This window comes from Urocampus carinirostris, chromosome 13 (assembly GCF_059441175.1).
Source record: "Urocampus carinirostris isolate Australia breed hairy pipefish chromosome 13, RoL_Ucar_1.0, whole genome shotgun sequence".
In the NCBI taxonomy this organism is placed as follows: Eukaryota; Metazoa; Chordata; class Actinopteri; order Syngnathiformes; family Syngnathidae; genus Urocampus; species Urocampus carinirostris.
The window spans coordinates 26,506,176-26,560,392 of record NC_142361.1 but is presented as its reverse complement, the minus strand read 5'-3'; the positions used below and the strand labels follow the sequence as shown (position 1 = coordinate 26,560,392).

The following is a 54,217-nucleotide window of genomic DNA, read 5'->3' as shown; positions in this document are numbered from 1 at the left end:
TCCCCATTCTTCCTTTTGAATCACAGGCCGATGGGATGGAGCTTCATTTTTAAACAGAAGATGTGTGTTAGCATAACAAATATTAAAAAAACAAAAACATCCAACAAATTTATATCCACCAATAGCAAATGGTATTTAATCTCCGCAGGAGGTTAACGTTATGTGCTCGCTCGGGGCACCAATTGCACCCTGCATGCCTTACCTTTAGAACATCAACCATTCAACACATGCTAAAAGTAAGTAAAACATAAGGAATTTATTTTTGAAGGGTTGTTTGATGTCAACCTGTATTTGTTGCGGTTTGATCTATGAATATATTACATAAATAGAAGTCTTCGCATGCATGGAATAATGTGTTATTCTTGATCCTACATTAATGCTATAAAGTAACAGATAAACAGATAATCTTAACACAATTTTACACGATCTTAATGCAGATCATGGAAAATTTACTAAAATGTATACAAATCTAAAATATTATACAATGGTAACATGTTTGTTATTGTTTTAAGCCGGAAAGAAAAATTATAACAGGCTAAAATATACACAGAATCAATCACGGTTTACAATTATAAAAACAGTATCGCAAACATACACATAAAACTTGACTTTTGCGATGTGGAATGTCAAAAGTATGAAGAAAGGATTTGATATAATTTAAATCAACACAGATAACATATTTTGAATGATACTTTTGACAGTTTCATTTGGTCATCGAGTTTTTCACAAGTTTCCCAGAATATGTGGAACACGACAGCGTCATGCTGTGTATCGGTAACAAAGGTAACTGGAAAGCTGTGAAGAGCCGATGCGGTTATTTCCTCTCCACACGCACCTCAGATGTATTTTCTTTCCATTCCCTCATTTGTAAACGACACCCTTAACAGCATGACGCGATCACACCTTTCTAAAAGCTAATAGATGCAATCACACGAGCCTGTTGCCGCTATGTACTTGAATAGGAAGGCAAAGGCTGTCTGACATCTGTAAATTGATGCTGCATCTATTTAAGAAGAGTTCAGAGTCTGAATTGTGAAAACACGAGCATATGGAATTTCGAGATGTCTACAGAGTCCTGGAGATTTTTTTCTTTTTAGGGATTAGATTTATGACATGTCTAGTGCAGCAAAAAGCATTGTGTATTCATAAGGTTTTGGAATCGACATTTTAATAAATGATGTGTTTTAAAAATCCAACTGTGAAACCCTAAACCCTGTTTTGAAACCTTGAATCTACTTCTAACCTTAACCCACTCAACTTGACCCCAGAACCTTACATTGAAACCCTAATCAGCACTTGATACTTGAATCTACTCAAAAACTTGCAGTTAATAAACCCCAAGGATAGAGTTGGGGTAGGTTTAGGGTTATTTAGGGTTGGTTGGAGTTAGGGTTAAGGGATAAGGTTTAGGGTTAGGTTCAAGGGTTACGGTGAAAGGTTAGGGTTAAGGGGTTGGGGTAAGAGTTGAGGGTTTAGGTTAGGGGTTGGGGTAGGGTTTAATGTTACATATTAGGGGTTGAAATAAGGGTTGGGGTAGGTTTGGGGGGGTAAGATTTTAGGGCTAAAGGTTAGGGTAGTAGTGGTGTTAGGGTTAGGGGGCTAGGATAAAACTTAATGTCTTAGGTTAGGGGTTAGTATAAGGTTTAAAGGTTAAAGGCGAGGGGTAAAAGTAAGTGTTAGAGTAGGGTTTAAGGGTTTGTGTAAGGTTCAAGGTATTGGGTTTAAGTTAAGGGGTTAGGGTAGGGTACGTATAGGTTAAGGTCGTAGTCTTAGGTCTTAGAGATTAGGGTACGATTTAAGGGTTTGGATTAGGAGTGGAACAGTGTGGCAGGTAAGTCAGTTGTTGTTTGCAAATGACGCAGCGCTTGTGGCTGATTCTGAGAAAAAATTGAGAAGGTTGGTAATGAAGTTTGGAAGAGTGTGTGATAGGCATAAGTTATGTGTGAATGTTGAGAATAGTAAGGTGATGAAGTGTTCATGTGATGGAGTGGGCATGGCATTAGAAATAAGGTTGCATGGACAGGTGCTGGAAGGAGTTAAAAGCTCTGGGTACTCGGGTTGTGATGTGGCTACAGTTGGTGGAATGGAGTGAGAGGTATTGCACGGAGAGAATCAAGGAAGCAAAATTTGAGTGCTCTGAGGAAAGTAATGAGCAACAAGAGTATGAGTATGGATGTTAAGAGAGGACTGTATGAGAGTGTGATTGTGTCGACTGTTGTACGGTGCATAGACTTGGAGCCTGAACGCAGATCTGAGGAGGAAATTAAATGTTTGAGGAGTATGTTAGAAGTGACAAGATTGGATAGATTAAGAAATGAAATTGTGAACTGGACTAGTAGTGGAACTGAGGAAGTGTGTGGATAAGAGAGTACTCGGTTGGTTTGGACACACGGAGAGGATAGATGAGGAGCAAATGTTGAAGAGGATCTACAGAGCAGAAGTAAATGGAAGGAGACCAAGAGGAAGGTCCCAATTGACGTGGATGGATGATGTCATGAGTGCACTGCTGGAAAGAGGTCTCAATGAAGTGGAAGCTAGAGCTCTAGTTGGTGATATGAATGAGTGGAGAGGCGTTGTGAAAGCATAGTAGGATGTCTGAATGCGTTCTGAAAGGGATGGGCAGGGCGCCTGTATGATGCGGCAGGGGTAAACCAGTGAAAGCTGTCGGGTCCAGCTGTTGAACAGAAGAGTGTATGTGTCACCCTGACCCGAGTGACACAACCGCTTTCTTATTTCACGTTTCATCTGGAGGGACGAAAGCATGACCAAGAGAGGTGCTTAACTTGTTTGGGTGTTGGGGCATTTGGGTTGGCCATGGACAATTTTTTTCGTGTTTTTTGCTACTTTTTCCTTTTTAATTTTCTTCTGTTTTGTATATGTGTTTGTCTTGCCGTCAGTCACCGCTCTCAAGGGATATGACGTAGGTAGGTAGGTAGGTAAGTAAGGTTTAGGGTTAGGTTTAAGGGTTGGGGTAGGGTAAGGGTTTAGGGGTAGGGTGTAAAGGTCATTTTATGGTTTGGGAAAAGGTTACTGTGTAGGTTTAGGGTAGTTGGATTACTGTTCTTAAAGCATGAGTGCTGTGACATATCTTTGGTTCCGAAATGAGCCGTCTCATTTCCACCGAGTGAGCAAAACATGAAGGAAACTTCTTTTCTTTTGAAGTATTGAGGAAAAAATACTTTTTGATCCGACTGCTGATACCCCAGCATGAAAGCTCAACTCTTAAAAAATCTCTGCAGTCTCGGGATGATTTATGCTGATAGGTAGGCGCGTTTATTAAATCACACTTTAACAGAAATTCTGTCGCTATACGCGTAGATCGTTTTTACATTTCATTGAACTTTAAGTGGACTTGATGCTCTGTATAGTGACAAGGCTGTGCTTTCACGACCATTGCCCGCCTTATTTCTATGTAACTGCGATTGTATTTGTACAAACAACATGATTGAGAAGGATCCTTTTTCTATGGCTTCCATAATGTCAAGCATGAAGTCAACTTGACGGAGCTCGCTTCCAAACAAGTTTCTCTTCTTTTGTTGTCACTCCCAAGTACACAGGTCAATAATGAAGCTTCAGAATTTCTCCGGTATAGAACCATTGTTGACAATTAAAAAGGCATTCCGTTCTGAATATCGTCAACATACTTTGAGATGTTGTTGATTGTCACATGTATATATATAAAGCTTTTGTACAGATTTTTACTGCATAATGTCCGAGAATTAAATCAAACATGCCATCCAAGTGTCCATGTTTACAAACCGAGAACAAGATGTCATGTGCTCCAATCCGGTTCAACAGGTCAGTTTCCTGTTCCTAAATAAGCGCGCCAATGAAATTCGATCCTGTATTTGTCTTTCGGCAGTCACTTGAATCTGCCAACACCTGCAGTAGGAAATCGAAGGTGAAAGAAAGCCCTGTCGAATTTCTGAGAATATTATTTGCAGTCGATACCACAACGATCACCAACTTTTTTCAAGATTCAAGATTTATTATTGTCTTTGTTGTCATTAACGTAAAAATGACAATGAAAATGTATTTGCAACCCTGATGAACAATGTTAAGAAAAGTATAAAACTGATACAATATGTATATCCAACGATCAAAATACTATGTGTTTTTGCTTTACAAATATTGTTAGTAATAATGTTATCATTACTCTTATTATTACTAGTACTATCATGATTTTTGAAGCTAAGAGCTACTTTTTTGTTAATGATTAGCAAAAAGGGTTATCTCTCATTTGTATTTATAATTAACAATGTATCATGTTATTACTAGTTAAGTCAAGTCACATTTATTTTTATGGCCCTTAATCACAAAATGTCTCAAAGGACTGCACTGGCCACAATGACACCATGCCCTGATCTTAAACCAACATGCGGGCAAGGAAAAACTAAAAAACCTCAACATGAGGAAAATAAGAAACCTTGAGAAGGGACCGCACATGAGGTCAGGATAACCAGGCTACAACGGGTGTTGCAATAACAAATAACACACAGATATTGTCAACAGGAAACATAGGTCATTCATAAACTAGAGAATAGAAGTGTTTTAAGTCTAGATTTAAACAGTCCCACTGAGGTTGCAGATTGAGTCTTAGTGGGCAGAGAATTCTACAGCACCGAATGGAGAACACTCTCAAACCTGCGGATCTCTTCTTGGCTCTTGGGATTACTAGTAGACCAGCTTTTTCAGAGCGAAGGCTCCAGACCGCAACATAGGGGGAAATCAAAGCTCAAAGATATGAGGGGCCAAGTCCATTAATTATTTTTATAATACCAACAGAAATAAAATTACATCTTACGCTAACGGGGAGCCAATACGAGTAGCTAAAATCTGGGTAATGTCATCAAACTTTCTTGTCTTTGTCTGTAGTTTGCAATAATCTGTGGTCTGCGCAGCCCTTTGTGACTCCTTGTGATCAAGGGATATACAAATAAACATGACCTGACTTGACTTAAAAATAATTTTAAAATAATTGATCAGGTATTTAAAGACACTAATCATGTCAATTATCATGATGTTGGTACTATGTTAAGTGTAATGATTAGAAGTAAGGTTGATAATGTATTCAAATATACTGATCCTGTTGATCAATTCTCATGAGTAGAATTCAAAATTAGTGAGCGTTTTTCAGTAGTGGTCTGCAGGCTACTAAGGTGATCTTTGGGGGCTACCTGGTGATCATAGATACCGCATTTAATGAATTTATCGCCCAAAAATGTGGCATGTAAAGTCCAAACAAGTTCAGTTCCTGAGAAAAACCCCAAAAAGGCCTGCAGAAGCGATAAAAATGATGACTCAGCCCTTCGGGGAACTCCCTGTTACTCAATTTTTTCTTCTACTCCTCACACCCAAATACAATACGCTGCTCATTATCTCTTGCGTTATGCTCATTTTGATGCGAGTAGGCTAAGGAAGATGTTTCATCCTTATGGAAATGAAAGATAGCGGTTGGATATCACAATGACACTAATTTCCGAATATGTTCTTCAGCTTATTACGTTTAAGTGTCATTATTCTGCCGTGACAAAAGGGATGCAATTTCCTGAGGTTTTCATTCATTCTGGTACTAATTCAAATATGATGCCACATTACGGATAAGACAAATGTTAGAGGTCTTTTAATTAAAGGCAATATATTAGGATGAATTATATTGCTGCCTGAGCAGGAAAACAAAGGTATTATATTGTTTTTTTGTCATCTGTTGATTGCTTTTTGCGATATCTAAAATATATACTCTATAATTTTTACCTGGCCTTACTTAAATGAAGAAGAAATTGTATTCATTTTGTGTATTCGTCCTTTATTTATTTATTTGCAAGCCCTATAGAGTAGACCCCCAGGATATGACAACAATCCATTCTGATGTTGGGATTGCAAAATGAAATTGCTGTATAGTGGGGAATGGAAACCTGTGGTAATTGTCACGGATGCCATGGCGCCCAATGGGCCCCGCTCGTGTGGCGCCAGCTGCGGCTCATTGACAGATTGGCTTTCCGTCTATTTAAGCTCAGTGCTCTCATTTTTCCTTTGTCAGTCCATCAACGAACCACTGCGCCGCAAGACATGGGTTTTGAATCGGTCCTGTTTCCTGTTGGTATTCCCTGTCTGGTATTGTTCCCGTTTATTTTTGTCCTGTTTAATATCGGTTTCCAGATTCGTTCCCGTCTATTTTTGTCCTGTTTATTATTCTCTCCAGTTTTCGTTCTTGTCTAGTTTGTTCTGTGTCTTTCTCTAGCATCTCTTGAATCATTAGAACCCACAGTGAATAGAAGCAGTAGTGTCTTTACAAAGCACACACAAGTTTGAACTAAAATTGAGCAAAAAGCAACCCAATTTCCCCAATTTGTATTCAGCCTTTCACAAAGACAGATTTTTTTAAAGGAATATAACATTTGGAAGAAGAAATGAGTAAACGGGAAACAAGATAAAAACGAAAACAATTGAATTTTATTTCTTTTTTTCTTTTAATTTTTTTCTTTTCTCTTTTCTATTGAAGCCCTTTGAGACTCTTCGTGATTTAGGGCTATACAAATAAAAATGACTTGACTTGACTTGACTTGACTTGACTATTATTTTCTTTTCGGGTTTTTTCTTGAGTTTTGCTTTGTTTTGTTCTATTTCTTTTTTTTTTTTTTAATTTTATCCTTTTTTCTTTTATTTTACTTTCCTTTTAGTTTTTTATTTCTCTTCTTTTCAAAAGTAATTAGGTGTGTTTTTGTCACAGACCAGAACGGACACAGGACTGAATTGCATGCGTTTCTCAGATTTTATTGAAAGAGAGTGAGAGTAAGGCTTGCTTGATTGCTTGATCCGAAGACTGGCAGAGAGCGGGAACGAGCAAGGCGGGAGTGACACTTCCGTGTCGGAAGAAGACAGGCGGGAATGGCAAATCGTTTGACCAGTGCTAGAGATCAGAGGCGAAGTAAAGTTCATAATAGTGGTCGTAGGCAGGCGGCAGGCAAAACAGGTGTAGTCAGGTTCGGAAACGGGTCGAAAAACGGGAATCAGGCAGAAAACAGGTTTTAACAGGTACAAAGTTGGACGGGAACGCTCACTGAGTGAAACACAACAGCTCGCAACGATCTGACAAAGTTTGAACTGAAGTCGGGGGCTTAACAAGTGTGTGGCCACCAATCAGCTTGTCCGGGCTGTTGGCGCCAATTAAGCTGCCACAGGTGTTCCAAATAGGGCAATTATGACAGTTTTGATCACTTTGAGCCTGCTTATTTTGTCTTCTTCTGTTGTGCTTTTAGCACTCGTTTTCGGTGGCACGACATTTAGTGGACAAATGATACACACTGTCACTTTAAATTTCTTATTAGGGCAGGGGCCTCAAACTGTCATCCTGGGCCGCGAGTTTAAGTTGTGTTACATGAAGTTTTGCATTTTGACATAATAAATGAACTAACTCAAAGAGAACACTGTGTTTATATCATGTTTGGGTATTCCCCGCTATTGATTACTGAGGTCGGGATTAAACCTGGTCGTTCCTTTTTACCCCAGACTTTGTGACTCAGGTCTGGGAATAAGTAGTCGAAGTTCCCAGCATCTTTGAATGCAACAAAAACCATACGACAATGTTAAATCTTCCATTGTCGTCGATTGAGACAATACTCATAAATTATGATGAAGGCTTGATCTTAATTAGCTTTGTTCATTTCATTCGTTATTTGCTACTCAATTCTCGTAATTAAGCTAAAGGCACTACACTTGTACGATAAACTTAAAAAAAAAACAATTAAGGGAAAGCATTACCTAAATAGTTGTTTCCCTTCTGCATGCTTTCCTCACTGATTGAACTTTACAGCGACTGAGAAGCTCTTTAGGAACCACTTGGGTAATCATCGGATGTTCTTTCGAACCAATCAATGCAGCTCCACACAAACACGGCGAGGAACGGGTAACGCCGTAAGGAGGAACAAGGTCAGCTTCTGTGAAATCCTCTTCAAGATCTATCATGCTCCCATTTTAAATTAAATCATTAAGTATAAAATGCAGATAAGTGCCTGCTAATCACCTTCTTGTATCTATTATTCCAAAATAGAAGTCACATTTTCTGGTTCCTCAGGGAACCTATGTGGGAGGTTTTGATTATTTAACTCCTCCTGCACTCGATTCAGGCAATCAAGATCGTCTTGTGCAAAGATTGTTGATAGTTTGAACAGTGACGGGCTGTGCATGTCACACCTAGGCCTTCAGTAGGCTGAGTCAAGTCAACCCTCAATTGCTATTTTATGACTATTTAACATTACCTGGAGCGACAGCTGTGACAAATAAAAAGGCACCAATAATATAACCTCATGATATTTCACTATTTTTTAAGAATACAGCCACATTTTACTCACAGAAAATTGTTTTTATCAGTGCACGAAATCTATTATTTTCTTCATGAAGATCTCATTTACTCTTTTGTACAGATTTTACGTGTGTTTTATTTAAATTTTCTATTCGATTCATGGGTGAAAATGTCCATTCGACAGAAGCAGTGGACATGGGAATGTTCTAGTTGATGAACTAGGAAGAGGAAGTGCACTGCTGGAAAGAGGTCTCAATGAAGTGGAAGCTAGAACTGATTGTAAAGGCCTCCAGGCAAAATACGGACCCTGGAAACGAGGATTGGCTGAAACGCGATTGGTTAAATGCTGACATACCTCCTACCACCAGAGGGCCCCAACTGGGGTTTGAACTGGGCCTGCCTGTGTCCAATTATCAACACCCATGTGGGGAAGCGGGAACTGGAGGAAGGTGTGCTCAAATGAGGGAAGGTATTTAACAAGGAGGAGATACAGCGTGAAAAAAAAGGTCGACAGAACGAAATGTCCAAACAAAACCAAACAAGGCAAAGTCCAAATCAGAAGCAAAGACCAAAACTGGGAATGTAAATATAAGGAGCAAAAAAACTAAGAAACCAGAAACAACAAACCTGGCATGGAATGGTAAATGGTCTGCATTTATAAAACGCTTTTCAAGTCAATGAAGACATCCCAAAGCGCTTTACAATGTGCTTCACACCCATTCACACACACACTCACACACCAATAGCGGCCATGCAGCCATGCAAGGCGCTGCTTTTTTGGGGAATTAGGGATTCAGTGTCTTGCCCAAGGACACTTCGAAATATAACAAGCAGGAAATAAAATGAAACAATGACCTGCCTGCGTGTTATGTTCAAAATGTCCTTTAAAAGGGTTTTGGATAATTGGTCTGTGATGATTGGACACACAAGTGTCCTGTTATAACCCCAGTTGGGTCAGTCTTGGGGTAGGAGGTATGTCTCGTCCTAACATAAATATAAAAACACACAAATGGAAGCAGCGCAACCAGGGGGAATGCAATGTAAGGAAACTGACTGACAATTGGGAGTTATTTAATACATATTCATAATATATAAAAACATCTCATGAATCAGATACTTTTTAGACCAACAGAAAAGGCCTTGCAGGTCCCAACTGAGTTTGAATCAGCAGGAAAATCAGGAGGAAATATCAAACTCACAGAAAGTAGTCTCCTGAAAAGTAACATAGTGTTTTTTTCAGTATTTGAGCTCATTTGCCAGATAGATAGATAGATAGATAGATAGATAGATAGATAGATAGATAGATAGATAGATAGATAGATAGATAGATATTCATCCCCGCAGGGAAATTCACAAATATCACTTATACTCGTTATTATGCTTTAGTTCCTCATGTGACTTATCCTCCAGAGCGACTTATGGTCAAGCAAACCTGATTGCATGTCATCTACATGGGAATGGAAAAGCAATCCCGCTATTGTTTACAGCATGGACAAGAACAGTCTTGTTTGACACTACACCCGCGGGAGAGTCTGAGTCTCCAGACCTATTTACACGCATGTAGTGTGGCCTTTCAGGGCGATAGACCAAACCAAAGCTGTTAGAAACTAACAACAAAACCTTCCATTGATTGAAAATTAGCCTGGGATTTTGGAGTTGACTCAGCTCAGCTCAGTTGCTTGAATAGAAATCTGAAAGAGTGGAGGATTTAAGAATTAAATCTTACATATTCTTACATGGACACCCTTCCTAATTCATGATCAACGCAACTTACACTGCTAATTATGCTTTAAGGTCCTCAGGCAACTTATACTTTGGAGTGACTTCTAGTTCATTTTTGTAGCATAAACTAACATGGCATTTCATTATTTGTGATCTGTGATCTGAGTTACGTATCTAAGATGACTGTCTGCTGTTTGTCGACGCGATATAAAACACTGCTGTACTCTTGGTTTGCGACACGGCATCTTGAAAATCCTAGTATGCTATTGGCTGAACTACCTCCCACAATGACTTTCTCTATCTTTATTCAGTTCAGAATCTCGTGTGCAAGTTGGCAATCCAAAACAGTTCTTTTTTATACTGTATTTATTCGTTATGGGTCCAAATATTGCAGAGATGCGAAAGTAAGAAACAAAAACGCAATAACTATAGAAACAAAACTTGCGGTTATCAAGAAATATGAAGAAGTACATACTTTCGCTAAGTTGCATGACCGTAACCCATCGACAACCAGGACGTTTATTAAAAATGAAAATGCAAATAAACAAGCAAATAACAATCATGACAGTTTGAAGATTTAGAATTTGTTTTATTTTTAATCCTAACTTGCTGTCTCGAAGCTAAGAGCTATTTTTTGTTACCTACTGGTGCAGAATAGCAACTCATTATGTTATGACTATGTTATAAACACTGAGAGAAGTCTTGTCAGCTTTCATAGATACAGAGAGAGAGAGAGAAGAGGGAGTGAGAGAGGTAGATAAAGGGGTTGGATAGTCACTTTATATTGATTTACTGTTGATTTTTGTTTTGACCTAAATATTTGAAATGCAGTTGCCTATTTCTACTTGACCGGTTGTCTCAAGTTGTAGGAGTTTGATTCATTTATTTTAAAATGCAGTGTTAAATACACTTTACATTGTTGAACTGTTTGATTTTGTTGTATGATTATACTAGAAGTACAGTTGGCTATGTCTACTTGACCTTGTCCTAGGTTGTGAGAGTTAGATCTAATTTATTAAACTCATTTTATATTCTTTACTGCTGACTGTTTTTTTTTATTGTATTTTTTGTTGTACTTCGCATGTAGGATACATCTGTTGCCGGTGAGGTGCAATCAATATCACAAGGTTCTATAACACAAATACCATGTTGGGGTCTTCTGTACGTCTGAAGATCGTTTTATTGAGTTATTATAGTGTTCTTTTCTCCTCCTCAAACAAAACATTGGAGATAAGTATTTTCCACACCCTTTACGAGCAATGTTGGGAATAACGCCGTTATAAATAACGCCTTTACGTTACAGCGTTTTTTTTTCTCTGTAACGGGGTCATCTAACTCATTACCTATTCTGCCGTTACAACACAGTTATCATTACTTTGAACAAAGCAGTTTTTCGCTTTCCTCCGAGTATGTTTACGGTCACGTCTTTTCGGATCATGTTCCCATTCAAAATAGCGACGACCATATATTTAGACAGCGATTACGAACATAGTATTTACTAACCGCTGAAAGAAAATGCGAATGATGGCTGATTCACGTAAAATTCGAGCATCCTGGCTCATCTCATTCATTAACTAAAGGTCTCTATGATGTGAGACCCACGTACAAAACTCAATTCCAATGAAGTTGGGAAAGTGTGTTAATTGCAAATAAAAATTGATCCAAGTAAATTGCAAATTCTTTTCAACCCATATTTAAATGAATGCACAGCAAAGACAACATATTTATTGTCTTCACTCATAAACTTTATTGTTTTGGGAGAAAATCATCAACTCTGTAATTTGATGACAGCAACACGTGCCAAAATAGTTGGGACAGGTGTCAATAACTACTCAGAAAGTGGATGAATGGAAATCAACCAACTATTTGCAGGTGAACAGATGAATTAGCAACAGGTGAGAGTTGTTACTGGGTATAAAAAAGGGAGACCCGAACAAGCTAAGTCATTCACATGCAAGGATGGGGCGAGGTTCACCTCTTTGTGAACAACTGCGTGAGCAAATTGTTGAACAGTTTAAAAACAACATTCCTCAAAGTACAATTGCAAGGAATTTAGGGATATCATCATCTACAGTCCATAATATTGTGAAAAGGTTCAGGGAATCTGGAGAAATCACTGTGCGTAAACGGCATGGCCGTAAACCATTATTGAATGCCCGTGACCTCCGAGCCCTCAAGCGGTACTGCATTAAGAACCGACATCAATGTGTAAAGGACATCACCACATGGGCTCAGGAACACTTTGGAAAACCACTGTCAGTCAATACAGTTCGACGCTATATCCGTAAGTGTGGGTTAAAACTTTATGTTGCAAAGCGTAAGCCATTCATCAACAACATCCAGAAACGCCGCAGGGTTCTCTGGGCCCGAGCCCATCTAAAATGGACTGATACAAAGTGGAAAAGTGTTCTGTGGTCTGATGAGTCAGTTTTCCAAATTGTGTTTGGAAATTGTGGACGTCGTGTCCTCCGGTCCAAAGAAGAACAGAACCACCCAGACTGTTATGCACGCAAAGTGCAAAAGCCAGCATCTGTGATGGTATGGGGGTGCATGAGTGGCCAAGGAATGGGTAACCTGCACATCTGTGAAGGCACCATTAATGCAGAAAAGTACATTCAGGTTTTGGAACAAAGTATGTTGCCATCCAAACAGAATCTTTACCATGGGCGCCCTTGCTTCTTCCAGCAGGATAATGCCAAGCCACACACTGCACGTCTCACGACAGCGTGGCTTCGTAGTAAGAGGGTGCGGGTGCTTGACTGGCCTGCCTGCAGTCCTGACCTGTCTCCCATTGAAAATGTGTGGCGCATTATAAAGCGCAGAATAAGACAAAGGAGACCCCGGACTGTTGAACAGCTGAAGCTGTACATAAAGCAAGAATGGGAAAGGATTCCACTATCAACGATTCAACAACTAGTCTCCTCACTTCCTAAACGTTTATTGAGTGTTATTAAAAGGAAAGGTGATGTAACACAATGGTGAAGAAGCCCCTTTCCCAACTACTTTGGCACTTGTTGCAATTATAAAATTCTAAGTTTATCATTATTTGCTTATGGAAATAAAGTTTATGAGTTTGAACATGGATAATCTTGTCTTTGTGGTGTATTCATTTAAATATGGGTTAGAAAAGGTTTGCAAGTCATTCTATTCTAATTTTACTGACATTTTAAACTTTTTCCCAACTTCAATGGAATTGACTTTTGTAATTAAGTCCATAAAGTGAATGAATGAATGTTGAATGGATGCTTAAAACAGTGGATGCCCCCACAGACATGCTTTTGTACAATCCATTTATTTTCATGTTATTTCATATATACGTTAATATTTGTTTGTTAATGTTGTCTCGTTTTGTTGCACTTTAATTATTTAGCACTTTTCTGTTAGTTTTGCAAAATCTTTGCACTTGCAGTCATGTTTTTGTGATCAGGCGCTGGGGGCAGCTAAAGGGTCCTGAAAGTGACAGGGTTGGCCTGTTGGAAGAATGAAAGAGACGAATGAGAAAGACAAACGGAAGAGCACGCGAAAACAAAATCCCGAATGTCAAGAAAGTTAATTCAAAAGAAAAAAACTTATCATCGGACTTATCATTGTCCCCCTTGAAGTGTGTAACAATAAGCCTTTGGAAGTGGAAGCCGGCTACCCACCAATTGAGAGCTGATTCCATTCGAGATCCTTTATTTCTCCTGTGATTGCTCAAAAATAATCAGCGATTTTGTGCTGCTGACTTCGAATTTTTATATTTCGTGTGTTTTTCATGTTTAAGTGTTAATTTTGCTTACTTTCCCCCTTTTCAATTAATTCATAATAACAGTGTCGCGTCTAAAACAACCACTTATGTGTGGGAGAGCTGAAAAAAATAGACTAATCGTAGAAGGAAATTAAGGCAAAGAGTTTTTGAGTTTTCTAGACAACTGCAGTTGGAGAAGATAGCTTTCATCTCGCCGGCCGCGCTCCTTCTTAAAACCTTCTCTTGCGCTGTGTTTTATTGAAATCGCAAGGGTGGAATAGTACTGAGACAAAGAAGGAAAAGAAACAGCCTCTGACCCTCCTCCCCGGGACAGTACCAACACTTTTAAACAAAGACTGTAAAACTCAGAGAAGCCAAAAAGGGCCGTACAATATGACTAGAAATGCACACCTTTGAGCAAATACGTTTAAGCCTACTTTATAGTTGCACTTCAGGTGTAGGATAAATTTGTTGCTGGTGAGGTCCAATAAATATTACAAGGTTTATAACACTACTACCTATTTGTTCTTCTCTATTCAACTGACTAGAATACTGCTCAGAAAATTTCTAATTCTTTGACGTACAACTTATTTTTAAAGTAACGGCAATAGTTACTTTCTCTGGTAACCAGTTACTTTTACTATTTATTAACTAAGTTACTTACTCAGATACTTGTTGTAAGAAATAGTGAGTAACTATAGCTAGTTTAAAAGTATTAAACTAACACACCCAACATGCTATTCACACTGAAGCCAGAAGATTCAGTGAATGTGTTGCCATTATTTTGCCATCATTCGTCATTCAATGCCTCTCCGAGATGACATGCAAACCGGGACAGACTTGAAAAACGCTGGAGGCCGCTCACAGAGATTCATCAAGACTGGATGAGATACAGATATAGAAACAAACCTACGGGGATATTAAGCACGAATAGGGGATTTTTGACGATATCGGATGATACAAGATCGTGCACTATGCAACGGATATCTCTCTTTTGAGCCAAGATGTAAACAGAATGCACCTGACATCTCCAAGCGTGAAGCCCTTAGGAGTACTTGTTGTCAGAATCTTGTGTAATTGAAGCCTTCACCCCCTACACACGCAACTTCGATGCAGGAATGCAAAAAAATTACTCATGCCGACAATTTCTCAAGAGGCTCTTTCTGGGCTGACCCCACCGAAGTAATAAGTGCAAGGACTAAGCGTTTGTTGCGTCATATTTCTCTCGAGAATTGTAGCCGATAATGTTCTTGTTAACAACCGGAGCAGGGGTCACTCTTGTGAATAGTTCATCTTTGATACTTGAAGATTTAAAATGATAGAAAAGACTGATGTTAGGTGCATATACCGTGCTATTATTATTAGTATTATTATTTTTTGCCTACACCAGCTGGGTCATCACTACAGGTAATTGGGATTTTCTAGGAAATTTGACGATATAAAGCAATGGAAAAGATTGATGTTAATGAAGTAGAGATGACCCAGTACTGATAACTGGTATCAGTAATGGAGCCTATGCCTTGCTATTGCGAGTAATTTTTTGCCCATACGAGCTATGTGAATAGCTTAACTCTCGTTGGGAGTTTCTAGGAAATTAAAAAAACGAAAACAATGGAAAATATTCATGTTAATGAGGTAGAGATGGCCGAGTACTGATACCAGGTATCAGTACCAGAGCCTTTGCCTTGCTGTTGTTTTTGTTGTTTTCCTATACAAGCAGGGATCACCGATAGAAACAGCTCAGCTCTCTTTGGGATTTTCTAGGAAATGTAAAAGTGTAAACAATAGAAAATATTCATGTTAATGAAGTAGGAATGACCGAGTACTGATACTAGGTATCAGTACCGGAGCCTTTGTCTTCCCAATGCTATTATTTTTTTGCCCATTCAAGCAGAGATAACCAATGTGAATACCTCACCTCTCTTTGGGATTTTCTAGGAAATCTGAAAATGTAAAACAATAGAAAATATTCATGTTAATAAAGTAGGAGTACTGACGAGACCAAGTATCATTAATGGTGACTATACCTTGCTATTATTGTATATTTTGCAGGGATCACTAATGTGAATACGTAGCTCAAATCTTATTGTGATTTTCTAAGATATTCGAAACAGGTAGTATAGATGAAATATTGTGAGTACTAATACCTGGTATGCTTATCAGTGAAAAATGTACCAGACTTTTTATAGGGGTTAGGGGGGTTTACCTTCTTAAGGTTACTTCATTCTCCTCATGCTGAAGTTTTTGATTCATTCATTCATTCATTCATTCACTTCTTGTGATTAAGGGCTACACAAATATACATGACTTGACTTGACCCATCCCTTTTTTTAGAGAGTGCTGAAAAGGCAATTGATTAAAATCAATCTGTAGTCCTGACTGCATTGCTTTTATCAAAGGCTTTCATTGCTTTGTCATCATTGTAATTTCCGTGCAGTGGGCTGAACTTCGTCCCCAAAAAAGGAGGAAAAGGCGTGTCCTAAAGTCTGAAACAGGTTTACGATTGCCTGTGAACGGTTGGCATGTCAAAACTGGAAGTTGCACTCAGCCGGCCGACGGCTTATCATGTGCAGGCGCCTCCCGGTCTCGGAGGCTCGGTTCTGGGGGACCCGGTCCCCCTCAAATCTCAAGAACACTTACAATGCAGATACCAGGACGTAAAACCGATTGGGAAATGCTTGAGAGCAGTCAACAGGATTTTCACACTTCAACTGTAAGTTATTGTTCTGTTGGGAATGTTTGTGTACACAGCTAGGCTTGGTTTTATCTACCGGTAATAAGACAGTGTTTGTCAAATGGTGGGTCAAAAACCAAAAGTAGGTCGTGGACCCTTCTTCAGTGGGTCGCAGGCTTTTGCCCTGGCAAAATAGTACTAAGAAGAAGAAAAAAACAGAGGGTCAATTATAAAGTAGATGGCAATAATGCCCTGCTTGATCCCTTCTTCCTGTTCAGTCAATTGTGTTTGAGAGGGACCACATCTCATTTTGTTGTGATTTTTTTTTTCCCTTTTCTGCCCATGATAATGGATCTAAAGAAAGTTATTGAAGGAAAAGTGGAAAACAGTGACATGGATCGAGTCGAATAAACAAAAATATGGTGAAACACTAAAATATTGCGCATGTGTCTACCTATGTCACACTGCTTGAAAATACAGTAAATGCTTTCAAAATGTTGTAGTTCTAACAGTTTTATCAGGGTATTGATCTTTATTATCTATAAATTAATTAGCGTTTAGGTACACGATTTTTTTTTTATATTTTGGGTACGAACTTTTTAGAGTGTGTGGCCATTTTGAAGCAGTTCTATGGGGTCGCTTATATACGATGTAGGCTTGTATGAGATTACATACAATATTTGAAGTGGTCTTGTTTTTTCCCGGGTATTTTGTTTTTGAAAAATACTGAATGTATTCTACTATATCTGCTTTAAACTGCACAATCCTTTTTTTTTTTTGGAGAATTGGGTCGCAAACTTGCAGCTTGTCATCAGACCAGTTGAGAAACACTGTCTGCCTTAAGAGAAATTCAATTGAAAATGTTGAAATTGAAGGCAATAAAACAAACAAACAAAAAATCTTGGCTTAGAATTATCACACTATTGTTTCATTCATAAGTGAAAATGTTACACTATAATTCAAGGCGGAATACTTTTAATACAGATTAAATCATTTTTAAAGGTCAAAGGTGAGTTTCGTGAGGATATGCAAACATAAAACTGATTTAAAAGCACGGTCACACCCACAAATGATGACATCGCAAGCTGATCCCGCCCATTTTTATATTTTTATTTTCAGTATTTTTTTGCTATGCTTTTGTAGTAACTTTGCTAATATATCATTGTAAGTCTTTAATTATCTAATACTTTAAAGCAGGGGTGTCAAACTCATTTTAACTCAGGGGCCACATGATAGAAGAAACATCTGTCGGGGGCCGGACTACTAGATTAAAGATAGATGAATGGAAATAAAGAAATAAGAGAAAGAGGAAGGGAAAAGGAGAGAGGGCGGGACAGAGAAAAAGAGAGAGGGAGAGGGAGAGAGTGTGAGAAACAAATGATAAAAAGTTGTGAGAGAGGGGGAAAAGAAGGGAGAGGAAGAAAGAAATCCTAAGAGAAATAGAAAGACAGAAGCAGAAAGAAAAGAAAGCGCGAAGGGTGGGAAGAGAGAAAGAGAAAAGAGAGAAAAGGAAAAAAGTTAGAGCAAAATAAGTTAAAAAGACACAGAGAGAGAAAGAGACAAAGAGCAACAAAGGAAGAGAAAAAGAGAGACACAGAGAGTGAAAGAGACAGAAACAGAGAGTGGGAGAAAAAGGGTGGAAAAGAGGGAGAGAGAGAGGAAGAAATACAAGTACAGTGTCTTTGTTCGAGGCACCTAGGTTTGGCAACATCAAGTTGACATATTTCAACCTGCTGCTTGTTTTTCTCTTGCGCTTCTCTGAGTATTGTCTCGCGGGCCGGATTCAATCCCCTAGCGGGCCTGATTTGGCCCGCGGGCCGCCTGTTTGACACCTGTGCTCTAATGTCTGCAATATCAAATTTAAGATATTGTAATAATAGTCTGTGGTTTGTAATAATCTGTGATCTGTGCAGCCCTTTGAGACTCTTTGTGATTAAGGGCGTCACAAATAAACATGACTTGACTTGACTTAAGATATTAGACATGATATGCCTTAAGACTTTTTAAGAGCATTTTTTCCCATGATGGGAACAAACTCCGTACATTTAACTAATATAAGAGAATGAAATAGAAGTGAAAAAGCTATAGGACAGATAAATAAAAATAGCACACACTGCAAATGTAAAATACTCTAAAGCTTGAGCTATCGAATGTTTTCATTATGATTAAAATATATTTGTTTAATTATTCATTTTAAGCTGTTGAATGTGATATGCCACTACTTTAACAAGCACATTTTTATGAGAATTTCTTTCCATGATGGCAGCAATCTTCATTCATTTAAATACCACGGGAGAATGAAATAAAGCTGAAATAACAAGGAAATAAAACTCAGCAGTTTTCAAACACATTAAAATCCCAGCTATCATTTTTTAAACATTTAGAGATACAGTACTTTATCAATTATTTATTTGTAAAATATTAAATATTATATGATTCTCCTCTAACAAAAGAACCCAGAGGACCATTTTTTCCCCAAACGGGTACTTATCCTCCTAGATTTAAATATTGTGTCAGAATTGAATATAGGAGAGAGAAAAAACCTTAGAATAAATAATTAAAACATGACACTGCAAAAGGCAAGTAAGTGACATTTGTTTTTCACTATTTTTCATTATTTTAAGATAGATTTAAAACATGTTTTGTAAAACAATTTATAAAAAATAAAATGTTCACAAAGGGTCTGCCATCTGTTGTATGAAATAAAAATATTTTTAAAATCCCTCCTCTTAAAAGTAAGAAAAAGTTACGAAACGATTCTAAGTAAATTTATAAATAGTATTTTTTGTTTTGTCTTTTAAATGTTTTCCATTATTATCCCAAGAGGAATTTCAAATGTGTCACTTAAATAAGTCAAATAAACAAGATACACAAATATTATAAAATAACGCCCGCTTTAAAAAGTCAATATAAGAAATGTACTTAAAAAAGTCAAATAATCATCTTTTTATTTGATTGAAATATTTTGTTTCGTCTTTTGAATATTTTTTCATTATAATTTTCATACAAAAGTAAAATATGATTTTGGTAAAATAATAATAAAAGTGAGCGTAAATGCCTTCTGCTGTATCTTTGTGCATTTTAAGTTTTTATCTTTTTATTTTTTATTTTTATTACCAGATGAACAAAAAACAAACAAAACATAATTTAAAAAAACTGTCTTTTATGAGCAAATTCACAATGCTCAAGGTTTTGCACTGCTTTGTTTCTAGGCTCCTATTAAAGTGATACTCCAAATTTTGGTTGATACATTTTGATTGTATTCTTCAAATTACATATTTCAATTTTCTATCCAAATAACTTTCTTATCACCCTATAAAATGGTTAAAAACCTATGCTTTGATGTATTTACCATGATCATTGACCTTAAATTATAAGGATTAAAAATTATTTTCTACTCTTCAACATTTGTCTAAGATGAGAGGCTGCAATAACACTTGTGGCCAGAGATGACAGTAACGAGTAAAAAACCTTTGAGACAGGACCCAAAACTTTTTTAGTAGCTATTCATACAATAAATTGACTGTTTGTGTCCAGGGACAATAATTAACGATAATTGTTCGACATCGTTGGTTTTTAGAGCTTAAATTTCACATTTTAAACCATTTAAGTAGTTGTCATGATGCACCTCATTAAAACTTTGACAGCCCAATTTCTTTGTTGACGACAAAAGACGTGTTTGGCCTGCTTTGTTGCATATTAAAGGAGTCGTTCGAAAATGGAACAAAACCTTGAGTCAAAAAACTTAATAGGTAAAGCCATTATCCTGGTAGACAGGTTGTCCTCGTGATGACTCACATTTTCAAATTGCAAATGCGACGCCAAATCTAGTGGGAGCGGTTGCATGACAAATGTTCACACTGTATTACAAATACAACATTAGTAGAAGGACCACTAATTAAATATTGACAAATATTCCACAGCAGACCTAGCACTCCAGCCCTCAAGGGCCGCATGACCTGCCTGGTTTTTCTCTTCTCCAATACAGGTGATTGCAAGCTCTTGTAGCTTGCTAACAAGCTCATAATTTGTGTCTCCTGAGTTGAAGAAGAGAAACATACAAAATCATCCACGGCATTTGGCCCTCGAGGACCGCAGTGCCTGGGTCTTTATGGTATTACATTTTCCCTTGATATTTTATTTTAGGACTTTGTGGATTTTTTTATATAGGATGTAGGTTTGTATGCGAGTACACTCAATATGTGAAGTGGTCTTGTTGTTCCTTGGATAAATATGTCATAATCATAGAACTGCCTACTGTTTCCTGGGAACCGTAGCAATTCGAATGAATGGTTTCCAATACTAATGATGATGAGATAACCCCTTACACACACTGATTGCAAGCTAACCTGTTTATGGCCATACCACCCTGAAAATGCCTGATCTTTGGGAAATTAATCAGGGTCGGCCTGGTTAGTACTTGGGTGGTAGACTACCCTAGAATACCAGGTGCTAGATGTAAGATCTGGCCTAAAAAATCCATCCCGACCTGACCTTCAGGTATAAAAGCCCAAACCAGCCCGAGCCCGAATGCTTAAGTTAATTTGCACTATATATATATATATATATATATATATATATATATATATATATATATATATATATATATATATATATATATATATATATATATATATATATATATATATATATATATATATATATATAGGGGCAGCACGGCGGGGCAGTGGTTAGCGCTTGTGCGGCACAGTTCATGTCATGGGAACCTGTTGTGGGTTCAAATCCAGCTCCAGACTTCCTGTGCGGAGTTTGTATGTTCTCCCCGTGCTTGCGTGGGTTTCCTCCGGGCACTCCGGTTTCCTCCCACGTTCCAAAAACATGCATTTCAGGTGAATTGGCCGGTCCAAATTGTCCCTAGGTGTGAATGAGCGAATGAGTTGTCTGTCCCTGTGTGCCCTGCGATTGGCTGGCAACCAGTTCAGGGTGTCCCCTGCCCACTGCCCGGAGATGGCTGGGATGGGCTCCAGCACCCCCGCGACCCTGATGAGGATAAGCGGTACGGCTGATGAGATGAGATGAGATGAGATATATATATATATTGAAATCTACTTTCACTACCCGGAGCTATCCGGCTTCAACGCCGCTTTACAGAGACACGAAAGCTGGGGGGAATCGGAGAGGAGGCGGACTTGCTAACACGAGGTGGTGTATCCCTGGATTTTCACAAAGAAAAGATTTCCGTCTGCCGCAGGGATGTCGAACTTTTGGACTCTAGGGCATCATGTTAATCTGTTAATAAACAACGGGGTAGACTGCTGGAAGTGTGAATTTCCCTATGGGGATGAATAAATTACCTATCTATCTATCTATCTATCTATCTATCTATCTATCTATCTATCTATCTATCTATCTATCTATCTATCTATCTATCTATCTATCTATCTATCTATCTATCTATCTATCTATCTATCTATCTATCTATCTATCTATCTATCTATCTATCTATCTAAATGTACCATATTTTCTGCACTACAAGGAACATCAGATTATAAAGCACACTTTCAATAATAGTTTTTTATAATCATATACTGTATAAAGCGCACTGGATTTTAAGGCGCGTGAATTTAAAATTACTACAAGAGCTATACTTGCATGAACGTAATGGGGAAAATAAACCCTTTGTTCTATATGGCGCACCTAAATATAAGACGTATATTTCTGAAAAATACGGTATATAGAAGGGATTAACTGCAAAAATTGAGGAAATACTGGCGGAAGTCACGGACCTGGAGCTAACCCTCGTATCGCTCGTCTGTGTTTCCTGTTTTACTTCTTGGGAATTCTAAAACCAACAAACTTGTTAGCTTCTTTTCCCAGCACTCTCATTACAGCGCAATTACCGGCTGGTTTTTATTTACATTTAAGTCACAAACAAAACAGTCACACAGTTAGAGCAACAAAATCAGACATGATTACATTTCTGTCTTTATGAAGTTTCTTGGATTGAAATCACCATCCCTATTAAAAATAAGAGATTAAAAATCTGCATAAAGTTTTTTTTTAACTTTTTCTCGGATCAAACTAACCATTGTAAATAACAGTGTGTTTTATTTGGTATTCTAGTGGTACAAAAAACTTTCATCCAGCAAAAAAACAAAACAAACAACAACATTGATTGGAATACTAGGCAAAAATACAATACAAAACAATTAAAGGCCAAGAAATTTGTATTTCATTCACACTGTAGAAGGCGGGCGCCAATTTAATCCGGCACGCTGTGTTGTGTATCACTGGCCCTTGCTTGTACCAGATAACACAGTCCCATCTAGAGTTCAAATATAACACATTGAGGCATTTATGTCCGAATCACTTTCAGTTACACAAAGAGTTGTTTGCTTTTTTGCATTTGCATATATCTAGGATGACATTTTTTCTCTATTAGCTATCATTTATCTCTTCAACCATATATAAAATTAGTGTGATAGTGATATCAAATTTGTTTGGCTTTTGTATGTCTTCTGCTGTATGTCACTGGTGGTCTAGTGCAGTGGTTCTCAACTGGTCTGACTTAGGGGCCCAAAATTCCACCCTAATGACAAGCTGCGACCTGAATTAGAATTGTTTTATTGTCATTGATATCAACGTTGTGAAACGAAACATTGTACGCAGGGTTGGGTAGGGTTACTTTAACTTGATTACTTTCAATTACTTTTGGATTACTCCAATACCAAATATGCTAATAAGAGTCAAAAGAAACTAAATATGAATAAAATTATGACTCACAACACGTGGTAAGCTTTCTCTCCTGGCTTTGAACTCTTTGATCTCTGGCAAAACTAACATAAAATGCGACAGAAACAAAATGAAAATAAATCCAAACAGCTTGCCAACATCATTTTTGCCGTTCCATGTATTCCGTTACTCACCAAGCCTGCACAAAATGTAGTGATTTTATTCATATTTAGTTTCTTTTGTCTTTTATTAGTATATTTGGTATTGGAGTAATCCAAAAGTAATTGAAAGTAATCAAGTTAAAGTAACCCTACCCAACCCTGATTTTACGCAAGAAGATTTGGCATGGCACTCCAGGTAAAACATATAAAATCAAGTAAAATATATACTGGCATATAAATTGACCCTGGTTTGAAATAGCCACATCCTAAAATAAAATTAAACATCTCTATAAAGCGTGTACATAAACAACAAAGATTAATATAATGGTAAAAAGCTGAAAAATATAACATATTTGAAGTATTTACTGTACCTTCCGGGAATGCTTTGATGGCAGACAGGTGTACTCCATTTTGGTATTTCGTTATCATTTCCTTCTTCGACAAGATCGATGTTGTCGCCGTTTTCCACTTTTTCTCCCCTTATCACCAATGTTCCCTCTAATCTTTCACCGATCGGAGCACACAGAGTATGTGAGTGTCGCTCGGAATAATGGTGTGCCAACCAAATCATTAGCAAACATGTCCAAAACCTGACATCAAGTCCAGTTTTATTCTGCTGGTTTACCGGCAACCCTGGTTAGTTTCATAAGAGTCCCGACTCCTAGGCTTTGATTTTTGCATTCCGGAGATGGAATAAGAGCTTGCTCTGTCCACTCCACGCATCGGCCCGGTATTGCAGTACCTCCGGGAACGGTGCATTCGCAATGATCGCAACAAGGCTTTAGGGCTAGGACCTTAGCTTGGCCTTTTGGCTGAGAGTAAGTGTCCGGGCTCCTAGGCTTTGTAGCGTATTATGAACTGACCGATAACGGATAATGAATAATGAATAACGAAGATAGATAAATAACCCTTAAAAACCCCAAACCCCCCATTTGAATGAATTGAATAATTAAATATCGGAGAGGTTGCACGACCCACACACGTCAGTATTTTATACAACTATTACGATACATGAGATTTCCCTTTTTTTAAAAGTCGTTTGTTACATTATACAAACATTTTGTATATTTATTGAGTTGGTTGCACAACACAAAAAAGGTGCATTGTATCACACTTTCAGTGGAAGTACAGTGTTGTCAAAAGCATTTACCGTTACATTCAAATAATTTGCTATTTATTTGAATGTAACACAAGAGCGATCAGAGACCACCCTCCAAAAAAAAACGTGTCTCCTTCTTTCTTTTTTTCTTCCTCATTATTATTATTTTTACTCATTTTTCTTTTCTTCTCTTTTTTTCTGTTCTCCTTTTGAGTTTTTCCTTGCCCTCATGTAGCTTTTAGATCAGGGAATGGTGTAATAATAGTCTGTGGTTTGCAATAATCTGTGGTCTGTGCAGCCCTTTGAGACCCCGGCGCCCCCCCTCCCACAACCCTACACCTTTGTATATCGGTCCAAGGCTGGGTAACTGAAACATTGACTTTTACTTGCTGAACAAGACACGAGCAGCAATAGTATAATGTTTAGTTTAGTAGCAACATAAGATTTTTTTGTGTGTGTCTGTTTTCGTATTTCAGAGGCTTTTTATTTTTGGCGGGGTTGCTTCTTTATGAATATTGAGTATATTGTATAAGTGAGAAAATTGAATATTACAAGTTTTTAATTATCTAGTTTTTCTTTGCAATGGGGAGAAAAAAAACCCATGTACGATTGCCCTGTTTTGTTAAATAATTTTGTCTATCAATAAAAAATGAAATAAAACATTTAAAAAGGAATGTAATTGAACCTCAGTGTTTTTTCTTCTTGGCATTTTTTTCTCAAGGGAGAGGGCCATGACCCACCAGTTGGGAAACACTGGTCTGGTGGTTATAATTCAGTACTCTCACCGACATGACTCAGGTTCAATTCCCGTTTTTTTGACTGATCAATCATTTTATATATATATATATATATATATATATATATATATATATATATATATATATATATATATATATATATATATATATCATATTAGACTTAATCTAATCTAATTAATTAGCCCAATAATATTGTTTTTTTGTTTCTCACTCAGTGAGTGACAGGTGTCTAGCCAATGATACGATACAGTATATATATTTTATATATATACAGTAATCCCTCGGTTATTGCAGTTAATGGGGACCAAAACCACCCGCGAAAAGTGAAAATCCGCGAAGTAGCGACGCCCCTTCAAAAATGCTTGGAAAAAAAAAAAAATTCATTTTATTTTATTATTATTATTTTTTAGACCCGCAAAGCTCTCAACCCGCGAACGTGGAACCGCAAAGTTGCGAGGTCCCACTGTATATACATCTATAACGCACACCCAATTGTTGAGTTCTTTTTAGGTAAAGGCTCATTATACACGAATCAGTACAGTATTCATATTTAACCTGATTCTTTCTCTTTTTTTGTAACGCAACAGCAACACGGAAGGACGACCGAAACAATGGACTCGATCCAATTTTCGTCGTTGTCGTCCTTGAGGGGCGAGTACCCGCCGGGGGATTACATGCAAACCCACTACAAGGAGTCCTATCGCCTCGCCATCGATTGCCTGCTGAGCGGAGGCCGAGACAGTTACACCGAGTTCCTCAAAGGTGAAAGCGTCGGAAGCTTCCTCTCTCAAGAAGAGCTGGATTTCATCACGGGCAACGCTAAAGCGCTAGCGCCTTGCGAGCACGAAGAAGAAATCGACCGTACAGTCGATAGCCAATCGTCCTCGGGGACGTACTGGCCCGTCCACTCGGACACGGACGCTCCTTCTCTGGAAATGGGATGGCCCCAAGTTGGACATGAAAACCTGCAGACTAATATCGATCTGCTCTATCATCCCCCGAGGCAAAACAGCCCGAGTATCAAAGACGTGATTCTGAAACACATCCGGGATGCCAGACAGGTAAAACGAGTGCTGTCGTGGAGGATGGGAAAACGAAGCTTCTTGAAGATTCGTGAAGCACTCCCGATGTTTTCTCACTACTTTGAATCTTCCTCTCTATCGTACAGTTAGTAAAGTATACCCCCCCAGGATACACCAACCTTGCCTCACAATGTTATTATTATCAGGGTTGGGTAGGGTTACTTTAACTTGATTACTTTTAATTACTTTTGGATTACTCCAATACCAAGTATACTAATAAAAGACAAAAGAAACTAAATATGAATAAAATGATGACTCACAACACGTGGTAAGCTTTCTCTCCTGGCTTTGATCTCTGGCAAAACTAACATAAAATGCGACAGAAACAAAATGAAAATAAATCAAAACAGCTTGCCAACATCATTTTTGCCGTTCATGTATTCTGCACAAAATTTAGTCATTTTATTCATATTTAGTCTGCTATTCATCTGCTATTGGTCGATGCCCTATAAAATGCTGGACTGCTGTTGTTTTGCACTGCATCATAAAGCTGGACATGCATTCGCTGAACTACCTCCCATATTTCCTTTCCCTCAAATCCATTCAGAAACTTGTGTTCTTCGTCAAGACTACTGTATTTATAATCTGTCACAAGCCAGAGACGGAGACAGGACCCAATAGTGTTCATTTAACTTAATTTTATTGAAAAAAGAGAGCAGTGCTTGCTTCCACGATCCGATGATCGTCGGACACGGGTAGCTGACGGCAGGAACGCGGAAGTGGCACTTCCGTGTCGAGCGGGGATAGTCGTGGGTGGCAGGAAAGCTGATCGATAGCCGGGACAGGGGAGCAAGGGCGGTAATCGAGTCCAGAAAAAAGGTCGGCAACAAGTATCAGGCAGGAAATAGGGCAAAACAGCTCGATGGCAGAAACGGGTCCAGAAACAGGTCGGCAACAGGTAACAGGCTGGAGAAAACAGAGCAGGAGATTGTCGGAGGGTACGGTGCTTACCTAGCAAAAAGCTTAGGTTCACAGGACGGTCTGACGCCAGTAACAGGGAGCCTGGGGGTATAAAAAGTAGCAAGGAGCTAATCAGCGACCAGGGCTGTTGGCGCCAACGGGGCAGTCGCCGGTGCCCCGAATCAGTAATCATGACAAGACTTGCAATAATGTTAAAGCAGCTTTATAGGGCTTAATAAACCTCCAAAAACATATTTTTCCAAAATAACTAAAAGCCTTATTTAAGCCTTGTAAGAATATCAAAACATACTGTATACATCTATATTCATTGGAAGATGTCAAGTTTGTGTCATGTATGTCTTTCAGATTCAGATTCAGATTCAGATTCAGATCTACTTTATTGTCATTCTAGTACACGTGTATACAGAACGAAATGTCGATGCATCTGACCCCCACAGTTTCCTTGAATGTACAGATATAAATAAAGTCGTATTGTAATTGGCTACGTATAGTATTTTACCATAGTGCCGATAGTGCAAGAAGAGTAGCTAACCAGATGTGCAAAATGGGCAGTCAGGTTAACAAGTCAGGTACACAGTAACATTAACACTGTAACAATAACGCTGTAATTACCATAGTGCAGAGAGCAATGTGCAATGAGTGGCAAGCTATAAAAAACTGCCAGTAGTGCAAAAAGTCAGATTAGCAGCCGCTTAGATTTAAGTTAACTATATGTTAGATTGACCATTTAACAGTCTAATGGCCAGTGGGACTAGACTATTGCGGAGCCTGGTGGTCCTGCACCGCACACTGCAGAACCTCTTCCCAGAGGCTAGCAGTGTGAACAGTCCATGATGGGGGTGAGAGGGGTCCCCGGTAATGTTCTTAGCATGGGATAGGCAGCGCTTCTGGCCAATGTCCTGAATGGAGGGAAGTGTAGTCCCAATTATTTTCTCTGCTGTCCTCGTTACCCTCCTCACACTACCCCAGTCGGTAGCGCTGCAGCCTCCACACCACACAGAGATACAGCTGGTCAGGATACTCTCTATGGTGCCCCTGTAGAATGTGATGAGGGAGGGTGGGGGCAGGTGGGCTCTCCTCATCCTCCGCAGGAAGTACAGGCGCTGCTGTGCCCTCTTAACCAGTGATGCAGTGTTCACGGACCAGGTGAGTTTGTTTGTAATGTGCACCCCTAGGAACTTGATACTGCTGACAACCTCCACAGCCTTGTTGTTGATGCAAAGTGGGGCATGGTTGGGCTGGTTTTTCCTAAAGTCGACAATGATCTCTTTAGTTTTGTCAACATTCAGGACCAGGCTGTTGTCCCTGCACCAGCCCACCAACTGCTCCACCTCCTCTCTGTAGGCTAGGTCGTTGTCATCCCTGATGAGGCCCACCACTGTTGTGTCGTCAGCATACTTCACGATGTGGTTTGTGGCGGACCTAGGGACGCAGTCGTGTGTCATCAAGGTGAACAGCAAGGGGCTTAGGACGCAGCCTTGGGGGGAGCCCGTGCTGAGGCAGATGACATCTGAACTGTTCTGACCTATCCGCACTGATTGGGGTCTGTCACAGAGGAAGTCCAGCAGCCAGTTCCGCAGGGGGGTGTTGAAACCCAGGAGTCTCATTTTGTCTACCAGATGTTGTGGGATGATGGTGTTGAATGCTGAACTGAAGTCCAGGAACAGCATCCGCACATGGGTGTTCTTCTCCTCTAGATGTGTCAGGCTCAGGTGAAGCGCAGAGGAGATGGCATCCCTGGTGGAGCGGTTTGTCCTGTAGGCAAACTGAAAGGGGTCGAATGAGGAGGGGAGACTGGAGGTGATGTGCTCTTTAACCAGTCTCTCAAAGCACTTCATTATGATAGGAGTCAGTGCAACGGGCCGGTAATCGTTGAATGATAAGATCTGGGGTTTCTTTGGCACTGGGATGATGTTGGCAAATTTAAAGCATGATGGTACTTTGGTTTGGTCTAGCGAGGTGTTGAAAATGTCTGTTAGTACACAAGCCAGCTGATCGGCGCACTCCCTAAGTACCCGCCCCGGAATGTTGTCCGGGCCTGGAGCCTTCCTTGTGTTGACCCTTCTCAGGGTCTTCCTCACGTCAGATGAGTCCAGGTGGAGTGCTCTTTCGTCCTGATTTGGAACCGCTTTCGCTGCAGTGGTGCCGTTTTGTGCCTCGAACCTTCCAAAGAATTTGTTGAGGTCATTCAGAAAGTCCATGCTAGTGTCCTGCACTGGGGCGGTGGTTGGCTTGTATTTGGTAATGGCCTGAATGCCTTTCCACATATCCCTGGTGTTGGTTTTGTTGAGGAAACGTTCCTGGATTTTTTGACTGTACGTTCGCTTTGCTAGTCTGATAGCACGGTTCAGGTTAGCCCTCGCTGATCTCAGCGCCTCCATGTCACCAGATTTAAAGACAAGGTTCCGTACTTTTAGTTGTTTGCGTATCTCAGCAGTCATCCAGGGCTTCTGATTGGCACGGGTGCATATAGTTTTGGTATTGCTGACGTCTTCTGCGCATTTACTGATATAGGCTGACACAGAAATGGCGTACTCATCTATATTTATTTTGTTGTTGTAAGTGGCAGCCGATTTAAACATGTCCCAATCAGTGCAATCAAAGCAGTCCTGTAGTGCCTCCATTGCCCCCTCAGACCACACCCTCACCTGCTTCACTGTAGGTTTTTCTCTGGTCAGCAGGGGCTTGTATGCTGGAATTAGCATAACAGAAAGGTGATCTGATGAGCCAAGGTGGGGGCGGGGGGCTGCTTTATATGCACCTTTGATGTTTGTGTAGGCCAGGTCTAATGTGTTCCTACCTCTTGTAGCAAAATTTACATGCTGATGGAAATGCGGGAGAACTGTTTTCATATTGGCCTGGTTAAAGTCCCCCGCCGCAATAAAAATGCACTCGGTGTAAGCATGCTGCAGTTCACTCACAGTTCGGTAGAGAACGTCCATTGCCTCCTTCGTATTAGCGCTGGGGGGCACGTACACGGCAGTAATGATGGTCGCGCTAAACTCCCTCGGTAGGTAGAACGGTCTGCAGATCACCGTCAAAAGTTCAATGTCTCGTGAGCAGTGATTCGAGATTATCTTCGCATTTCTACACCAGTTGTTGTTTGTATAAATGCATAGACCGCCACCCTTGCTTTTGCCGGTGAGCTTGCCGCTTCTATCGGCGCGGAAAGCAGTTAGCCCCACAATGCTAACAGCGTCATTCGGGATAGATGAGTTTAGCCATGTCTCCGTCAGAATTAAAGCACAACAGTTCGTCAACTCGCGGTTCGTTGAGAATTCCAATTGTAAATGGTCCAGTTTGTTGTCCAGGGAGCGGACGTTGGATAGGAAAATGGATGGTAGAGGCGTTTTGAAGGGTTTAGCCTTCATCCGAGCCGTTAGCCCGGCCCGACAACCTCGTTTCCTTCCCCGGTCACAGCGCTTCCGCTTGCCACTTTTACTCGCTGCTTTGTCGGCCGCAGCGTTCTGTTGACGTAGCACTCCGAGGCTAAGTAAACACTCCCGAGTGATCGTCGAAATTTGCGCTGGATTTCTGGATGTTCGCATATCCAGCAAAAAACTGCGATCGTATATTAATCTACAGTTAGAGTTGTCTTTGTTCGCCCTCATAAACTGAGTCGAAGGTTGGGGTTTTTGACTAGAATGTGAGAAACTGTCGGGAGCAGATCACATCATTTTCTATTATCAAACATTTTTGAAAAAGTGCTAAGGAGTCACTAGGGCCGCCTGCAGCTCCAGAGCCGCTGGTGCAGACCCCGTACCAAAAGAAGAAGTTAAATCCAGATAACCATTAAAATGAATCTTGCAACTATCAAGCAACACAAAAAGGGCACACAAAATCATTACTCTCACTATGGAATATGGCTGTAACCAATAGAGGAACGGGACGTTTATCTAACGCGCATCCACCCACTACTCCACTCAGCCAACTCAAGTCAAATCAAATACAACTTCATTTTTCATTTATTCATAATGATATGTAGTCATACACCGATTTAATACACACAAGAAGTACTTACTATATAGTATTTTGTTATTTATCTGGGGTACCAAGGGTTCAGATCACATTAGCTATGGATTAGCATAGGTTTTCATCCCCTGCTATACGGCAATTTCACCTTTAACCTGTATTTTGAGGGATCAGAGATTCTGATATTCGTTCTCATTTTAATTGTGATTTTGCTAACTGTATTTTACTTATCATATTTTTTCTTAAATGTAAAACTTTTAAAGGGCCTTATTTTCTAGTAAAATAAACGTCATATACTGTATAACTTTATTGGAAAATATGTTATATGCACAACATACAGTACAGATCACATTTCCTCCTCTTCCCCGAGTGCAAACATGCAACAAATAAGGCACAATACAAATGAAAAATAGCAGCAAGAAGAAATAGCAACATTTTCTTTTGTCCTTAAAAATCCCCAGATACAAATATTATTTTCTTTTATTTTTTACATTTTAAAATAAATCAAATTCATCTTATCTACCATTAGCCACTCTCTTCTTGCTTTTTTATGTATACTAATATTCTAGTATAATTAGGACTTTTAACCCTGTAGTTAACTATTATCAATTCACTATTCTATCATCAATAATAATTTCTACTGACTCAGATAAAAGGCTACAAATTATGTTTTTACCTGTATTTTAATATTCATTAATTCAAATGATGTGCATGTGGGAGGCACCGTGGGAGTGGAAAGTGTGTTTTGTTTAGACCTCAATTATTCATAGCCACTTCTGTACTCTGTAGGCGGTCAACTGTAATTGATTATCACCGTTTAAATATGACACATAAGCCACTGCGTTTAATATATTGGATTATGCTTTATTTAGTGCATATTTAAAGAGTGTTGGGCGTGCTACTGATAAAAAATAATTAGTCACAGTTACGGATTACTTCATTTGAAAAGTAATTCAGTTATCCCCCCAGATTACTGACACCAAAAAGTAATGTGAAATGTGTACACCAATCTGTGGAAGCAGTGGACCTTTTTTATATTTCTTGCTTGAGAGCTTTCAAATGAACACTTAGCGAAGAAACTCCAGATCCATTTTGTCTCTTGGTTTCAAACCACTTGAAAATCTCCTTCTCCATTTCTGGGTGACGTCCAAGGCATTTTTTCTCTCCAGGCATGGTGTATTGCAAAGTAATTTTACAAGTAAAAAGACACTTAGCTCTTTTACTGTGAATTCGGTGTTCACATTGGCCTGTTGATTTCCTGTTAATTTAAACCACCCCCTCCCCATGCGCAGCTTAGCATTACCTATTTGTGACACACAACCGAATATGTGCATATAATCTGACTCCAATATTTTATTTTATAGTTGTAAATTTGGTTTGGATGCGAGTATATATGGCAGGTTGAATATCTATATGAGAGGAAATTCAGCATCCTCGCACTGTGTGCTTGAGATGGCACCACTATAACTGTATTTAGTTGTATTTTGTAGGTAGATAGAAACACCATTCAGTAATGGGTTCTTTCAGATCCAGGGATTTACATGACAATGTAAAAAAGCAAGAATAGTAATCTACTATAGTATGCTATAATCAATGATCTGCATTTAAACATAACATGGTAACGTCTTAAGGAACCAAGTAGGTTCAATTACCTTTGTATGCTTGCCGTAAAACTAGAAACAGTACAAAAAGTACAAAATATTGGTGTTACCTTGCCAACTAAACAGATATGTTCTAAGCTAAGCAAAGACATGCTAACATCAATTCAAACCAGAGTACATACCTTTGTACAAAATATTAACAGAAACATAAATCTTCATTCCAGTTCTCACAATATGCTACCTACAGTACTTACGGACAATTTTTATCCAAAGCCACAATGATGATTTGCAATAAGCATTCGAAAGTCGGCGTCTTAGCTGCCGTAGAACTTCTGCGTTACTTTTTTGTTTTCTTCTAGTAACAAACAATTGGCATGTTAACCACAAGAGGGCACTTGAAGACCACTCTGTATGTTTCTAAAAGGCAGAACAGTTACCGTATGCAGTATCATGTCATTCTAGCTATGCATTTCCAATTCTATCTAGCGTATTTTTTCGGTATACAGTTGCGTGAAAAGTATTTGTCACTTCCTGATTTTTATGTTTTTTGCATATCTATCACTCACAAATGTTTCAGTTAGTTAAACCAACTTTAACATCATATAGAGAAAACCTAAGGAAATACAAAATTCAGCTTTAAAATGTTGATTTCATTCATTAAGGCACAAAAAAAATCAAAACGTATCTGGTATAAAGTAATTTGCCAATCCAGAACCTTCTTTTTTTGCCTTTCAGAGGCGGACTTGCTGTTGTGTTTTGGTTTGTTGTCCTGCTTCATGATCCCAGAATGCTTCAGTTTAAGAGCCAAAACTGATGGATCATCTGCACCAGAGTTCCTTATTCCGTCAACCACGGCAAATTGTCCTAGTCTTGAGGCAGCAAAGCAGCCACAGAACATCACATTGCAACCCGCCATGCTTTACTGTTGGCATCATGTTCTTTTTGTCAAATGCTGTGCCATTGTTATGCCAGTAAAAGTAGTTTTAGTATTGAGGATGATCAAGATGCTTTTGGGCAGATGTGAGGGAACTCTTTGTTTTTGTTTGTGACAATAATGGTTTTCGCCTGGGAACTCTCGCATGGGTGGCATTTCTATCTAGTGCCTTTCTTATGGTGGAGTCATGAACAATAATTGGTCTGGGGTTTCTTTGCTGACTCAGGACCAGTATAATTTGCTGTGGTTGACGGAATAAGAAATTCAGTTTTTTTATCAGGTTCATGCCCTCAAACTTAAGCACTCTTGGATCATTTAGCAGGACAAGGATCCAAATCACACCAGCAAGTTCACCTCTGAAAATTCCCCAAAATTAAGGGTCTGGATTGGCCAAGTCAAAGTCTGGATTTAAATCCAATTGAGCTGCTTTGATGTGACCTTAAACGGGCGGTTCATGCTAGAAAACCCTCAAAAAAGGCATATTTAGAGCAATTTTGCAAAGAGGAGTGGACCATTATTCCTCCACAGCATTGTGAATGACTCATTTCCATTTATTGTAAACTCTTGATTTCTGTTATCTCTGCAAAGGTGGCCTGAGTCGCTTTTAGGTTCAGGGGGTGATTACTTTTTCAAATAAGGCCCAGATAGGTTTTGATCAATAACTCAAAATTGCATTTTGTATATCCTCGGGTTGTCTCTGTGTGATATTCAAATTGGTTTAGTGATCTGAAACCTTTGTGAGTGCTAAATATGCAAAACACACAGAAATCAGGATACGGGCAGATACTTTTTTACGGCACCGTATAAACCGCACCAGATTATAAGGCACTCTTTCTAATTTCTTACCAATTTGGGGTTTTAAGGAGTGCCTTATATTTTCTAAAATACAGTAATGTAACATGTTACTGGCACCAGCGGCCGTCAGGCTCTCACACCTCCAGCGTTCAGTGGCAGGGAGTGTCGACTGACATTTTCGTGGCCCGCATCCAGTTTGACAACTTCTCACATCAAGAGAGTGTGGGAACAAGCTGTTACTACTATCGTATTAGGTCCTTTGCATAATAGGAATGACTCACCAATGGTCACCCGCTTACATTGTGCTGCGTGCAGATACGCGTTTGTACTCATAAACCATCTATGGAAAATTAATAGAGTCCTTTTATTTCGTTTTTTTATTCCTTGCTAGGAATCCTTTACTGTCTATTTAGGGGAGAACTGGAATGACTGACATTTCCGAGCAAGTTGCTTGTGTTGCGTAGAGTACATGAAAGAAAGGAAATAATAACGTAGACCGAACCATTCACAACTGTCAATCAAATACTATTAATGGTCTGTGGAAAATGGATGCTATTTTGTCTTCATGCACCTAAATAACCACATTTGAGCTGTGAAAACATCATAAAGTCTTTAGTGCTTGATATCAGGGTTGGGTAGGGTTACTTTAACTGGATTACTTTCAATTACTTTTGGAATACTCCAATACCAAATATGCTAATAAAAGACAAAATAAACTAAATATGAATAAAATTACTAAATTTTGTGCAGGCTTGGGGAGTAACGGAATACATGGAACGGCAAAAATGATGTTGGCAAGCTGTTTGGATTTATTTTCATTTTGTTTCTTTCGCATTTTATGTTAGTTTTGCCGGAGATCAAAGAGATCAAAGCTCGGAGCGAAAGCTTACCACGTGTTGCGAGTTATATTTAGTTTATTTTGTCTTTTATTAGCATATTTGGTATTAGAGTAATTCAAAAGTAATTGGAAGTAATCAAGTTAAAGTAACGCTACCCAACCCTGCTCGAAAGACATCCCAGAGTGGCAACCACGAGGCGCTCTAAGCAAGTGCCAAAACCCCTACCGACACGCCAGATGTCAAGCTGGATAGTCCCACTCACCCCTTAAGTTGCTCATCCCATTTTGTTGTGTGGTCTGCACTCAGGGCAGACCCCGTGGCGTTTTAATTAGGTCATGCTAGCATCATATCTGATTTGTTAATTTTGCTTGTTTCTGTTCTTGATGTTGAAAGTTTTTAAGATGGTTTCGCTTTGGTCAAGAAGGCTTAGTTATTGGACATCATGTATTTAAACTGTTATTCTTCAACATTTATGATCTGTAAGATACAGCAATATGAATTAAATATAATAATATCATTCTAAAAGATATTACAAAATCAAAAGGATTTTATAAAAATATATTAATGTTATATTGTATATTAAGAAATAGAAATATGAAAAAAAAACAGTATAAAATGAAAATATAATATACAAATATTATAATATAAAAATCATACAATGAATAGCTTAACAAAAATGTAAAATAAAAAAAAAACTAATTATTGTACAATAAATACAACATTATTTGGAAAACAATTGCAATCACAAAAATAAAAATGTAATAAAAACAATAATAACGGCTATCATAGAACAAAAAATATATTATGAAAAAAAAATCTAATGAAGAATAGTAAGATAAAATAGAAGTGTAAACAAATTGTAAAATAATAATAAGAAAAGATTATTAAATACAAATGATATTAGATACAAATAATGTTACATATAAAATAAAATGATATTTAAAATTAAAAAAGACTAATGAAAATAAATTGAAATAACTGCACACAAACGTGTATATGAAATGTATATATTAAAATAAGGAAATAATGCCTTTATTTAATGCATTATCGAATATAAAAAATAACCAACACACTGTATATATATCATGTTATAAAATAAATATATAAAACAACAACAATATTATGAAATAGAAATATAAAATATATCCTAAACATATGTACAAATATTACAAAGTGATAATACAGAAAATATTATCAAAGTAATATTGTAAAATGAAAATGAAAATACTATGACATAGTCTTTTATTATTAAAGAAAAAGAAAATAAATTAAAACTACTGCACATGAAAAAAACGGGAAAATAAGATGGCCATTTCTAAAACAACGATTAATTTAATATTTGATCTATGACACGTCCATATTTATTTCTCCACCCTATCCTCACAGGTGATCGCCATCGTCATGGATATGTTCACCGATGTGGACATTTTGAAGGAAATTGTCGACGCTTCCATCCGGGGAATTCCCGTCTACGTACTTTTGGACGATTTCCACCTGAAGCATTTCTTCACTGCGGCTGAAAATCAAGATATTAAACTTCAACAACTCCGGGTATTTGATCCAAACCATCTCATACGATTATAACTAGCCACGGTTTACTTTTATCTCTGTTCAAGTGGTTTTATCACACGAATGTGCTCAAAACACGATTAAGATCTTTTTTCTCTAATGATCTTTTTGGGGTTCTGTTCGGATCCTTTTCAGAGCTTTTTGGGTTTGACCTTGTCATTTTGGTGTTTGACCTTGTCATTGGCTCTTCCTATGTTCTTGGCCCGTTCCCTCGTCATTATCTCCGAGTGCCTTCAGGCATATCCTAGTTAAATACTCAGCTACTTACACAAGCTTCCTTGGTAGGTTTCCTAAAAAATCATTATAACTTTTCATGCAAAAGAACATGATATTTTGAAGTAGAACAGAGTTATTGTGATACTTTCTGAAAAAGGAAGCTGTGTTTTGGTAAAACCCGGTTGAGCGAGTGGTGGGGTCAGCAACAGGCGGCTCTAAAGCCGCAGGCGGCTCATAGGCGCTCCATAGTGGCTCTCTGGCACTTTAGCAAAAATGTTCGAGAATGAAAAATAATATCTTTTAATTGGTCTAGAAATATAGGGCTCACATTTTACGCGACGTAGCCCTTGTTTGCGTTTTCGTTTGGTTTTGGCGCAGTAGTCAATACGTGCTTGACGGTGTAATCGCAATAATGGTTTAAAATTGTTTCACATTGTGTTGTATTATCTACACATTTATATAATGATCATTGTTTATGAACATGAAAAAATATATTTTGGGTATTTAGGTTAGTTTAGATACACGTTTTATTCATTGTTTGGGTATTTTAGAGTATGATGGAATGTTAATACCATTACCTAGTGTGGGATAAAATGTTTTGGTACTTAAACAATGCCGATCGCAAAGAGATTATGGACTAGTACCAAGGTATCACTGTTTTTTAATATCACCATCCAGACGGAGAGTGAGAACTGTAATTTGATACAGTTCATGATTAAGGTATCAAGACAGCTCCAATGACTTCTATCAAATATACAGCCAGTTTAATTTCCTCACACCTCCATCTCATCTGTCAGATCCAATCTTTTCACACAACCTTGATTTTAATGAAGGGAGCCGCTTCGTTCACACGGAGTCTACTGCATTCCAGCTTGCAGTGGTGTAAATACCTCATCATACCTTTTGTGGTTGCTTCAAATCAAAGCTCTGATTGGGCTTATCACCAGAGACATCACATTGAAGACACAGTAAATAAATGCACTCATAGGGGTTTGTAATGTAAAATCAGTGAATGGAAACGAAAAACAACATAGCTTTTTCCTTGTTTGATATGCTGCACACTGCTTAGATTTACATCATTTATTCATGGCGTGGCACCGATCAGGGCATGGAGTCATTGCAAATATGACACTTACACTACCAACTTTCTGATTTAATCTCCAACTGAAACTGTTAAATTTGAAAGATACACTCTCCTGTTATAGATAAACAATGTTGTTATCTCGCAAGGGGAAAGAAGGAATTGCCTCAAGCTGTGTTTACACACACAAGAAAATCAAACTTGACTCCGTGACTCAACACACTTTGATTCTTTGCTTGCGTGCCAACTGTGGAAATAGAACACAAAATTAAGGTTGTCATAAATGAACAAAGATTTTCTTTTATAAAGAAAGCTACGGCATTTCTTTAAAGACCGTGTCATTTCACGTTCAACCTTGACATTAACCACATTTTCCCATGTGCTTTTCAGGAGAACTTAAAACAATTCCAAGTAGCATACAGACGTGTCATCAGGGAATTGAGTCACTTTGAAATAAAAAAAGGGAATGTCACACATAAACCTTATGGATCATGAAGGTCATAAGACATATAGTACAAAACCAGTAGAGCGGAACAGAATTCCCTCTTTAATGCGGAAGGGATTTGGTGTAACCATGTCAAGTTTGCCATCAAATACATTTGTATAAATTCTTATTGTTTTCTAGACTGTAATGTCTGCATTTTATATATAAAAAAGGTATTACTGTTGATAAAATGATTTTAATAGATGAGTTTAATAGATACTCAAAATAAAGAAAGAAGACATCAATGGAATTTTGAGCTTGGAAAGAGAACAGCAGAGTACTGTGCAAACCCTGAAGATGTAAAAGTCCAACCTGTTTAATGGGTCTTCCACGAGCCTTCTCTTTTTAATAGAATCTCCAAGGTTACAAAATAAGATTAACACTTAAGAGTGTAAAATTCTAAGAGCAGTACCATGGTTGGCAATAATGCAAACATTGCACAAGAAGTTTTTAATAATTGTCAAAATAAAAAAAACCACAGTGTGCAATAATAGTCAAAATATACTGTTGTTTTATTGAAATGTGTCCCTGCATAAATTGTCATAATGATATAATTCCATGTAGGTCCTTTTCATTATTTTATTCATCACATCAATATTTTATTCAAGTTAATCATTTAGTGGTGACTAATGCACCTCAGGGCAGCACGGCGGCGCAGTGGTTAGCGCGTGTGCGGCACAGTTCTGAGATCATGAGATCGAACCTCCTGTGTGGAGTTTGCATGTTCTCCCCGTGCTTGCGTGGGTTTCCTCCGGGCACTCCGGTTTCCTCCCACATTCCAAACATGCATGTTAGGTTAATCGGATGGTCCAAATTGTCCCTAGGTGTGAATGAGCGAGTGAGTTGTCTGTCCCTGTGTGCCTAGCGACTGGCTGGCAACCAGTTCAGGGTGTCCCCTGCCCACTGCCAGAATATAGCTGGGATGGGCTCCAGCACGCCCGCGACCCTACTAAGGATAAGCGGTGCAGATGAAGGATGGATGGATGGATAATGCACCTCATGATTATCCATATACGTAAATGTAATTCATCCACTTCTTGTTTTATTAATTTTGTTGCCACAATACAGTATATCAATTTATCAAGTCGATAAACAGTGTCTACATTGTTCTAAATGGTATTCTGATTTACTGTAGGGGGGAGAACTTTAGTTTTGCTTTGAATTTTTTCAACCCACCTGCAAGATTCAGTTGGTGCAGGGTTGTGTTTTTTGGAATTCTCCACTGACGTATGTTTCTATTTTGTCATAGTCCACCCCTCTTGTGAATAAACGATTGTGAAACCATTACAGTATTGTTCTGTACTAAAAAGCTTAGAATATTCATTTTTATTGTTTGTTTTTTGTTTTTTATTGTAATAAAAAACTCAACAGAACCTCCTTACTTCAGCAACTCAGATTTTAATTGAACTCAAGAAGGAAGAACAGTTTGTCCTCCTTCTCCCCACCCTGGCATCCTAAGGAATCTTCTTTGCAGATGTTAGGGAGACAATGTGGAACCACATTCTTCATCGTAAGAATAAAATCCAATGCATTAAATCATTCTCTTATCAACTCATTTTTTTGGAATTAAACCTGAAATTGTGATTGTGGTGGATGTTCGTCATTTTGGGACTCCATTTCATTTTTTTCCCCGTTCAAACAGTTCCAGTTATGAAAAGCGAAAACCATTCTCATAAAACCTAAGCCGGTCTCCAAACAAACAGCACAAATGCTAACAAAGAAGATATGGCACCAACATGTTCTCACTTGCTACATTGATTTAAAATACATGTTGACTCATCGTTTTTATTTTTCCACAGAATATGAGGGTGCGCACCGTGAAAGGTGAAGATTACGTATGTCGGACTGGGACTAAATTTCATGGGAAAATGGAGCAGAAATTCATCCTGGTTGACTGTCATACCGTGATTTATGGATCCTACAGGTAAACACAACTTTTGGGTTTCTGATTTCTGCTTTATGCGCTGAATGAGGCAATTAAATCTCTTTAAGCGTGATTGGCAAATATAAAATTAGAATATTTGAATATGTAGTTTTTCCATTGTGTGAAGTAGATCTTAACGCGTCCTTGAGATAACTGTATATAATGTTCTTTATAGACGGTGTAATGAAAACAAATAAACGAAATAGAAGATAAACTATGCTCAATCAAAACAAGCCTTTTGAGTAAACTTAACCTGCACATGTATTTAGGGTTGCTGTCATAAGTTCAACCCACACTTAAATTCAAGTTTATTCAGTATTTTCATAAACAGTTTAATGTTTCTTATGAAGAACCCTTACTCTTTCATTACACTGCATGATTGAGCAAAAAAATATATAAATTCCAGTCGGAAACCAACAAAACACTGCAAAAGATCTCTTTTCACTGTGAACAAGTTCGTCTTACTTTGCTAATAGTTTTGCCTTATTGAGAAATGAGAAGAATCATCAGTTTGCAAAATTATCAAATAACAAATAAGAGGATGTTTTTAATAAAATCCGAAAATTACTACAAAATTGGCAAGATTATCTGCAAGATCGAACAATTTTCTCTAATTTGATTACTATTTTCAATGAAGCATAGTAATATTTTGCTATAAAGCAGTTCCTCTGTCACAGTCTCACTAATTCAGAGATTTTCCTCATGCATTGGCTAAACAGTACCTAAGATATTAGGTATGAGTAAAAAAAAGACATACATCATTAAAGTTACAGTATAGAGTACTTTTATGTGTCAAATAGAAGTGTGGACCTTTATAAAGGGTTTGTTCTTTGGTTTCAATGTAGAGTGTTTTTGATTGCATAAAAATTGTAAAAAAAAAGTGAAGGTTTGTACTTTACGGATTTTGACTACCAGTGGTTCTTTTTGGAATCCACCGAGATAAACGAGGGTTCACTGTAATAAAAAAAAGTCATTTTTTTCTCTCTCTTTGCAGTGTGCAAAATAGTGATAATATATCAAGCTACACAACTGCAGACTGAACCTTTACTACCTGATGTGTATTCAACAATGATGATGGATCTGGGATTTCTATATTTGCAGATTCACTTGGTCTTGTGCGAAGATCAATTTAAGCATGGTGCAGGTAATCACAGGCCACCTGGTGAAGACCTACGACGAGGAGTTCAGAACACTGTACGCGAGGTCAACTGCGCCTGCGGAATTATGTCAAGTAGACCATTCTTTCCCCTCGAACGGGCCCCAAGCTCTATTAAACTGGCCGAAATATAAATCTCATTCCACACAAATAGATCGCCGTGACCCGCTAAGGCACACGTTGGACTCCGCCTACCGGAAACCCTGCGATAGGAATATGTTTGACAGAGACTTCAACGACAATCATTTTGTACCTTTAATTGAACATGACTTGGGGTTGCAGAACCACATGTCCAAATTTCAGTCTGCTGATTCAATAAACTATGTAAAAAGACACAGTTATGCTGGCGAAAGACAGGAGGGAAACCTCACGCAGAACATCAGAGCCAGAGCAAGCAATTGGAATATATGCCGGGAAACTGGCATGGAGAAAAACCGCTACCCGCTGGAGAGTAATTATTTAGTACCGCAGATGTACAGGGTTCAAAAACTGCGTCAATCGTACAACGGCAACGACAAACAAATCCTGTCCATGCAGAAAAACATGCCGACTCTGGAAAAAACATCCAAGTCATTCATGCGTACATGGAGGATTGAGTCGTACCTTCAAAACCAAGACCTGCCGTACAACGAGCCGTCGGATTACCCGGATCACATTGAATTACCCAAAAACTTTGCACAGGGAAGAATGAGGTCCTCTCTGGTTTACAGATCAGCCATACCCGAGCAACTGGAGTCGAACCTGTATTTGAACAACGCACCCTCTGTCGGTAGCCGTTCATCAGCGCTCCATAATTTGCGCTACTCCTCCATGCAGTGGAACCCGCCAGAAGGCAACCGACTAAACAACGAAGATTTCCTGCTGAAGAGAAAAAGCCTACAGGTTTTGGATGACTACAGCGGCAAGAACTCGTACCCGTTGGCGTATGCCAGCTTAGGTAGAATCAAGCGTGGGCAGAACGTTACAAATCCTGACATGCTAACTGACAGCTGGCACAAAAGACGCAGCATGGCTGATCCCAGATCCAACACGGCATTTGCACAGGACTCCTCAGGTGCCATGTACGGATCTTTCGCTAGGATGCAAATAGACAGAGGTCCGGCTGCAATCAACAAGAAGCATAGCGTATACGGGTCGAATCTCAACGAGGATCAACGATCAGTCTCTCATTACGATGTCAAGAGCGTGACAGATTCGAGCACTTCGATCTGGCGGGAGCCGCCTTCCAGGACTCTATCCGCCGCCAGCCTGAGTGTCGACGGAAAGGATCTGGCGGTTAAACCCAACAAATTGGGCTCTCAGGATTTCTTAAAGAAGAGTACAAAGAAGATTAAGTCCTTTCTGAACATACCAGACAAGAAAGAGGCGAGAGTTAGGACCGTGGAAACGCCGAGCGTCACTTCAGACGACAGCACGGACACGATAAAAGCCGAAGATGAGGGCACTGTCAAACATCACCATAGCAACATATCCATCCGGGATCAGCAGAACCATCCGGTCGATCTAAAGTACTCCAAACCCAGATTCAAAACCGAGGACCACCAACACACAACTGAGTTCTCTTCCTCTGAAACAATGTCACGGACAAAGCCCTGCGATAAAAAGGTCATCCCGGACGTGGATGTGGCAGGATGGAGTAAAGACAGAAAGGCCGACAATCGCCTGTACAGCCGATTTGAACCTTTTTGTTCCATTCAAAAGAAACAATCGGCGCACTCCCCGTATAATTCTCTCGAGAAAATTACAAATCCACCTCCCGACCACAACCTCGAGCGTTTAGGGAGAGGCCACCATGAAAATAAGCTGGAGAAATTCTTTCACAGGGTAGGGAACCTCATTCATAAGACGAAGTAGTTTGGGTCGACACAGGTTATGTATTAGTTTGGCCTCACCATTATGTTGGAGAAGGTAGCAACTCTTATTATGAAGCAAAGACTTATTATTTTTTGTTTACAAAAAACTCTTGGATCCTAATGTAAATTTGCGGTGTATCCATATCTGAAAAAGACAATGCAATGCAAAGAGAAACCATGTGATTAAAAAACAAGTACTGGTTGTATGTCAGTTTGGAGTAACCGTAGGAATTTTTGACCAGTATTTTATGGAGCAAAGGTAAGGAACAGAGAAACTTCGTGAGGGGAAATAAAAAGTCTTATATCAGTTTGGAAGAACCATTCCATTATTTCAAAACCCAAAGGTAAGACACGGAGAAACAGTATGACGAAAAACAAGTAAAGTATTGGCCTTAATGTATATCAGTTTAGAAGTATTCCCCCAATTTATTTTATAAGCCAAATGGGAGGCAAAAAGAAACTGAGTGAGGAAAAATATGTTCTGGCTTACATCAGTTTGGAAAAAGAATTCTTGGGGGCAGGACAAATATTTCATGAACCCAAGGTGAGGCACAGAGAAATCATGCGCAGAATAAAATAGCACTGGCTTATATAATGTTAAAGGAAAATTCTTGGTCAACAGACCAGTCTTTCATAAAACCCAAAGTGAGGCACAGATAAATTGTGTGAGGAAAAAACAAGTACTGGTTCATATTAATTCGGAGGAATCCCCAAAAATGTTGCATTATTTTATAACCCAAAGGCAAGGCACAGAGAAACTGAGTGAGGAAAATAAGTAATGGCTTATATCGGTTCGTGTGAACCATCCCATTTTTTTTATAAATGCAATAAGTGGCACAGGTAAACGTTGTGAAGAAAAACAAGTACTGGCCTTTCTGCATATGAGTTTAGAGGAACCCACAAAATTCGTGATGGCAGGTCCATTATTTTAGTAGCCCAAAGTGGGTACAGCGAAGCCGGGTGAGGAAAAATAAGTACTTGCTTATATCAGTTTAGACAATCCATTCAATTTTTTTTCAAGCCAAAAGCAAGGCACAGACACCCTTTTCTTTTTAGTTTTTTAGTTTTTCTTTTTTCCCTTTTTTTTTGTATTGTTGTCTCTTTTTCCGTTTTCCTCTTCATATCTTTTTTCTTTTCTTTTATCCTTTTTTTTAGTTTTTTCTTTGCAAAAAAGCTAGGCAAAAAAGCGCATTAAAATAAAATTGTGTTCTTTTGAGTCTCCATACTTTGTATTCTCCCTTGAGTTTTTTAGCACTCCTCTTCGGTTGCACAATACCATACAAGTAGAGCGGTCAAATATTACACACTGGACCTTTAATGGTCCTGTGTGTAATATTTGACCACTAGATTACACTGTATTGTCTAATGTGAACAAAAAATAGTGCCAAATGAGCACTTCGTAGCAGCAAGATGCCAGACAACCATGACGGCAGAGGTGGGAAGTAAGGAGTTACATGTATCAGTTACATATAATTTAATAGATTTTGGGATATTTTGTACTTCTATGAGTATTTCTAAATCACCAAACATTTTACTTGAGTAGATTTGTGAAGAAGAAACAGTACATATACTCTGCTACATTAGGCAACATTGAACCCATTACTTAAATCCCCTCCACATAAGTACACGTCTGTCTGTCTCTGCTAAGAAGCCTTTTACTTAGATTCGACTAGTGACGCAAACAACCACCAGGTGGCTCTTGTAAACAGGCATAAAAATGTTTTTTTTTTTACTGTACTGTATGTAATAATAATAATAATAATAATTTCCTTTGTATTGTCATTCTTTGTAACAATGTACACAGAACGAAATGTCGATACACCTGACCCGTTGTAGCGAGCCGATGCAGCCGCAGCCAACAGAGGGCGCCGCCATTTTACCAATGTTATAAGTCTTAGGTATGACTCGGCCGAGGCGCGAACCAGCGACCTCCCAGTCTCAAAGCGGGCGCCCTATGCAGTGTATATTTCTGTAACCTCACACACACATAAATATATCCATTATCTGCCCTACTTATCCTCAGTCGTTGGGGTGCTGGAGCCCATCCCAGTTGTCTTCGGGCCGTCGGCTGGGGACACCCTGAACTGGTTGCCAGACCTTCGCAGGGCAGAGACAGACAACTCGTTTGCTCATTCACACTTTGTAAAAATTTGGACCAGCCAATTGACTTGACATGCATGTTTTTGGAATGTGGGAGGAAACCGGAGTGCCTGGATGAAACCCATGCAAGCATGGGGAGAACATGCAAACTCTGCACAGGAAGGCTGGTAGCTTGATTTGACCCTATGACCTGAGAACTGTGCCTCAGACGCGCTAACCACTCTTTTACTGAGTGATAGTACTTTGTACCACTTGGAGGCTCTAAATATTCCACACTGTCCCTTCAAAGTACATCCGATCAAAAACCCGTGCTCTCCACAATAAGAATATTATCTTCCTTCTGAGCAACTGAGAAAACAGTAAGCAACCTTGAGATTACTAAGCAGCATAGAAAATGGATGAATAAATGCGCCTGGAAGAAAACACATAGACCATTGGAGGTTTTGTTAAGGAGACGAGTGGGAGAACATCCATTTAAAATGAAACGAATTAGCAAAATACGTAAACAAGCTTTTACTTGCTTTTCTAGGGACTGAAAGCACTTCACCTCGTTCTCAAAGCAGACCGACCCTCGACTCTGATGACTGAAAAGAATGTTGTTCAGGGACGTCCTTTAATGAATGATAGCGGGGGCCCCGGATCAATCTTGCATTTTGTGAGTTCCCAAGATGAAGGGAAATAAGACATGTAAATTGTCATAAAATGTACAGAAGATTTCTGGGAAATACCAATCAGTTCTGAGGTGGAGATCTCAAGGTGAATTTGTCATATGGCGGGGGATACACTCCTATAGCAGCAAGTAGCGAATGCATTCCAAACCCTTGGTACCACAGGTTAAAACATTACAATTGTATTTACAGAGATTTCCAGGACCACTCATGAAAAGTGAAATTTCGAGAAGTTGCATCACACCTTCATAAAAGCCACTAAACGGTTAACACTCGAGATGGTATCATTACCGACTCAGAGATCCTGACTGTCACAAAATAACAAGATCTCCAACTAAAAACCCATACTTGCAGTTGAATAAATAAGTTTAAATGTCATTATCCAAAAGTAAAAAGACATTTGAAAGCTTTTCCGTTCATTGAAGAAAGCAAATTAGAGAGCGGCCGGTTATCTGCGCGCTAGCATTGGGTGTCCTTGAATAGAGACAGATCTACGCAATGGTTAAAATAAGACTGTCCTTAATGTAGAGGTTTCCCACGAGTTGTGGCTCCATGTCATCGGTTTCACGTTTAATGGAGCTGACGTTGGCAAGATACAGGGTCGGTATTGGTGTCCTCGAAGAGTTGTTAGCATAGCTATTAGCAGTAGGTCTTTCCCAAGTCGCCTCTGGTATAATAATAATCTCAAATCTGCGAAGGACTGAACCAGCTATAACCAAGTGCTAAGTAGCAAGGGGTCTTTGTACATAGAGTATATCTTGTCAAAAAAAGTATATAGTAAGTACTACTTTTTTTAAAATAATTGTGCTCCACTGAAAATATAATCAATTTCTATTGCACTACAATGGACCCTGGGATGCGCCATTAATCCATTTTGAGGTAAGGATCTCTAAGCAAAATTGACATATAGTGGGGGATAGAAACCTATGATAATGGTAACTAGCGAGGAGAAGGTCCCCCGGCAGATTCTGTTTCCTGTCCCAGCAGCGAGGAGAATGTCCCTTGGCCACTTCGGTTTCATGTCCCAGCGGCCAGGAGAAGGTCCCTTGGCCGCTCTGGTTCCTGTCCCTGGGGCAAGAAGGTTTATACTGGTAGCGAGGCAAAGGTTTGTCAGGTGGGTTTTGTTCTGGTTTGAAAACTTTAGCAATTTCTTTGAGACCTGGTTATTTTTTGTTTGTTGTTCCTGGTTTTTGCCAATAATAATCACACCTTCCTCAATTCTGGCTTTCTCTCACTTAGTTCCACCTCTGCAAACATGACACAGGTGAAAACATAAAAATGACAAAATTCTTTATACAGTAGTAAGTACTACTTATGTGGAATATACGCACATATAAATAAAAAAAATTGAGAATATAAATAAATATACTGTACATACAAAGAAAAAATGACATTTTTTTTTAACTTTGGTGTGATGTGACTTTACCTGGTACCATGGAGCTAGTGGATGGATGCAAACCCGGAAGGAGACAGCAGGATCAAATTAAATTAAAATTTATTTTCAAACTTTCATTTGCAATGTTTGTCCGAGACTTTAAAGTTTTTGTTGCTATAATTATATATATATATATATATATATATATATATATATATATATATATATATATATATATATATATATATATATATATATATATATATATATATATATATATATATATATATATATATATATATATATATATATATATATATATATATATATATATATATATATATATATATATATATATATATATATATATATATATATATATTTGCTCAAGACACACCACAAGAAATAGTGCCCCTACGACCTTAGCGGTTAAGGGATCCAACCAACCAACCTACTCGCAAGTAAATACCATAGCAACGTTGCAAATAAGGTTAAAAGCAATTGGACTTGTTTGAGGCCCCTTCTCAGGGTTTCTTATTTTCCTCCCAACGAGGTTTTGAGTTTTCCCTTTCCCGCATGTTGGTTTTACCTGCAGCCATATCCCCCTAGTGGGAGGTGGCTAGAGTCTTTTCTGACTCTTTCTGGGAGGTTGATACAGAGGAGGGGATTCCCAGCCCCCTCGCTCAACCCAACTGATATGTTGGGAGTCGTTATGTGCTATGATTACCTAATTTTTTGAAATAAAATTCCCAATGGTTGATTGGTTACAGCTATATTCGTTAGCGAAGGTAACAATTTGTGTGTCATCTATGGATATCTGTATTATTTCAAGCTTCATTTCTATTATAATTACCTTGATGCTTCTTCTTTTAGCATTACTGCAAGTCTTGGGACCCAAAGCTAAATTAATCAAAGTTTATTACATGATAATCTGAGCTGAACAAAGACAAAGAAGCATCGTGGGAGGTAATTCAGCCAATAGCATATAGACATCTTCATGATGCCGTTACAACCAATAGCAGACCAGGATCTTATATGATCTGAAAGCAGACAGAGGTGTACGAGATGTAACTCACCACAAATTTTGAATCGTATACGTTTCTGGGAATACAAAATAAGTTGTGGTTTTTGTCCTATGGTTGGGAAAATGCTGTAACGAGGGGCAGAAAAGAAAACTTAATCCACACTGTAAGGTGAATGCATCATAAGTTAAGGCCGCCATTTCTCAGAGGTCGACTGTAAACGAGACATATACAGGTGCTTATTACATAACAGACTTTACCATGAATCCCCAAATGAGTAAAAAGAACCGTGTGTGTAAGGTTACGCTTCTTACAGTTCACAGGATTTGTGTCAAACGGCGTATTTTCTTCTCTTCAAGCGTTTCAGGTGAAAAATTACTTTCATTTTTAAGGCCATCCAAAAGCATCACTTATATTCTGTTAAAATTTTGTTTTTTTGCTTGACAGCAAAGCAATACAGTATTTGTTGTGATGATGTTTTGACCTTTGCAGGATGAAGTTGTCTAGGTTGGCGGGGATGCTATACGTAATCGACAGCAAAACACGACAAACCAAACATGATTTTCGCCAATTTCCCTGCTGAAAAAATGCAATTTGCATCTTGTTACAGTTGTTGGGCCAATTCAGACCTTCTTAACATGATCACGGTTGATTGAGTGACCTTTATACACAGCCTACAATTGCTTCTGTGTGCAAAAAACACTGCGGCTCTGAAATTAGCAAGCAGTAAGAAAAACTGAAATAAACTGTTAAAATGACACCTTATATAATCCATCTTTTTCCTGTAATTTACCCTTTAAACTAGATGGTCCCCTAAAAATATTTGATAATGATTGTGGATTTCTGATCTTGCCCTTCTCGTGTTCGTTGATTTTCGGGTGCGGAATATGTTGGTAAATTGAGAAGCCAGAGATGAACTGCTTTTCAAGAAGTTTCTATTTGCAGAATATATTTTGAAGACCACCACAATACAAGTCTTCAATTGAAGAGTCTTAGTAGTCTCTCTATGACATTTTAAAGCAAGATTTTTATACATTTTGGAGGCGCTGTATAGGTCAACAGGAAACCACGACTTCAGTTTTCTGCTTGGACCATGGTCTCGTGGTTTCTTGACATCAGGCTGAACTTTGTTCTTTCACTTGAAGTTCCTGACATTAGTTTGAACTTGCAGTTTGTATTGAAAATGTCTATTTACAATAAAAACTAATATAATTCATGTACAATGTGTGTACACTAACGAGCAGATTTTTCAGTAATGCAGTACTTAGCCTATCACGTGAAAGGGCCCGGTTCCAGACTGTGGAAACTTATGTTGGCCTGGAGAAGGATGGGTGCCACCAGGCTGTATTTGCTCAAGACACACCACAGGAAATAGTGCCCCTACGACCTTAGCGGTTAAGGGATCCAACCAACCAACCTACTCGCAAGTAAATACCATAGCAACGTTGCAAATAAGGTTAAAAGCAATTTGACTTGTGTGAGGCCCCTTCTCAAGGTTTCTTATTTTCCTCCCACCGAGGTTTTGAATTTTCCCTTTCCCGCATGTTGGTTTAAGATCAGGGGATGGTGTAATTGGAACCTGTGCAGACATTTTGTGATTAAGGGCTATACAAATAAATGTTACTTGACTTGACTTCTTTGGAGACATTTGAATGAATTCATATTGAATGAATTCAATATGTACATACGTCATTTTTTTCTGACACATTTGCAAGAATCTGACTTTTTCATTGCGTAATCTACGCAGCGTTTTTATAAGTGTCACTCTTTCCAATTAGATAGATAGATAGATAGATAGATAGATACTTTATTCATCCCCGAAGGGAAATTCACTTTTCCAGCAGCATCCCTGAGCTGAGAACAATCGAAAATAACACGGGAGCTGCTGGAGTGGCTGCCATTCGTCTTTGTTACCATTGACTGCCACACTTCAAAGCTCCCTGAGATATTCTTGTGAACCTGTGCACCTTAATATTAAAAAGTAACTTTTTTTTAACCATGGGTAGCTTTTGTTCTTTTCGAGAGGCACGGTTTACTTTCATAAACGCTTTTGGAGAATACAACGCTCGAAACAAGAGTCTATTTTTAGTTTGACATCTTTTCAAAACGCTTTCTGAAATGCAGATGCAAAGTGTTTGCAACCAAAGATGAGATCCAAGCAAAAGGAATGCCAACAGGGTGGAAGGATTATTTCGCTCGTTAGATTTTTGGGAAATGGAACAGACGACTTTAATTTACGCCATGACACTTATTCATATCACATTTCTGAATTACCAACAGCTCGAAAAGAAATCATTTGATGTGTGTGGAACTGAAATCCAAGCGACAACAACCACAAAGCCAGCTTGCTTTCTTCATAGGAAAATCTCCATTTTTTTATTATTTTAGTTCACCTGAGCCACCTCTGCATTTATCTAAGAGTTATCGAAGTGGTGTCAAAAAACGATACTGTTTAGCAAATGACAAACTAGAGAACACGCAGAATAAATTCTGAAATTGTCTGTTACGCAAGATTCAAATCCCTGAACTCGACAGGAGACTATAAGATGGTAGGTTTTTAGGAGCAAATTTAACCCAATTTGTATCGAATGCTGCTGTGCCACCCTTACCCTGTGAAAAAATGATACAAAATCTGGTGTCATCTTGCAAATGGTATCATAGTGATACTACAATTGTAATATGACAATACTATTTTGGAAAGGTTTTCAGTTATTATTGAAAAATGCCATTGTAGTTGCAGTCTTTATGTGCCGATTCTCTGGATATAAAATAAGGGAAACTTTTGGAATTGATTACAATGTGTCACGAGACGTGGTGGCGTGGAAGGTGACCGGACCAGAACGGAGGCAGGAGGCATGAAGGGAGAACTCATATGCGTTGACGATCCATAGGTTTTATTTAATAAAATAAAAGTCGCCCAATACTCCGAGGCAAAACAGAACAATACAGAGTTCCTCCGGCACGAACTCAACAGGACAAGGCATAACAGACTAAAACAGGACAAGGCATAACAGACCGGGATTGTGAATAATGAGTAATGAACCAGCAACCGCAGAACCCACAATGCAGCCTTAAGTAGCAGATCCACACTTAGTGGAACTGCTTTCAGCTGTTGCCCCGAGGGCGGGGCAGACTGGTTACCAAGGCGACCGTGACACAATGTGCTGGTATTTGATTACAAATTTAGTGGAATATGTTTACATTGTTAAAAAATATTTCATTCTAAATAGTTCTGACTTTTCATATTGAAAACGTCTTTTTTTTTATATTTGTTATTTTTATTTGTTTTTTTTTGTTTATTTTTATTTATTCTACTTTAATTTTATTTTCATTATACTTTCATTTTATTTTATTCTATTTTGATTTTCAATTTTATTTTAATTTCTTTTTTAATCCATCCATTAATTGTCTTTGGCTTATTCGGAGTCGGGTCGTGGGGGCAGAAACCTCAGCAGGGAAGCCCAGACCTCCCTATCCCCAACCACTTCATCGAGCTCACCTGGCGGGATCCTGAGCCTAAAGCTTATTTTCTTTTTTTTTTTTCCTTTTTTTTTTAAATACTATTTAATATTTAATTGATTTTAAATTTCATACAAAATAGTGTTTTTCCTATCTCAAAATTTATTTTGATTTGTAATTTTATTTATGATTTTACTGTTAATTGTATTTTCAACTTTATATTCATTTTATACAACTTTTATTTTTATTTCATTTTTATTTTTTAAATGTTTATTTTACTAATTTGATTTAGGTTTTTGTAATATTGTTTTATCATTTTTATCATTTGTATTTTTTATTTAATTGTTTAAAAATATTGTTTTTTAGTATTTTAAATTCAATTAAAATGTTTACATTTTAAATTTTTTATTCTATTTTATTTTATTATCATTTTACTTGTAAATTATTATTAATTTTCATTTTTTTATTGTGCTTGTTACTTTTATTGTTATTTTTAATTGTATTTTATTTGTAATGGTTTTTTTATCATTATTTATTACAATTTCTTTTTCATTCATTTTTGCATTTTAATTTTGTTATCATTATTTGTTTTTTATTTCATCTTTCATCTCATTAGCTGCACCGCTTATCCTCAGTAGGGTCGCGGGGGTGCTGGAGCCCATCCCAGCAATTATTGGGCAGTGGGCTGGGGACACCCTGAACTGGTTGCCAGCCAATCGCAGGGCACACAGGGACAGACCACTCGCTCATTCACACCTAGGGACAATTTGGACCGGCCAATCCATTTTCTCATCCCTCATCTCATTAGCTACTATTATGTGGAATCTGTAGGGTCGCGGCCAATCCATTTTATTTTTTAAAATTGTATTTTTAAATTGATTTTTATTTTATTTTATTCTATTATTGTTTTATTTGTATGTTTTTTTATCTTCATTTCATGCAATTTTAATTTTCATTTACATTTTATTTTAATTTGTATTTTATTTTTATTTTTATTCTTTTTTTTATTTAATATTATTAGATTTTTTTTCAATTTTCTTTATTTTCTTCTTATTTATATTTTCTTTAATCTTATTATTATTATTTTATTGTATATTTATTTTATTTAATCTTTTTTTATTTTATTTTGCTGAAATTAAAGTTCAATCTAAATGAAAGTTTCCCTGTCGTAAAATAAACTTTTGCAATAGTTCCTTCCATCCGGGCGACCCCTCTCATGCTCAGCGGTGCTTTATAGTTTTCAAAGCAGCAGAGGATTCACACTAATTACATCTAATAACAACACCGCACCAGAAGACTGCAAATGAGTCTTTCTTATCAAAATTGCTCGGCACACGTTTATGCAAATTCCAAGATAAACCACGTGAGACTCCATTTTGATGCATCGACTAAAATGTCAGTGCCAGGGAAAAACCGGCTGAAGACTTGACGTTGTTTCTTCTGTGTTCAAAAGGCGATCAATTGAATTCTAACCTGTGGCGACATCAAGAATTGAAAGAAATCTTGTTTGAATGTTATATAATTTTCTTTTGCACTGTCTGGAGGACAATATCGTCCTCGGTTGCTTCTTATCAATGGCTGAGAGTGAAGGAAATGCCGCGTATCAATCGCAATAAATTTAAAGGCAAATTAGCATGTATGCATTCAAGGTTGTACTTTAGTCGAGAACGTGTAAACAAATAAATGGTTTTGTCTGAAGAGTTTTACCCGGCTGAAACCCGAAGGCAGTATTTTCTAAGAAAATCTTCGATTAGTGGAACAAAAGCTTTCAGGTGGAACATTTTCTTTCCTTGATGTCACTTTATGAAATCCAAATTGATTCGTACGACACTTTTCAGACGCCAAAATGCTGCTGCTGAATTTTGCAAAAGCAGCAAGCTTCAATATTCGTTCTCAGTAGTCCGGAGAGTAGGGAATTATAATAATCTAAACAAGAGCAGATGATATCATTCATCAGCACCTCTGTGTTTGCCAGAGAGAAAAATGGGCTTTCTCTGGCTAAACCGGACTGGCTCAGAAAATTAGAATAT

The 54,217-nt window shown here is 38.3% G+C and overlaps 1 protein-coding gene and 1 pseudogene across 1 annotated transcript; both read left to right on the top strand.

Moving 5' to 3' along the window:
• Positions 1-16,294: 16,294 nt before the first annotated feature.
• Positions 16,295-43,774, top strand: sack1b (scaffolding CK1 anchoring protein B). The gene is made up of 5 exons (XM_088351925.1): positions 16,295-16,464; positions 25,724-26,197; positions 36,667-36,831; positions 40,430-40,554; positions 41,656-43,774. Exons 1-5 carry the CDS (start codon positions 16,393-16,395, stop codon positions 43,562-43,564), a joined length of 2,745 nt encoding a protein of 914 aa, XP_088208051.1. The 5' UTR covers positions 16,295-16,392; the 3' UTR covers positions 43,565-43,774.
• LOC148354179 (U2 spliceosomal RNA) lies at positions 23,947-24,036 on the top strand (annotated as a pseudogene).
• Positions 43,775-54,217: the final 10,443 nt, after the last annotated feature.

What these genes read in the sequence shown, in the direction of transcription:
- sack1b (XM_088351925.1), top strand. Translation starts at nt 16,393, where the DNA reads ATGCAGATACCAGGACGTAAAACCGATTGGGAAATGCTTGAGAGCAGT. An exon ending in AGGATTTTCACACTTCAACT is followed by an intron (nt 16,465 to 25,723) that starts GTAAGTTATTGT and finishes GTAACGCAACAG; the next exon opens with CAACACGGAAGGACGACCGA. An exon ending in TTAAACTTCAACAACTCCGG is followed by an intron (nt 36,832 to 40,429) that starts GTATTTGATCCA and finishes ATTTTTCCACAG; the next exon opens with AATATGAGGGTGCGCACCGT.